General features: G+C 34.3%; 1 long non-coding RNA gene across 1 annotated transcript; it reads right to left on the bottom strand.

Moving 5' to 3' along the window:
• Window positions 1–13,375: 13,375 nt before the first annotated feature.
• On the bottom strand, window positions 13,376–27,138 carry LOC119076995. The gene is made up of 3 exons (XR_005087727.1): window positions 27,129–27,138; window positions 17,184–17,188; window positions 13,376–13,430 (listed from the first exon to the last, which is right to left on the bottom strand). It is a non-coding gene; the product is annotated as an uncharacterized LOC119076995 (long non-coding RNA).
• Window positions 27,139–60,948: the final 33,810 nt, after the last annotated feature.

Below are 60,948 nucleotides of genomic sequence, written 5' to 3'. Positions count from 1 at the left end.
CGGTCAAAATTTACTCGAGATATTGTCAAAATACACCACGTTCACTGTACTTCCGAGTAGCCAGATAAGAGCTCACTCCAAGAGACCTAGCTCACGCTCCGGAGAACATAATTTCATAAAATTTGTTTTCCCTGATTGGTACGGTCAATACCTATATAATAAAGCTAAAACAGACGAAATATGTTCAAATGTGGCCGACCTACAAGCAAAAACTGCTTGCCGCCCTGTGCCTGTTCCACACCAAGGGGTCTAACTCACGAAGTCGGTCATCCGATTTCCATAAACTTTTTTTTTGTCGATCGGTATTGTAAATACCTTTTGTGCCACCGAGAATTGAAATACGACAGATTTCAATATCGAAAACTAGATTGAAATGTCCAAAATTACAACACCCGTTTTCATGGCTTATTACAACACTCAAACCAGTGTTGAAATGAAATTCGTATGAGTTATTACAGCATTCGTTTTAAAAAAATGCAAAGCAACGTGATCGATCAAATTCGAAGAGTGATTGTTTACAATGAAAATTCTGAATTTTTGTGCATTTGTCTATTTCAATTCTCGGTTGGCACAAAGCATGATGTGTTACACGTATTGTAATGAGATTTTTTCAGCACACGACCCAATTTTCCTTACTCGCTCCGCTCGTAAGGAAAACTTGGCTCTTATTTGACGTATCACTTACAAGTTTAACGTTTAAATGTCCGGAGATATCTTCAAAAAACCGTAAAGCACTTATTGGGCCACAGCTCGGGAGGGGTCGATCCAAAATCACTCATCTTCGAACTTAGCCTGTCTTTTGACATTACCAAACGGGAAAAAAAAGAATTTTCAAAATCGGATGCGTTTTACTCAAGCTATCGTGCAGACAGACAGACGGACAGACGGACATTTTTTTTTCGCGGATTTGGCATCTCTAGACAACCACAATAGGTTTCCCCTTACTCAGGGAGTCCAATTCGACGTGTTACAAACGTATGCGTAAACCTATAAGACCCCAGTACTAAAAAGGAGAATGGAGAATCCACATAGAAATTTTCATATTTTATTTCGTGTGTAAATCGCACCCGCAATTTGTTCGGAAATTTTTTACTTAAAAAGCGATAAAATTTTGTTCTCACTTCATTCACAACACACAATAAAGCTATCATTTTTTCAAACAATTTGAGTGTTGTTCAGTTTAATCTCTTAAACCATTTATAACTTCGTCACTCTATTCCACACAACATAATAGTCGACAACAAAACAATGCTAAATCCATTTATCTCGTATATTGCAACTTGTTCAATTCTCATTTCGGATTTATGTAAAATGATTGTGTAATAAACTTCTCACTTTTTCATAACAGAGGAAATTAATATGCTTGTGAATGAACGCTTTTCAATTTTTCTTTGCCGTGCAAGATGAGTTATTTGGAAAAATTTAATCCAAGCGATTTGTAACATGACTAAATTTTACTGAAATGTTCTGTTTTAAGGGAGAATTACATTTCACTTATTTCCAAAAAATAATTCTTTAACAAATGAGAAGTCTAAATTGTTTAGGAAATTAAGATGTGCTCTTGTAGAAGAACCAGGTCGTGATGCTAACTCATAACATTATTGCAGAGACATGATAACAGATGGTGTTGCGATGAGCTCTAGCTTGAAATGTCTTACTAGCAAGACTATTGTATCAAATACTAGGTGATACTTCAAACAAACGAAGAGAATAGATTGAATGATTATGATGTCATACATTTGCCATTCCTAGAAGGTTAATTGTATAAAAGTGGCCCACATTTCCATATGTCAATATTGATGAATGGAATAATCGAAAATCATGTAAATTCATGAGGGAAAAATGATGTTGACTAGGTCAATGGCCATTTAGTAACACCGATGCATAAACATACTATTCATGTGTCATGTGTGAGCAAAAAAACCAAGGAAATAATGTAAATGTGAGGAATCAATAAGGCCATAGAAATGTGTTACGCTCTTCAACATCTTTAACAAATAATTCCTTTATGATTTATGAAATGTTATACGTCGCATCACTTGACTTGTAGTGAACCTACATGCAAACAGTAGGTTTTTTCTTATTTATTTGTATCTCTATGTAATATTCAATGGTGTTAGGTTTACGTTGTTAAATAATTATGGAAACCATATAAGTAAAATACGAATTTGTACAAAACATTTCCGCACATTAGCACTCCAACACGTTGTTAGACAGATTCGATTTTATTTTAAAAATGCGATTTGCAGTCTTTGGTTTTCATTTAACTTGATTTTTAAAAACAAAGAATTTTAAAATCACAGTTTCTTCACATTAAGAAAACACATTTTGTGATTTAGATAGAACTGATGAGGTCGGCGGATAATTTGACGCCGGTGGGTATCGGCGGCCGGCTACGTCAAAAAATAAGTAGGCGTCGGCGGCTAAATCGATATAACTGAATAAAAGATCCAAAAGTTTTCAAAAACTCAATCCCACAAAAACCTCAAAGAGGAAAAGGTGACGCTAGTGTAGTAAAAATCAAACTTCCAAAACATTTGATATCAGTTTTGGTGACACATTCTGCGCCTCAACGTAATCAATTTTCACCAAGAAAATTTTAAGAAGAAAATTTGTCAACGAGTAGTTTACCGATGAAATTTTACAACGAATGTTTTACAAAAAAATGTGTCACAAGTGGCAGATGCTGAGGAAACCCCTCATACGACAATAATCATCTGCCACTTTGTGACGCATTTTTTTGTAAAACTTTCGTTGTAAAATGTCATCGGTAAACTACTCGTTGACATCATGTCCGGAGCGATAGCGGAGGACTTGACGCAGTCTAACTTCCAAAAAAAGAACGAAGAAATTTTTTTGAGACGCGGCAACTATATCATGTCCGGAGCGATAGCGGAGGACTTGACGCAGTCTAACTTCCAAAAAAAGAACGAAGAAATTTTTTTGAGACGCGGCAACTATATATAGGCGAGAATTTAAGTTTCTTTCCTTTGGCCTGTATCACCACAAATCCTATTCTATCTTATTCGCGCTTCAAATACGAGCAAAACGAGCTATCACTCGACTATGTAACTTTAAAATTGCCGGAGATACATCGTTTTGAAGTTGGTCATTTTGATAGAAAATGCACCAAATTAACGTTTTCCAAACAATCAAAATCTTTCAACTTACTCTGTATGTTTCTATCTGTCTATCTGTCTATCTGTCTTTCTGTCTATCTGTCTTTCTGTCTTTCTGTCTATCTGTCTATCTATCGACGGTCGATCTCGGAAACTAGTCAGCCAATCTCCATGAAATTTTGCAGGAACCTCAGGGTGGGCATAAAAATGAAAATGTGATATGCCATTACCCCAGGAAAAACCAGAATTTTGTTTTATTGGCCTCGAAGTGGTTTCTGAGTGTGGTTTTCGAGGGTCGGGAACGCGTTTTCGGCTGTAGCTTAGCTGTATTGAAACCTACAGAGGCGTGTGACCCATCACATGAAAGGTATTCGTAACACGATTCGAACAAAAAAATAATTAAAAAAATCGGTTAAGATTCGTTTGAGCTAGAGTGATTAGAGTGACCAAATTTTGAGCTACTCGAGCGTAGGATGAAAGGACTAATATTTTTGCGATTATGAGAGATAGAGAGTTACTTTCTTCGGCAAAGTCTCAGAGTTTTACGAGTCAAATTTTCGAATTTCGTCAAATTTTCGAATTTCGTCAAATTTTTTATTTTCGTCAAATTTTCGATTTTCGTTAAATTTCGTCAAATTTTCGGTTTTCGTTAAATTTCGTCAAATTTTCGATTTTCGTCAAATTTTCAAATTTCGTCAAATTTTCGAATTTCGTCAAATTTTCAAATTTCGTCAAATTTTCGATTTTCGTCAAATTTTCGATTTTCGTCAAATTTTCTATTTTCGTCAAATTTTCGATTTTCGCCAAATTTTTTATTTTCGTCAAATTTTCGATTTTCGTCAAATTTTCAAATTTCGTCAAATTTTCGAATTTCGTCAAATTTTCAATTTTCGTCAAATTTTCGATTTTCGTCAAATTTTCGAATTTCGTCAAATTTTCGAATTTCGTCAAATTTTCGATTTTCGCCAAATTTTCAAATTTTGCCAAATTTCCGAATTTCTGTTATAAACTTATTTGCAAGCATTCAAATATAAATAAATATTTGCGACAAAAAAGACTGCTCACAATAGTGGCGCAGCCAGTAAAAAGTCGATCTTTTCATTAAAAAAAACTGTTATAAAAAGCAGTGTTCTAAAACTTCTAAAACGACTGATATCCCAACAAAAATCTCTTCGAGAAAAGTGTGACGCAGTCTTTGAAGTACAATTTCTAAAATGAATGATATCGCTAGAGTTGACGCTTTCAGCTTCGTTACGCAAAAATTAAATTTTACAATCAATTTTAGTTCAAACAAGCTGGCTTAGTTTTTCTTATCATCTGCCAAATAATTTTTACCAAAAAAAAAAATTTAACTGGAAACAACCAAAATTTTACCAAAAAAATCTGCGTCGCAAAGTGGCAAATGTTCAGGAACATACCAGCAAGAAAATTTATCTGCCACATGCGACGCAGATTTTTTTGGTAAAATTTTGGTTGTTTCCAGTTAAATTTTTTTTTTGGTAAAAATTATTTGGCAGATGATAAGAAAAACTAAGCCAGCTTGTTTGAACTAAAATTGATTTTAAAATTTAATTTTTGCGTAACGAAGCTGAAAGCGTCAACTCTAGCGATATCATTCATTTTAGAAATTGTACTTCAAAGACTGCGTCACACTTTTCTCGAAGAGATTTTTGTTGGGATATTTTCTTGTTAAAATTTTCTTGGTGAAAATTGATTACGTTGAGGCGCAGAATGCGTCACCAAAACTGATATCAAATGTTTTGGAAGTTTGATTTTTACTACACTAGCGTCACCTTTTCCTCTTTGACGTTTTTGGGGGATATCAGTTGTTTTGGAAGTTTTGGGTAATACATAGAGTTAAGCAAGCTCTACAAGTGACAATTTATCCCAAGTCTACATACCATACAATTACAGTGGGCTTTTTTTGGTGCGGAACATTTTGAGACATTTTCGAATTTTAACAGTCATCGATGTTCCCAGTCAATTAAGTTGTTTCCACTTATGATATTTTGCGCCAAGTTATCAAACACTGGAAATCACTTAATGCACTGTGTGCGTCGATGGACATTAAAACTCTGATAAATGATCTAAAATTGTGTTTTCTTAAGTTGAACATGCAGTATCGCCGAAAATATTTCAAAAATATGAAATTTCAATATAACCGCCGTATTCTTGAAATGTCGATAAAAGTTTACCGTCAACGAAACTGTACAAGTGACACTTTATCCCAACTATCTACATGCTGTATAGCCGGAAATATCTCAAAAATACGAAATTTCAAGATGGCCGCCATTTTCTGGAAATATCGATAAAAGTTTTCCACCAACGAAACTGTACAAACGATACTTTATCCCAACTCTCTACATGCCGTACAGCCGGAAATATCTCAAAAATTCGAAATTTCAAGATGGCCGCCATTTTCTTGAAATATCGAAAAAAGGTTTACACCAACGAAACTGTACAAGCGACACTTTATCCCAACTCTCTACATGCCGTACAGCAGGAAATATCTCAAAAATACGAAATTTCAAAATGGCCGCCATTTTCTTGAAATATCGAAAAAAGGTTGACACCAACGAAACTGTACAAGCGACACTTTATCCCAACTCTCTACATGCCGTATAGCCGAAAATATTTCAGAAATACGAAATTTCAAGAAGGCCGCAATTTTCTTGAAATCTAGAAAAAAAAGTTTTTCGCAATCGAAACTGTACAAACGATACTTTATCCCAACTATCTACATGCCGTATAGCCGAAAATATCTGAAAAATACGAAATTTCAAGATGGCCGCCATGATCTTGAAATATCGAAAAAAAGTCTTCCGTCAACGAAACTGTACAAGCGATACTTTTCCCAACTCTCTATAGCCGAAAATATCTAAATATAGGCCATATAGGCCTAAATACAATAAATACAAAAAATTCAAAGAATTTCCAAGATGGCTGCTTTCCACCATTTTGTTCGGTCGGCGCACAGTTCTAGATTTAGAGTTTTAAAAGTCCCCGATGTTCCCAGTCAATTAAGCCAAGGCGTATTCAAATTTTGCTCCAAAATATCACAAACTGGAAACACTCAATTGACTGGGAAGATAGCTCACTTTTAAAACTCTAAAAACCCACTGTGTATATATGCAAAATTTGTTATAAATTCACTTGAAAAGTAGAATTCAATTTAATCAGTTTGAAAATTAATGTCCTACTTCCTTTCCCTGCAAGACTCAAGAATATCATCAGAACAACTCCTGAGTCACGTACAGAAATTCTGTTACTTTATTTGTTTTAACAACACACTTACATAAATAGTAAATTAAACGATAACTACTCATGTTTGGTGTGCTGCTGAGGCCAACAGCAACCAGCAAGCAGTGTCTGGAAAGAACTCCATACGAAAAGTGCATGTATTTTTGTGTTTTGTCATTCACCACTAAAAGGATCGAGGAATTTTTTTGACAGCAGTGTTGGCCTCTAGCCTAGAAGTTCTTGGCACCATTACCTTTTAGGGCATATATAGAAAACGTTCTCTGGAAAATGTGTTCGATTTAGGTAAGTTTTCAAATAGTGAGGCTTTTTGACAACGGTAATACGAGTGTTAATGCTGCGAGGAGTTAGTCCAGGTACTTGTGTAATTCCGTACGCCTTAAGTTCTTCAAGATTTTTCTTTGTTCCATGTTGTTTGACACGAAAAATTGTGGAACAAATTTTTTTTTTCCGGAAAATGAAAAATCATTTTTCCGGCCGGAAAAGCCATTCATTTGAAAATCTTCAAAGTCTAATATATCCGAAAATACAATATCTTTTTGAAAAATTCCTTCTGTTCTGGAAAGTATGACTCAATATCATGGAAGAACTTTTTTTTGAGGAGTTGGAATGGAGTCAGTATAAGGGCTCCACCAAAAAGTGTCCCAGAAAATTCATCAACTTTTATGCCATTTTAGCTGGTCATTTTTAATTTATTTTTCATAAGAGTGGTGGCATTTGAAAGCTACATTCAAGTACTTCTGATTTTCATTTCGACTAAACCATTAAAACGGATAAATCTAAGCTCTCTGTTTCTACCGAAATGAACTCTATTACGAGCGTACAGTATTCCTTCAATAGTGTACATGTTCCAAATGTAAATAATGCAACACTGACGGATGAAGTGTTTACTACTTGTTCTATTATATACGTATCTGAACAGAAAGACTCAAATTTTTCTCTGATCTTCCATACTTCGTACCTAATTCAATTTTAAACTGAACAGAAAAATATACATTTCGAAGTAGGAGCGAATAATTATCATGAAAATCCCAAACATTTCAAACGAAAAATGGAAAAAGAAGAGATACAAAAGCACTAACCAATATAATACAGATAAAAGTGGAATGAAGGCAATACCAAAATTCGAATTTATCTGTCAGCCGGAAAACAAATTCTTTCTCCAAAACTAATTCATTGTCAAGTCGATATATTTGTACGTATATCCTAATAACAATCACACACAGTCAGGATATCTCCTCATCTAATATTGGATAAATTTGCCCAATTTATTTTGTCTTCCTTATTCCCTTACAAATAAATTCCGTGTTATTTGTTTTCTTTCATATTATTTTACTTTCTGTTTGTTTTCTTACTTTATAGCAGCTAATTTATTAGACTAATTGTTCTGACGGTTACAAATGATCTATTTGAACAACTTATTTTGAACCGTATAGTTTTGGATATATACAAACAGACGATATTAAAACAGTGAGATAAAGGTGTTAGGAGTCGTAATGATATAGATGTTGTTATGTGATGTCTGTGATGTCACCGTGGAGAGACATGCAATATTGCGAATAGAGTGCCAAAAGAATAATGAAGGGAATTGCGTTTGAAATTTAAAATTAAATTTCTCACACAAATTAACAATTAACGAGAACTTGTATCATGTAGCTATAGTGGCCATACTCAAAGGATAATTTTTTCGTGTGAATCATAGACGAAAAATTACAAGATTTAATTCGAAGCTTCTGAATAAATATGAAAAGGTTAAAAAAACACAATCATAACAATAATTGGAATTTATTAACATTTGAAAGTTATATAAAAAGAAAACGAGAAACAACAACCTCCTCACACAGGCGTTCATATAAAAGCAACATTACTTTTTTACGAGCACTCAACAGCAGCATATTTTTCATATTTTTCGCTCCGTTTTTTTTTACAATTTCAATTGTTCAGACAGATACTTAATATTTTACCGCGTATTCCACCCGCATTCCAATAACGTATGCAGACTTCCATTGCCTTTGCAAAATGTTTCACATGAAAAATTCACTTCCATATACATACATATATACACTCGGTAGAATTTACAATTTGATCTTTGCTTTGTTTTCAAAATTACCTAAATTTTCTATGAAAATAAAACTTGGAGAAATTTTTTATGGAAAAAAATGCGACTAACAAGAATTTATGTATGAGAAGCATAAATTTATTTTCACAGAGACCGAATATAATGCGTGTGTTCTGTGGAATCTTTTCACTTATGCTACAATTTTTGATTACAAGATTTGCCGCGTCATTCAGTAAGCCTTTTAAAATAAAATGGGAGATGATTTTTCTTCTTTCGCTGAGATGAGCTAGAAACGTTAATTTCGACTAATGAATTTCGACAAAAATAAATGATCTTAGCTACATGGGAGCTAAGATGAACTGAGCTCACACTGAAAACTCTGTAGCTCAATCTGAGAAAATTTCCTGGAAACTCTGTAGCTCACTCTGAGAAAATTTCGTCTTAAATAAGATCTTGATAAAATCGATAAAATAATCAATCTCTCAGGGCGACTATTCTCGTATTTTCGTAACTCCAAACATTCGTAACCTGACAGTTGCATGTCACTTTAAGAATGGGTATTTACATAAGAACTGTCAAGTCAAGTTAAGAATTCTAAAAGTTACGAAAGTATGAGAATTGAGGCCCAGAGCTCATTTATTAGAACAATATGTCTACTGTACGATGAATATCTATTCCAAAATATTTTGAAGTATCAAATCGTCCCAAAAATGAAGACTAAGACACTTACAGGCATACCATAGAACAATTTTTTGCTTACTTATCGACTGGGACTTATCGACAGAAAATAAGAGCCAGTATGCAGTATGCAACCCTTTTTTTCGTCAGTTTCAAGTACACTATGAAAACGAATGGAAAGACATTTTTTTATCATTTTTCTCGAAATCCACGAAAAAGTTTTGTTTTGACTCGAAAAACGATTTTTCGTTGAAAGATTCCATGTTCACGAGCTTCGCAACATAAAGTCGTTCAGTTCCACAGTGGAAATTTCAATTCAATACAATTTTTCTCTAAAAAAAATTCGTAGAGCTCAGCTCAACCTAGAAATGCTGTTTAGCTACGGCCCTGGATCTACCATTAACGAATTATAGGTGAAATGGAATTTTGAAGCGTTTTTAATTTTCTTTACCGTTTTACATCATCTTACGTTTTAAGAAAAGCGGCAAAGTAAAGTATAGTGATTATCCTCACTAAGAAAGGAATCTTTTCCTCTATAGGGGATCTGGTTTAACAAAAGTGTTGGAAATATAAGAAAATAAAAACTGAAGACACACAGGCGTTCGAAAAACTATCCCAGACTAAAATTGATGTCAATTATCGATGAAGCGAGAGTCAAAATTCTTATCGTCTGAAACGAAGCATCATCCCTGAAGAAATCAGTACTTAGAAAGATGAAAGACTTTTGTGCTCCAATTTTCCATGCAAAGAACATTGTCTGGCAATCCCTTCAACTGTGATGTTTTCAGTTTTTCTAAATGTTTTGCTCGATAGGTACATAGGCGTTTGTTGTTTCCACTGGTTTCAGGGATTTTTTTTATGTATTTCCCTTCTTTCATCACAATCAAATCGAAAAGCACTCACAACATGAATGTTTACTTTTAAGCTGTCATTTGAAAGCTCTTTTGAGGCTTATATAGTGAAAATCTATTAACAGGAACAATGGAACATTATTCGAAATATTGAAACGTCCGAGCCGAGCTAACACTTTGTCAATATACATGGTTCTTTGATATATTTTTTCCCGCTTATTTCCCTTACTAATAATGCATTTGATTGCACACAGAAGGTGGATAAATGCACTTTATCACGTAGTACACCGTATGTCATATGTACGATATGCATTATATGTATGAATATGGAGCTAGAAACCTTTATTATGCCGACAACCAGTAGCGACCATATTCGTTAGAGCGAAATGTTGTTGCAGCTGTTGAATTAGTTATGGAAACGTAAATTGAAAACATGCTTTTGAATCTAATATTATATGTTGTGAAGCTTTTATCCGTGCCGATAATGCAAATAATTAACAGCTCTGTTCAACACACGTTATTCATTAAATCGGAATATCGCGGAAAATAATAGCTTTTGAGAACTGCATTTTCAGATATTGTAATCCACTTTTTGATGCAGATACACTTTCTAATTTAGCAGAACCACGTAAAATATCGGGAATCAATTTTTTCACGAGTAATCTATCAATCATTTATCAAATACTTGAATAGTTATTTGCATCACTTGGATTGATGCACACAATTTTACACTCGTCACACCATGAAATACACAACCAACAAAACCAAATATAATACACACCGTTCAAGGTTCGATTTGAATGTATAGAAGAAGAATGAGAATAAAAACGAAACCGAAAATACGCGATATAAAGCCGAACGAGTTGATCGTTCGATGTACATCGCACTATTCGTTGATACGGAGAGTAAGCTCCGCCTTCGTATCAAATTTCTCTCTTTCACGAATAACATTAACTCCACCATTAAGGAAAACATCGCCTGGATCCCTAGATCTGTTTGCAAGGTCTGCTGAGACACAAAAAAGTGTGGTTTACGATAACTTTTGACGCGTGATATTCAGTGTTTTCATGGTTCATTCACACTTCTTACACGGTTTTATCACTACCACAGGCATACGAGTGGCCATGAAAACCGTAAACAGACGTATAGGGCGAGCAGTGCGTTTATATGAGTGGACCAGCTGGTAAAACAGTTAAAGCAAACTTGAATGCGGTTGACATTAACTGCAAAAGGAAAGTTGAAATTTTATATCGACCCCTTCAATTTTTGTTGGTCCTTGAATCATCTCACGCCACATATCTATACGACGAAAAAGCTTACCAGTCGGTATTTTAGTTAAGGTAAAATATTATTCACGGTGAGCTTGAACTTGAATATAGTCATACTACTTGTGTCATACCCAAGAAATGTTCTTTTTGATTTTAGTAGAGGGCAGTCTGGTGATTAATAATCACATAAAATGAAAATCGAAAAAGCGGCAAAATTTTGAAAAACGTCGATTTTGTAAAACTAGTTACCCTGGGTGAGCTTTGCTGCCAGTACAGTCGAATTAGACACGGTCTATGTTAATACGTTAACCTGAAGTCTAAGCTTTTCAACAATACCAAACATGTCATGCGTGTGTCTAGATAAATATCTTCACCAAGTGTATTTCTGAGTAAAAAACTATTGTATCCCACTTATCTTGGTGGGAAAATTTAAAAATAAGTTTTTCAACAATTGTCCTATTTAGAGCAGCATTTTGCGAGTCAAAATAATGATGGTGCATTTACAGCGTTAACGCGTATGACTTTGGAGTGTTGTTGACCACTCATTTAAAATCTGATTCTGACAAACAAATTTGAATTCCTGTGTGAGGAGCAAAATCTTTAACCACAAAGAGCTTTGTTGGTTGGTTCGTTTTTTATTCTTTCTTTCTCAACAATATGTTCGTATATTGTAACGTAAATCTATCTATAACAGAACAATACCTTTGAGAAACATTAAAAAGATAAATAAATTTTATTCGGTCACTGTAATCATCATTCCATGGATGGTTGAAAAAAACAACAAATAACTTGAACAGAGAGATAAACTCCTCAAAACCATAAACCATAATGCTTTTCATTTCTATTAAAAACCTGCTTCGTTTTTGATCTACTAAAACACTCCTTTTTCGAACATAAAACCACAAAATTCATATTATAGCATCGAGATGAAGTCCGTGTCTATATACGTACACAGACACGATACTCGAAAAAAAAAGAAATTTAATGTTAAACAATATCTCGACGTGTATATGACCTTCTTTATCTGTGTAAAAAGGGTACTTTCCTACCCATGAGAATTACAATAAAATGCTTTCTCCGGGGTCACACACATTAATTTTTATCAAACATTTTACATGTCGCATGTCATAAGACAACAATTTGTTACGGAAGTCATAAAGTTTATATGGTGCGCCATTATAAAATATATGAGCAGGAGTTGGGCCTTCGAGTAGAAGTAATGTTTTGGATAAAATATAACATTCTCTTCATGTTTTGATGCTAACACTGGAAAAGGAAGTATGGGTCTTTTCATTTTACGGGCAACACTCAAACACCTCTCTTGTTTTATCTATTTCCAGCGACTTTATTACATGGGAGCTCCTATGTGTTACCATATAATATATCATTGTTCTGAATGGATATATGTTCCACGAGAGCACGACTTTTGAAAGCTTTTCGGTTGCATACTAAATACACACACACTTATATGTATAATGCCCTAACCCTTCATTGAGTAGATGAAAATGTTGTTTGATTGTGTGGCCGTGGCGTAGCAGCTCACTTTTGGAATTTTATTAGTCGAGGAGAATTATTTATTTGATTGAATTAACCAAATTGACACTTATAAATTGACAGGGAGTTCTTTGGGAAAACATTTTCCAAACATTTCTCAAATTTTCACACGTTTTTATAAATTTTACGACTTTTTCTTAATTTTCCAAAATTGGTATTTTTGGAAAAAGATGGAAAAATGTGAGAAAATTCGAAAATTCTTAAAAATATAGTAAAAGGATTTCCCAAAAATAGACCTGGTAAACGGTTTCAACTCAGCTTTTATCGTCGAGTCGTAAAATTTATCAACAGACTCTCCTATTTGGAAGGTTGTCTAAACTCAAAACACACAAGGCATCGAAAACGTGTTTCGACCAAAATTTTCTTTCATGCTTAACGAAACTATAACAAAAAGAATTTTGATTGAAACACGTTTTCGATGCCTCATGTGTTTTGAGTTTTAAATCTCCCAAACACTAACTGAACTAACACTCGTAAGCGACTAGTCCTCAGTCAGTACACTACAAATTGAAATTATTTGGAATCGTAAAAAGCCGAAAATTTATTAAATGCGTAGGATGTGAATTCTTTCTCTTGGCAGAGATTCCTTAAGGCCAGGTTATGGTGGCATATTTCGCACAGATGTAAGCGGGCATAACCTGGCCTAAAGCAACACTGAGATAGGTTTCTTCCAAGGCCGTTCAAAATGTCAATCGTCATCCACAGGGAAGCCAACACAACCTCACTTTGAAGTTTTCACGAACAAATTTGTTTAAGTTGCGGTTATGTTTGCTTCTGTGGATGACGGTCGGATGTTTTCGGCCTGTCAAAATTCGTTTTTACCGTACGATGGAAGAAACCTATTGAAAATGACATTAAAGTTGCAACACATTGAAGAACGTTAGTGATTGTGTCTAATGAAACAATGTTCTCGGTTTTTCTCCCAGCGAAGTTTGAGGCCGACTTTTCGCAGGAATCATTCATATTACCATTTTACCATTTTAATTGCCGAATCTGCTACTTCTCTCGATCCAAGTTTAACAAATTGATGCAAACTCTTTTACTTCATTAGTTTTTCCCATACATTAACCTACGCTCAGTCCTTATTTTTGTCGTCACTGTCTCTAACAGATGACATAGCCGCCCACAAGATGTAACCTTTCTAGTTTCATTCGTGTATTGATTTTTTCATTGATTTTCCGGATGAACCGGCTGAGAATAAGCTCCTCCAACTTACGATCTCGACTATGTACCATACTATTCTACTGTAAATATACTGCTTTGATGTGTGTTTCGCACGTGTGCATTATCGAGGTTGAATAACTGAGAGATAAAACAGCTCACGTTCTTAGATTATAAGATTTGAGTTAAGGGAATGCTGCATGTTCGTACATATCTTGCGGTTTTTCACCACACAAACATACGACACAGAAGAAAATAATTTGAGAAAATTTTAATCAAAAAATTTGTCATTTTAATTATTGCTGTCAGACTTCGTTTCACATATCATTTTCTTTCTATTATAATTCAAAATTCACATTTTACAGCAAAACTTTCGACATTTTTACCGTTCGAAACAAACGTTCATTTCTGCCAACAACGAAGAATAAGGACATAACTCAAAATTTCAAATTTCATTTCAAACGTTATAAAAATACATATAGAGATAGATCTGATTTGGCTGTAACTTCCGGTTCAGTTTTGTATTCAATTTCGCAAACTGTTCAATCAATTTATCCGTATACCTGGAAATTGTAAGAATAAGAAATTGAAAAGGTAGGAAAAAAAAGGGAAACAAGAATGAACATCCCCTGCAGGAAAAGCCAAACCAAAAGACGTATACAAATCGTTGGTTCTATGCACATAATAATGAATTATTCAATATTGAGGATACTGTCGCCTTGCACCAATGGTAAAATAGCTTAAGGGCAAGTTTTCCAATAAATTGTCTTACTGGGCATAAATTTAAATAATGCAAACATTTATTGTGTAACCCAATCGATGTTATTCGTTGCATATAATTCCATTGGATTGGCTTTTGTGTATATATCGGATTGAGAATATCGTTTTTCGGTCGGTATTTCTTCTTGTCGAATTGCATTATACACAGGAAATTGAAATATTTTATGTCAAAATATGTATAGCTTGTGAAAAATCTTGCATTTCAAACATTTCGATGGTGTATTCCGGGTATAGAACTGAACGGATGTTACTGACCTAATGGTATTTACATATGTAATTTAAGCTAAATGCAAAGGAGATGGTGGTGGGGGATGGAGGTGAAAAGCTGGCAAATGTGTGACGATATTGTGATCTGTTATGTATCAGCAGACCGTAAAACTGTCACATGCATTTATGCTTGGATGGTGATGAGACACAGTACATTTTTCTTGGACTTACACAATATTGCACCGAAACTTCAAAACTTTATATGCCCCAGGAACATATAATATAAGAACATGCCATTCATTCATTATCGATTTATTTACAACTTTGTTGGTATCTTGAGTCAATGTAAAGCATAATCTTGATTGATCCATGAATACAGGTCATCTTTGTGATCCCTCAAATGATATGTCACATAGTCCTTAACTACGATGAATAAATTATTTACATAACGTAATATATGCGATGTTTGGGAAGGAAAATACTTGAATTACGGTGGATCGACATGGAACATTTCAGTGCACATTAAGTTTGTGTTTATGTACATAGTGTAAGGTTCTTGATTCTAACCGATGAACAAAAAAAATGTTTGATCGGGTACCAGAAATTGATGCTAATCAGAAATCACCTGTGATTAGGCAAGTTAACTTCAGTTTGTGTAGTGCTGATATGCACATAGTCATCGCAAGAATCGTAAACGGTAACACGTTCGAAGGGCGAAATTTTTTCAACATTTTTGGTCAAGTCAAAGCAATACAACGCTTTGTCAATGTTGAACTACTGACCAAGCAATACAACAATTTTTTCAATCAATAACAAGGATGGATATTCAAGTGATAATCGATATTTTGTCAATCGAATCGTATGCCTACATATGTGATCTATTAATAAAGAAAAAAATAAGCGATGACCTCCAGTTATCGCTGTCAGGAAAGCAATGTTAAAACGAATGAAGTAAAAGATTTTGTACGGTAAATTTCAAAATGAAGTAGGAGATTAAATCGTCAAATAGCTGTGCACTTGATATTTATAGAAGAACTTATGTGTTAGGTTGGATTTAAATAGACATCAGCTAATGCGAAATACCGTCTAAAATTCATCGGCATGGAATAAAAAATATTTTAGGTATAATTGTGCATTACGTGAATAAGACCATTGTTTCGTAAATCCACAGACGAAGTAAAGAGTTTTAACAATACGTAGAGAATTTCCACTGGCTAAAGGGTAAGAAATTTAAGTACAAAATTTTTTCGTACGATAAACCGCTAGAGAAAAGTTTTTCCGTGATATTCATGACATTGACATAGAGTTTTATTACGAACGGATTTCTTCGACTTTTATATTCCCACGCGATATTATGCTGAAAATGTCTTTGGTTCATCTAATGGAGACTATGCTATAATACTGTATCATTATTTGCGCTCAACCGAATCGAAAATAAAGACTAGAATATTTGTATCCATTGATACTGCTCCTGGGGAATAGATCCGTTTGATATAAACGACAAACTATCGAAAAAAAATTAATTTGCCTTCGACCATTCCAGACAGAGCGAAATCATTTTTGATTAACTTACTTCGATCCATCCTAACTCCATATTTCACAGCTAATGAGAACATCACACACGTTTATTGATGCTTGTGAATGTGTAGCAAAATTTCATTTGATCTAATATTGATGGATTCATCTTCTTTTATATCAAAATTCAAAAAAGGGACTTCGTATTCATGATGCATTCAGATGGTTGTGAAGTGAAGAATTTTCCATCGTGCTGCCATGGCGTCGTATGATTTTGCCTCGAATGTTGCAAACAACTTTTTTTGAAAAACTATTTGCAGCTTTTCAGAAAAGAAAAAGAAGTAAATGAAAAAGCTACCTACCTGACGTGAGCAGACGAATTATGATATTGTGTGTGGGCTTTTGAAGGCAACACTAAGTTAAAAGCCATAATACTGAGAGATAACGTGTAGCACAATAGGTAAGTTAGATAACCCAGAAACTAGAAGAAAATGAGACAGTTCCCATCACACTTTTGATAAATATCATCAGAGATTAGAGCCTGCTCGTAACGGTAACATAAACATAAAATACAAAATACGAAAGGTTTTCGTCGAAAGAAGAAATTGAAGCTGACAAACGGATAATTCGTGCTCCCTTTATGACTTGAAGCTCTAAAAATAACTTTCACAGCAATTTTAATTTTGAATCCACAATCCACATGTGGAAAATTTCAAATTCATTTTCTAAACACCTTAACTGAGGTAACACTTAATTTAACTTACAAGTCTTTTCCCGTTACTTTCTTCTTCTTATTCATCGCTGCGATGGTATAATAAAATCATTTCCTTTCTCGCACAAATATTATAAAATAAGCTCACCGAAAGTGAACCGAAAAAACCAAAAGTTTTCATATAGTTTTCAAGTTGTTAGTTTTCGTGAAAGTGTACGAAAAGTTCGAATTGCTTAGTAACGAGGAAAAGTATGGTATGTCGGTGCGGTTTTCAAATTAAGTTTTAATTTCTTTTGTTTGTCAGTAAGTTCTTTAGATATTTTTTTCCCCTCAAAGATTTTTATAGTGGTTTTTGCGCTCTCAAGCATTTATTTCTTGTTTAACTTGTAAGTTTTTTTTTTCAATCGGAACAAAAAGCGACAACGGAATAAGGGAGGGACTAATCGATTCTTTTCGCGATTTTTTGTCAAATATCAGCAGAAATATGAAAAATAAGAAAGTCGTACATCGGGCATTCTCATAATATTGTCATATTTAAAAGATTTTACAAAAAGAAAATCTTTGAAAAAGCACTTCCCACTCAATTTCACACCCAAATCACATCCACCTTGAACTTAGTCGAATATGGTTTAACGAAGAGAATCGTCGTTAAAGTCGTTAATCGTAACATGAGTACTGTTTTTGAAACGTCAAATCACCAAAGCAAAAATTTAGTGTCGGTTGTGAAAAATGTAATAATTTCGGTGATTTCGATGTGATTTAAATCAGATTTTGTGCGGAAATGTGCTTTTTGTGTTTTTTTAACATTACAATCAACGGTTTACTTTTAATATTCATCAAAGCAAACGAATTTATGAAAAATTTATGGTGACCAATCATGTAAACAAACAACAATATTGTCGTTTGGTGTGATGTGAGGTTCAAAAGGGATGACCCAGTAGAAATAAAATGTCGGCGGTAATCTTAAAAATTACGTTTTAGCGGAAACGCTTTAGTTTAAATGTGTGTACGTTTCCGGTGAAATAAATTAGTTCGAAAGTATACACTATTGAGGAGCTTTACGATAACACCTTTAGTTAGAGGGGTGTCACATCCCTTATTGAATTTTAATAATAGAATTTTAGGTTTTCTTTCATCGCAAGGCTCGACACTTACATAAATATGGCTAGAAGTTTATTTAGTAGCGGGAGCTTATAGTGTACTAACATTATAGGTAGCAATGGCACCTTGGCTATTTCCAATTTTCAAAAATGTACGACCGCAATTCCGACTTCGAATGTGTTAGCTTTCAGCAGAAAATGCATTTGGTTTTACCCGTTTGACCAGCTCTCAGAAAAGTGAGCAGTTTACCGAAATTTTCATAAATTGCTCACGTTTCTCAGAGCCGCTCAAACTACTACAACCAAATGTATTTTCTGTTGCAAGCTACCACATTCGTGAATGGTCGTCGTAAATTTTTCAAAAAGGATTCTGATGGAAAGATATAATCGAAAGTCAACTAAAATCCAGTAATTGAAAATCGTCCTAATGTATGCTTTTCAGCAAAGCACCGATAACTCTTAAGACGAGTCGACACGACGCTAATTTGTAGCCTGAATCTGTGCGAAAAAATAATATATTTTCGATGATAGTTCAGAGTCCTTTCTGGAAAAAGTGGGACCATCGATTTGTGTCAAAAGTTGTTGGCTTTCAGTAACAATGATAAATGTTTGTGTTGATGTAAGCCTACCATGAGAAAACTCAATTTGTGCCAATTCTAGCGAACTATTGTGTTTTCTTGTAGTAGGTGGTGTACACCACAAACATTTATTATTTTTACTCAAAGCCAACACATTTTAAAACAAAACGATGGTTCCACTTTTTCCAGAAAGGACACGGACTCTGAGTTATCATCGAAAATATATTATTTTTTCGCACAGTTAGGCTACAAATTAGCGTTGTGTCGATTCGTCTTAATAGTTATTTGTTCACCAAGGAAAAAAAAATCATCTACAATGGTGTTGTTTCATCCGAGTCACCCGTGAAAATGAAATTTCCTACTTTTTCCTGGTATTTTAACTCATGTACATGTGGTTTTCACAACAAAGGTTTACGAAGTTTAAGGTGAGGTGACAAATGAGAAAATGACCAAATGATTATCGAAAACTTGATAGTCCACGGTGGGGCTGAACGAACTTTAAATAAACATGTCGACTTCCATCTCGGTTCTTCTCATAGCTGAGTTAGGGGAGGCGTGTACTATCCAACGGCACATGTTGCAGGCGCAACCGCTGAACCGTTTCTGAGAACTAGGAATATCGTCGCCTGGCTCCGCGGAAGTTGATGGACCAGTGATTGAAACTGGAATCGGTAGAGGGACAAATTCTAAGAACAACCATGTAAAAATTATTGCTCTCGGTCATTTGGTCGCAGAGCAATAGAAGCGGAAAGTCGAAAATTCCACCTCTTCAAGGGGTGATGCCTCCTCGACGAAGTTCTCGATCCAGCACTTTAATAGTGTTTCTAGACAAGGTTAATGTGCTTTTTAAAATGGCAATACATTTTTTTTGAAAGTGGTCTCTTTTGGTACATTTTCAGAAAAGTCACTTTTTTGCAACCCTCGGTGAACTTTGGCTACTCCCATACCTTGCCGGTTGGAATATTTCAACACGACATACCTCACGCCTCCCCTAACTCAGCTATGAAAGAAAACGAGATGGAAGTCGACATGTTTATTTAAAGTTTGTTCAGTCCCACCGTGAGTCACACGTTCCGAACAAACAATTTTCCAATAAAACGTATCAGAAACTATCGATCCATCACACTCGCTAAAATAAACTATCCCTAGTTGACGAGAGTATTGGTTCCGTCAACTATTTGAACATCATTTACATTTTACGAGTACGTTTCGAACGCAATTTGTCCCCGAGAAAGATATGAAAAAACAACTGAAAAACACAAAAAAAAATTCAACGATTTCGTTCACGTAATGCAATCAACATTCTGTAAAATATTGTTATTCATTTTGACCTATCATATCTCTACTCGGGAAAAAAGCTCACAAAATATTTTAGTAATTTTATTCAATCCATAGAATTGGAAAATAGGCTTCGTGAGAAACGTGACATTGATATTAATCGAAAATATTTAAATAGACAAATAAACGCATACAAAACGTCCATATACGTATATAATAGCAATTTTGCCAATTTTCGACGTTTTTCCTGTGGTATATGTGTTTTTTTTATGAAATTTCCCGGGATATATCCTAAAATAAAAGAAGGAGAAAACCTCACAGTTTGACAGAAAATTCATCGGAAATTATTCTTAACACGTTGAGCATATTTGTGTGGGAATTTTTTTTCGTCTTCAAATTGTTTTCGATTTTTCTTTTCCTTTATTTTTTTCGGCGTTATCAGAGTATTAAATGATATATTTAACATTCTCACAAATGAATAAATTTGATTTGGAGAAAATATTTTTATAATACGTGCAGATTAGATGCGAGAAATGGATGGAAGGATATTAAAGCTATCGGATGATACTGTGTTGGCATAAGAAATTCCACATCCAAAGTGGCATGAATTTTTAATTTTATTTTGTTCTCACGACAAAATTGTTTTGAACACAAAATCATTCCGTAAAATGTTTCGAAAATCGATCATTGATATTTTATAAATAAATAGTCGTGTTTGGAAGATTTTTTTTCCCTACCTTCATTATTAATTCATCGTCCGAATTTCACTATTAAATATTTAAATTTACATCAAATTTGTCGCTTTTACACATAACTTAGACGTTTGTAATCGAGCCAAAGTCTAAAGCTTTTGACTAACCTTGTCGAAAGAAGAAGTAATGACAATTAGAATGACTTAAATGGTTTGTAGTAATAACAGTTTTCACTCCTCGTTTGCTTTTACTTGTTTAAACAGAGTTTGCTTGCGTAGCTTTCACCTCCGTACGATTAACTCAACTCAACTACCTTCCGTACGATCAATTACAAGTTTCGTCTGGAACACCAAAATACTTTTTGAAAGATGCAAAACATCACAACTATGTTTACGAGGCAAACTAGTTACTACTACAGAGGAATTCCAACTAATGTTAAATAATTATTAAATTATTCTATTTTTTCCGATTTATTTGAATTTCAGGGATTCCACCGAAAATTTTAAGTAAAAAAGTGGAAAAGTGAGTAAAAATAACGAAAATAGTTGCTAGAAATAGTTGATTTTCTGATGAAAAAGTTGGTAAAAAAGTGAGTTTTTAGGAACTTTTGTACCCTATTCTACGTGAAGTCAAGGGTTTTACCATGCATATGTTTCCCCTGCATGAAGTTAGGTCATTAGAATCGTAGATAACTTTAATTTCACCAAACCGGATGGTTTTTAGCGATATAGCAAAAAAAAATAAATGAAAAGAATATACTGCAACCAATGAATTTCATAGACATGAGACAGCAGAGAAATGATAAGTTGGTACGCCTGTGGCGAGATGGAATGCGCATGAGGATGACAGCTGAATTGTATGGGACAGAATTTCATACAATTTTAACGCCTGTCTCTCCCATAGCTCCTGTGATCCTCATGCGCATTCTATCTCGCCACAGGCGTACCAACTTATCATTTCTCTGGTAGACAGGAATACGTCCGAATCGAATGCCGACGAATCAGCATTTACAAAAACCTGAAGCGTTACTTCGTTCATTACTTCAAGACTTTGCTTACAGAAAGTGGCAAAACATTAAAGAGAAATCAGTAGATAGAAAATGCTTTATTCTCCTTGCAGTTTTGTGACAGTCCTAACAGCAACTGGCTCAAAAATACGTAGAAGGTAAAAATTCCAATCTGAAATTGGTAGAAGAATTATGTACAACACGAGAGGTTAGGTCGACGGAATTTTCGCTAAGAAAATTTAATGCAGGATGAATGTTAGGAACTTTTTTAGGATCATACTTCAAGGGTAGTTTTGTTCCTGTAATTTTTATGTCAATTTAACATCCATCCACAAAATACTGACTACAATATAGTGAACCCTAAGGTTCTTCAAGTGAAATAGAAATATTACGCAAGTGACTCAGGTGGAAGTTATTTGTTTTATTTTAGACACTTATAAGTCAGTAGCAAATTTTAAATTTGTTTATAAAATTTCAAAAATGTTGAGGTTGAAGTTTTTGGATGTTTTGAAAATTTACTTATAAGAGCCTGACTTATAACTTGAAAGCGTCTTGGTTATAACGTAAACCTTCCACCTTATACGTTAATTCAATCATTTGCGCAATCCTTCTAAACAAAAAGCGAAAAGAAGGTGCACTATCAGTTAACTCTTTCAATTAAAGATTTCCATCCTTATTCATAAGGATTCCAAAAGGAATTGCAATATACTAACAATTTTTAGAGCTTATGATTTTTATAAAATCTTTTTTTTTGTGTGTGAACTCGTAATATCAGATGCAAAGGTTAAAAAATATAGCTATTGATACATAAATGCAAATACGCAGCGGAGATACGTAGATTCATATCAGAAAAGTGCAAAAACATAAGAAGTAGATGCGGAGCGACGGCACGACGTTTTTATGTGCTGTAGAGTTTACTCTGGTATAATGCCTTTTGCAAGGTAATAGAATTTTTATGGAAGTAAAGAAAGGAAATTTTCCAATGCCGCAGGCGAAACTTTACAATTCTAACATTTTCTAATCTATTTTAATTGATTTAAAAAAAAAAGTGAGTAAAGGGTCTGAAAATAGTTGAAAAAAGTGAGAAATAGAGCAAATAGTTCCTCACTTTTTCAGATCTTGAAAATAGTTGGAAAAAGTGAGAAAAGTGAGTGCGTGGAATCCCTGGAATTTCATAAAAGATCTAGATAAAATCTGTGTCTTCTTATGTTTAAAGTGATCTTAGTGCTTGATACAAAATCTTTTACTTCATTTGTTTTAACGTAATTTTGTAATATAAAAGAGAACACTACCGTATCGATCATTTTTCTCATCGTTGTCGATAACAGATGCACAGGTGTTACTAGTTTTACTAGTTCGTACCTTCTGCATCAATCACACCTATGGCTAAATAGACATAGTCATTGAGCGAGACTAGCTCGTTCGCAATGTATAGTAACAATAAACTAAACTATGATTGAAAGACAAAGTAAAATTAATCGAAATAAATCTTCCATGGCACATTGCATCAGCTATAACTCATTCACATCCTAAACGCTCAAACCGGCCGGAACCTCGTCCATATTCAGATGATTTAATAGCTATTCCTTTCCATTGATTAATTGACTGTGCCAGGAAAAAAGTGTTACATTTTCGTAATAAAAATCCTCCGGACCCCAACTCCCGACGTATGACTTACGAATTATATCAGATGTATATTATGCTGTAGATAGATGTGTACCAATAAGCCTCCAGTACGAGTAATGTGTAATATATTATAGTATATCAAGGATGGCATAAATTTTTCCGCCAACACTAAAAAGAACTCCATAAAATGTACTGAACATCGAATAAAATAAATCTTTATCGTTGAGTCTCCCATAAAACTGTATGTATAAATGATGCATACACGAATCTATATATACCCAGTTCTGTTTTAAGCATTACCCAAACACCAAGCATATTACACTATAATATTTCAGACTATCAAGCATCGCTGGTATACTTTAAGCAACTCTTTTCTCTCTTCCAAAAAACCATCGGGCGGTCGACACTTAATTCAGGCTGCGGCTATACAACTAATGGACCGTTTAATGAATGCTTTTATCATATTATAAATCTTAAAAGCATTGGTGACCACCTCAATATAGTGGACTAGCCATGGGTAGAGGTTTGGAAGGATTTTCCTCTCTCTCATTTTTTTTTTAATTTTTGGTCATGTGTGGTAGTTTATTGTACATGGCACAGGAAAGATCCAATTTGTGCCAAAAACTATACATTGTGTTGTTGAATGCATATCGTGTTGTGTATTATGATGTTATAAATCTTGAGATGATTTTTAGATGATGTACAACCGCACGCAGTGTAATTATAGGAAAGAGAACGGTTTTCTATTCGCCAACGCAATAACTGGCCGTTTCAATGGTGATCACCATTTCAGAAATAGTTTTTTCATATCTAGAACCCGAAAAGTGCGACTTCGTCGCACTTTTTTTTCTGTCCAATATGAAAAATACTATTATACCAAATACTATATTCGTACCACGGACTAAAAGTGTTTTTAGCGATATTGATTCCAGTCTGGAAACCTCTCACACGCTAAAAAAGACTTTTAGTCCTAGGTACGAAATGCACTGTTATCAACATTTCATTGAATTTATTTGATGGACATAATCTCTTCAGCATCTCGTTCCTCTTAATGGAAAAATTATACAAATAGTTGTTACAGTAATGTATAGTACCGAAGTTAAAAACAATTTTCATAACGAATATATCTCGGAAAGTATTCCAATTTAAAACGAAGCTTCAGTTTGAACTTTGTTTATCCATTTACTTTTTTCCAACTCCGAAAAGAAAGTTCAAATTTTTCGCTTAACTGGATTCGTGGGTTTCAGACGTAAAGCTTGCGATGCCCATTCAAATGTTGAATTTGGCACCTCAAGAACACACATAGTCGGTAACTTGTAGTACGGTTGCAGCCTGCCCTCAAAAGTTTTCAATATTTCACAAACTATTACGTAAAGCGATATACTCAACTTCTTCTATGTTATCTAACGTCCAGTGTTTATGAGAGTGCATTGAATATGTCTAAAGTGTAGTGCCATAAAAGCCTCCAGCACCGAGATGTTATTAAAGTTATGTCAAATAGAGATCCAAAGAGGAATGAGGCGCCAGTCACTATTGAAGTTTTTAGCAATCGAATTCGCAAGCACAGAGATATGCAGCGCAATCAATTTTAATGTAGAAAAAACCCACTAGGGGTTTGAAATCACGGTATATATGATCTGGTACTTTCAGACGTAACCTCACTTTTTTTCGTGCATTCATTAATTTGTATACGGTTTTAAATGTGGAATTTCTTTACGTGGCTGCCTTTTCAAACGCACTTAAACATAACCTATACAAAAAAACCGCGTCGAAAGACCAATCATTTGATCTGAGATTGCAGGTTATGTAGTAAATGTTTCATTACATAAATACCGTCGGGAACACAAGCCTAATTTTATCATACCTTTGTGCTAATAAAACATTGTCTCTGCTACGATTCTTTTACTTCTGTATTCATTTCATATTCGAAGCTTTAAAGGTGTGACTCACTCACAGACTTTTGACAAGTTGACATGGAAGAATTATTTCTGACAAACATTCAAAAGGCTTATTTTGCGCTCATATGGATGTAATTAAAATTACAATTTAAGAGGCATCGATGCTTTGCTGAAAAGCATACATTTGGGCGTTTTTTTAAAACTGGATTTTAGTTTACTTTTGATGATATCTTGACACCAGAATCCCTTTTCAAAACTAAAGGACCGCAATAAAGACCACGAATATGTTAGCTTTCACCAGAACATAGATTTGACCAGCTCTGAGAAAATTGAGTAGTTTATTAAAATTTCGATAAACTGCTGCCTTTTCTCAGAGCTGGTCAAACGACTACAATCAAAACTAATTTTTATTTAAAGCGAACACATTTCGTGGTCTTTATTGTGGTCGTACATTTTTCAAAACGGATTCTGATGAAGAGATATCATTAAAAACGAAATACCAGACATGCAAATGTAGGCTACAATTTTAGCGGAGCATCGATCCCTCTTAACGGTAAACTTTGCGATTAAAAGTAAACAATGAGAAAAAAGTTTTCAAAGAAATTTTTGTGCCTTTGAAAATTGAGTTTCATATTTGCTCTACTTTAAGTTTTTTCTTGTTTCGCATTAATTGAAACATTTCCTTCATCGTGCGTGGTTACACGTTCGTAGCAACAATGACGCAATGACGTCATTTCATCTCAAAATGTTTGTAAATTCCTCGAGTCGGAGACAAAGTTATAAGAAGTCTTCATGATTATATGACATGAACATTCGTTATTGTACCCAAACTTTTGACTGATTGTTTTACATTGAACACTTTTGTTTGAGTGGATCAGCAGATAAAGAGCTTAAACGAAATGAGGCAGCTATTTCAAAGTCGTCGACTGTAACAACGGTTGAAAAATAAATGGGCCCAATCAATGACATAATAGTCCCACGCGCTATTATGTCATTGGGCCCAATTGTTGTGAAGTTTGTTAATCCAATACGAAGCGTGAAGCTAAGGTAAATATCAACTCAATAACGCAGCGTGTTGAGTGTAGACCGAGACTTGCAGTTTCTAGGAGAAGAGTTACGGCATGCTTTCTCTACTCTCTACTCTATCAAAATTACTATATGTTTCAACCGACGTATGAAACATTGAAACATTTTCCTAGTAATTTTGGTGGATTAGAGAATAGAGAAAGCATGTCGCAATTCTTCTCCTGGGCAATGAAGATCAATCCATTAAAGTACGTTAGAAAAGTTGTACATTGCCTATTAGAACACTACTTTTGGCTTGAAAAACGAAATATGAATGTGAAAGTCGAGTTATTACTTTAAACTTGTCCTACATTACCAAGCAAATAAGATTTCGTCCGAATTAAACTGGCAATTGAAATAGAAAAAAATCTCGAAAAGAAAAATGTGACCAACGCTAAATCACACTGGATTATTATAAACCGTTTTATTATCAAAATTTATCTGGAATGTGCATATGCTGCTTTTACACGTATTTTATGTGGCCATATTGACCTCAAAATTTGCATTCTCTATGTACATGAATTTAACCATTCATATTATAACAGAAATCGTTTCATAGGTCTATATAATATGTGCACTCGAGAGTCACATTCGTTATAATATGAAATATAATATAAGTGTTTTTCGTATTATGTTAGTCCTCCAATATGTATTTTATACATCGTTGGCAGAATGCAAAGTCATTTCAAAGATAAAATCTCACCTTTTGTGTTGTAAGTTGACCATGTTTAAGCTATACTGTGTATGCAGATGAACAGTCAACCCGGCCAAAAAAAAACCCTCCATATGGCAAAAGCTTTGCAGCTCGTACACAAATTCCATATTACCTAGAAAGGTGGGTAGATGTGTGTAGTGTGTTTGCTTTTCGTATGTAGCTGTAAAACCACAAGGCACATAGGTTTATTCGTATAGCTTTGTTATTGTGTGCGGTGGAAATAAACGTGAAATGTTGGACCATATTTACATTGTCTGAGGGTTAAAGTTTTCGCATATTTCGTCAAAAGAGGAATTCCAAACAACAAACCGTATATCACAACCAAATAGAAAGAAGTTACACATTTTATGAGTTCTTTTCACATTCTTGATTATTATGCATGTATGGAGGACCTTGATGAAGACTTATTGAAATTAGAAAATATTTTGTTTCGAAATTGATTTTACGTACGAGAAATATGTTTTGGAAGACTACACGATAGTGAGTAAATTAATCGTTTCCACATGGCGAACGTATCACCAACATAATTGTCATTTTCTCGAGTTCATATTACAAAGATCGCTCTAATTGGTTGAAGGTTGTAACAATTTTCTTTCTGGTGCGAAACTACAGCAATGTGATTCACATTTGTATCACATCTGTAAAAAAAATGTGAAAGTTTGGACGGCACATTCTCTGTTAGATTAGCACCTACGTCAAAACGGACTTCACATTTGAAAAGTACATTCCCAAATGTGCCCAGATGTGACCTAGATGTGACTTTCGGAGCTATAGCGGGGAAAAATGTGCCAATCACATTTCGTCAAATTATCGTTTTTCGCTAGATGTGATTGGCACATTTTTTGGCTATAGCTCCGAAAGTCACATCTAGGTCACATCTGGGCACATTTGGGTATGTACTTTCCAAATGTGAAGTCCGTTTTGACGTAGGTGCTAATCTAACGGAGAATGTGCAGTCCAAACTTTCACATTTTTTTTACAGATGTGATACAAATGTGAATCACATTTTTCACATTTCGACATTTGATTGGTAATTTTGTTGTGGCACTCATAAATAGTATTTCTATCCAAGAAATGTGACAAATGTGCCATATCTAGGCCGGTGACAGTCAAAAGTGATCAAAAAATGACCGAAAAGTGTTTTTTTCTGTTTTTATGCTAATTTAGCTGTAATTGAATTCTTATTGTTTTCTTGCGATGGAATCAGCAACTAATTTATAGTTACTGGGTAAATAGTGTCACTCTCAAGCTTTATGTGACCGATGTAAAGAAAGTTTGACGTAAAATATCTCCGAAAAAGAGTCAAACATTAAATTCCTTTGGACTGGTCTTTTTTTAAATGCTAACTTAACACTTTCACACTGTCGGCTTTATTGTCCGTTTACTTAACAGAACAATCTTCACAAGTTCAACTTTTATCTTTTTTAAATGTGGGATTTAACCAATTTTAATGAGGAGCCACTGTAAAAATTATTAACGATTCCCGCAACTCCCAGAGGATCTCAAAAAGTAGTTTTTGGAGTATAAATTTACCTCAAGATAAGTTATAAGTTTTCGTGTGGTTTGTTTGCTTCTATCGATTTATTCGTTCCAAATGCCTTCCATCACATAACATTTGCGTCTTTATTTTCATATCTTCCATTCTGCACATACGAAGTGCACCGACTCTTTTTACGTTAAAAACATAGAAAACGATGTGGGACTAATAAAATTGCAGAACGATAAAGCACGTAACACCTTAATTTGAGTTAAGTCAACTCACTTCTAACATGAGTGGTACTCTAAATAGGGTACTGAAACTTGACAGTGTGTCCCACAACTGTAAAACACTGTAAAAATATTTCCATGTAAAATATAGTACTTTCTGCAGCTGACACTATGATTACTTTCGCTCGAAGTGAGTTTGTTAAATTAAACTTTTTAAAAAAATATTTATTCACTGTTATAATGTGCGGAATACTAACACTAATACTAAGTTAACACTTTGTCTTTAGGTAATCTACATTAAATGTCACAGCTTGACTTTTTGTATAAGGCGCTACAGCTATGACAGGTGTTGTAGATTACTTGGAGACAAAGTTACCTGCTGCAGATGAAGCCTAACAACTGCAACTTGTGTAGCTTTAGATCGTCGTTAGATCATCTTTAGATCATAATTTTTAGATTTTCAGAAAAATAACGAAGCGGTATGACGCGTCAGGCGCCACGGTAGGTATTATTTAAAGGTTTGACATTACAAGATTGCCTGATGATTTTTTTTTTTTACCTCGGAACGTTCTCTTTGATTCGTCCATAGTTTTCTTTCGTAGTGCTTGAAGGGACGTAAGGGTTCCCTCAATACAATTATTCTACAATTTATTCGCGTTTTCGTTCAATACTAAATTTTTTTATAGTAAATAGATTTATCTTACAGTTCAAGAACAGATTGTGGTGTGGGTACTGCTTTATTTTAACGATTTTAAATCAACTTCTAGTTGAAAAAAAATAGTTAACTCGAAGATACTTCAGAAATTTATCATTTATTTCGAATTAAGTTCCATTGAACTACTCATAAATTAATTCGTGTGTTGAAGAGCCATCATAAAACTCACAGTTATCTGAAAAATGCACAAAAAATATCACAATCTCGTCAATAATTTTTCGAAAAAAAGCACTAGAAACTTTTAATAAGCTCTTAAAGCAGCACATAATGCTTCATAGAAGAGTATTGTACACACAGAGCCAAAAGCAATCTGATTAAAGTCTGTATCCAAGTAAAAGGAACAAAATTAAAAACGTGGGAAGACGCGGTGTATTTTCTTATACCATTTGTACATTAAATTTGCTAGGTAAGTTCTTAGAATTATTTTTGTTTTTGTGTTTGACTGTAAGCTTTTAAAGTCCGCGAGGGTGTTGGCATTTTTGTATATATAGAGTGAGAAAATTTAGCAGATATGTGGTCGAAATACCGTTCGCACCAACAGATTGATGGAATTTCGAAACATAAAGCGAAGTTGCTTTTTTCTGGAATACAAACAGATATTTACAACCTCAGATACCAGAGATTTTATTTCTGAACGTCTCCTAATCTTTCCTAATATTTCGAGAGATGTTAGTCTCTTCCATAGAGGTAGACTACCTAGAGGCATTATGACCGAAATTCATTGAAAAATTATATCACACACACCACTAGATCTCTTCAAAAAAATTTCTGAAAATTTCTTGTTGTTAGGAAAAGCAAAGGTGGTCTGCAGGACGTCCCTAAAATGCCTCAAAAATCGGTGTATTTTAGAGACACACAGTAGATCAATTTTGTGTTATGGCGATTGAAAGTAATTTGTGAAACCTGTAGAAGTACATTACGTATGCAATGGAAATGGGGGATAATTTCCATTGTATACGTAATGTACTTCTACAGTAAGTAATATTTCATGTAACTCGAAATTTTCGTACAAAAACATGTCAGGTTTCAGGCCAGGTTTAGCCATACAAAATTCGGGTTTCAGGTCAATTCAGGTCAGGCCAAAATTTATTATATCAGATTCTGGTTTTTTATGGTATTATTAAAGCTCTTGAAATTTAAGAATGCACACGCACACTCATGAAACCTGATAGTCCTAAAATTATATTCCAGATGTAAGTGTTGAGTAATGGGAAATTATTCTCGAGGGACCATCGTTCCCGGTCTAGTAGGACTAATGTAATTTTCCTTTTAACAATAGTTTGAATCACTTTACCATATAAAGCGGAAATTGGTACCAATTTGATGAAACTATTGGTAAAAAGGAATAAAAACAACGTTGAACCCGACGAACCAATTGACGTTTATCACTATACATCTTTAATGAATTTTCTTCATCTTGATTAAATCTCGTTCAAAATCTCAATCCGAGTCTCAATCACTTACACCAAAACCTAGTAACTCAGTGAAGTATGATTATTAGCTTTTCATTAAAAAGCGTGTAGTGTGAAAAGCCTTCTGCAAGTCATCAAAGCAGAAATCATTTTTTTTAAACATGAAACGTGTAAAAAACTATATTATTATCAACATTAGTTACATGTAATCTCTACGACTACGGCAGAATTCAACGTTGATTTCATTAAAAAACCATGTTACGAGTGTTAATGAAAATATGAAATGGTACCCAAGTGCGACAAAAAAAAATCTGTTAATGAAAATGTCGCTTGTATTCGGTTATATTTACACCGAATAAAACCAGAAATATGTTAACTCAGTGGAAATTAACAGAAAAATGTGTTGTTCCCATGAGGAATAATAAAAATGTAAAATTTGTACGTGGGAATCAAAACGAAATGAAAACTTGGAGTAAATACCAGCAATGCGGATTTCATTTAATATTATACTCATGTGCAGGAGAGCGGCGCTTTTTTTGGAAAACAATTTTCGAACAAATTCTTCTTATTTTTTTTGTAATTTTTGATTTTTGGTCACTTTCTACTCAGTTTGGTGATATTGTTCATAACTAGTCAGATGTTTAGCTGTAGTTTATTCAGAAATACCGAAGGGTGAAACTTTAAATAGTTACCATAGATATTCGCCTAGTCGGTTGGCCTGTAGAGGCGCCACATTTTTTTTATAGTACTTCAATCTCACTGGACTATTTTTTTGTGTAACAACTTCACATTGATTCATTTCCATGGAATGTCACAGCAGTGAAGTTTGTTCATGAAAAAATAATTCAGTGACAGCAGACTTTTGATGAAGAAAAGTACTAAATTGTATTAGATTTTACCCTTAGTTTCTAAACCCCATTCTCCTATATTAGACAGACAAATAGACCGACATGTCGAAACAAACACCTACTTCAAAGAACTTCAATTAATTACTGGCCATTTAGAGACCGACGTATGGGCGACGTATGATTACAAAATTGACATAATTCTTTTGTTCTAATGTCAATTTTGACACTATACGTCACGTCGCCCATACGTCGCTCTCTAAATGACCAGTTATTGCATAGGCTAATAAGTCTTTAAAATCCCTCGGAAAGAGGAAAAATTTCAAAAATCGCTTTCGCGCGCTTTCATCTCTACCCAGCTTTTAAGAGTCAATTCGCCAAAACTTCGAATATATGGAATCAGTATTGAAGCCGACGGCGATCCAATCGAGCTATGGCTCAAATGAATCGTAGTTCAATTCTGAGAATATCGTGGAACAACTTTTTTCCCGAAAAAATTGTGTTGGGCTCATAAACCTATAAATAATAAAATTCGCTCGAAAAAACGATATTTCGGGAACTTTAAAGTTCGATGATTCTCCAAAATTTGATGGGTTGAGACATATTGTGGAAAATCAACTCCATTTCTAACTGGGACAGTGGATATGGTCGAGTGGGGTGTCAATGGATAGAGCTTGAAGTAAGCTACAAAGCTCCGGGTTAGAGCTTCCTGCTACTAACTTTCCCAGCCATCCAGAGCCCTTCAAAAATTTCTGTTTTCTCGAGGTTTTTCACTTGTTGCGGCGGCTGGGTGGGTCGAACTTCGGTGTTTGTTGGTAAATAATATTCAGCTCATCGACCTTCATAAACGTACACAATTTGACATTATTCACATCTCGCATGTTGGAGTAATTGATAAAAAACAATTTTCGCGACCACTTCGGTGAAAAATTTTCTAAGGACCATGACAGCCCAACAAAATTTTTTCGGGAAAAATGTTGTTCCACGATATTCTCAGAATTGAACGACGATTCATTTGAGTCATAGCTCGATTGGATCGCCTCGGCTTCAATCCCGACTGTTCGAAGTTTTGGCGAATTCACTCTTAAAGTACAGTATTTTAATCAAATTTATTCGAACTTTAATCAAAAAAGGGTTGAGGTCGGGCCAATGCGGTTCGTTATAGAACAATGTATGTTAGTTACATTGAACAGATGAATATATCTAGCATAAGTTTTTTTTTTTAAATGTTCATATCAAAAGAAGTAACAGATTCTGGTGATATGCTTTCCATCTATGAAATTTTAAGTCAATAAAATCTGGTCGCAATTCGGCGTCACTAAATAAATTGTTCAAAAACAAATTCGTTGTGAAACGTAATGTGATAACATCACCTGCTATATTTCAACCTTAACTTCGAATGACAATTATTTGTTTCGTGTTTTTATATTGCGGTGATATTTTATTATGGAAACAAGAAGCTCAACAAAAGAGAGTTAAAAAAAAAGTTTTAACAAAATAACCTACATTACCATATTCAAATTTGTACCACCGATAATATATTTGGGCCATTTGGAATGTAATTCCATTTCTCAATTACAATAACTTCAAAAGCAAAATAATTTGAAATGACTTCATGATGGCATGCCATAGGTATATGTATACGGATATTTTGGGAAAATATTATTTTAAGGTAGGTTGTTTTCATGTGTATCCCTGTGTGCACAATAAAAACGGTTGTGAGTTCTGTGTTGTTGTTGGTTGTTTTTTTTTTTTTTTGGTTGAAACTTCCTGAAATATTTTGTTTTCGTACTGTTTTTTTCTTCACTTATTTTTTTCATAACAAAATAACGTCAGAAATTGTTTTTATTTTGTAAAAGAAATCCAGCAAGAAGTCTAAACAAATTAAATTTAATTTAATTACGTTTGATGTAGCTTTGTAGAAGGTAGAAATATACGGGAAGCTTTTTTTACGTTCTTTTAGAAAATTCAATTTTGTTTTTCTTTACTTCATCGCAAAAAAAAAATCGCAAGAAAGAAATGATTTCTTTGTCTCACTTTTCAGGTGAGGAGTGTGTTAACTAGAAAGTGTACGCTATAGAGTTAACGGATATAATGTACAGCTTATGTACCTACCTCCAGTACTTTATAGTGAGAACTCTCACTGCAATAAATATTAAAAAAGAGATACGCAAGAATGGCAATTTTCTTCTTTTTTTTATTATCACGTAAAAACGTAAGGTGCATAACACATTCCTGCTTCATTCTAAAACAACTTTTGTTGCTAAGTAAACAGAAACCATAATGTAATCCCTCATACACTAAGGCAAGAGTTCAGAATGATAAGTTACGCATCGCATGTTTAGTTATTAAGATGAACATAGAAAATGATAATATTGGCTTCCAGCTAGGACAACAAACTCAAAGAAATGATGTTCAAACATTAATTTAAGGAAAATGTTAATTTATATCCTGCAGGAAAAATATACAAACGCAAGGCAGGCAAGCATAGATAGAGCCCTAATTAATTGGTTTTCGGAAGAAAGATTTTCCCAAAAATAATTTTATGGGGTTTCTACATCTACTGCCAGTTCAATATCGTCGGGGTATTTATAATAATGAAACAATGGAACACAAAAATTACTTGGTATACTTTTTATGTATACCATCTCTACTGGTTGTTTGTCTAGCAGTGTAGCTTACAGCGTTACAATGCTGATAGACACGGGAAATTTAATTATTATTATTATTATTATTATTATTTAATTATTATATTATTATTTTGGCTTGATAAAATATTCAAAAAGAGGTCACTCAAACGACCAGATATTACACCACGTAAACTTTAAACTTTCAGCTATTGTCGTTAGTAGCATTATGTTATAGCAGACACTTGACTTTTTAGCTAGTTTGTTACAAGAATGATTAAATGCTGAAAGAGGTCATGTAAAATTAGTGAATTATAAGAAAAATCAAGTTTCATTCACTTAGCTCCGTTCGAAATAAGCTGATGATGTCCATAGAAGGTTTTTTAATAGTTTAAAACAAAAAAACATTTTCTTATAATTCGCTAATGTGACATGTCCTCTTTCTGCGTTTACCTATTAGTACCTCTTAATATTGCTCACCACCCAAACCCAATGACCCAGTGCATATATTCGCAAAAATATTTTCACGAATTTTTCTTAAATTTTCGCGATTTTCTCAAATTTTCACAAAAAACTTTTTGCGAAAATTCACGAAAATTTGAGAAATTCGTGAATTCGTGAATATAGGCACTGCAATGACCCAAACTAGCCACAGCCACATACTATAAAAAGTGTATGTCATGTTAATTGAACTATTTTACTTCATTTGTTTAAAGCAGGCAAATCTTTAATTTCAACAGTCTTGCCATACACTTCGCAATTTAAAGAACAATCGCTAGGGCGACGATTTTGGTCAATTTAAGAATTTGTAACTTGACAGTCTTAACAGTCTTGATAGTCTCATTAAGGTGACAAGGTAACGAATTCTTAAATTTACGAGGATTAACGTCCAGGAATCAAGTTAATTTTCGTCATCATGTCGTTGTCGATAATAGATGGCAAGACTTTTTTCGCTACTCATTCAAAACATTTGGAAGGATTGATTGATACATTATATGACGACGGCGAAAACCGAATTTCCGACGACGGCTTGATTTTCTATACAAATTTAGTCAATTTTAGCGATTGGTGGCTTTCATCTTAAAAAAAACTCGTAGCAGAATATGATTATCTTTGACCCAAATAAGATAACGCTGTGAATGTTTCAATTTCCAATATATAGAACACAGTCATTTGCATATCGTCGTCTCATATGTGTAAGAGAAAAGCATCCTGTCTGTTCTACCAATGTTTACATTTATGACGTTGAAAAAAAAAATCTTTATGACCAAGTATAATATGCAAGGTATTTACGAGTTAATAATCTTATCCATCATTTATTCGCTTTTGTTGTGTACGAGTTACATGGGGTAGAATAATGTTCTGCTACAGCCATAATAATAAGTTTTTCACAAACAAAAAAACATTTTAAAACCATTACACAAAGCCGTAAAAGAAAACAGATAATTTTGTTATGAGTTTAATGTAAAATTTACACGAAACATACGACCGCAGAGACGAATACGCCAGCTCTATTTCTATATACTAACCAGCCAATCTCTGTGTGGAACGGAAAATTATTGTGCAATGTGCAACACAATCAACGATAAAAACCCCGGTGTTTATTATGCAGAAAAAGAACTTTAATAATAAACATCCATAAAAAATCCATCTTCCTGATTTCCTGGCTCAGTTTTTATTGGACATTTAGTCGCGCTTTGTTGTTTCTTTTTTATTTTTCCTTCGTTTTTTTTCTTGATTTCTTTTACATTTTGAAACAGTCTGGCTATCAAAATGTGTGTACACCAGTGAACAGAAGCGATGATAATAAATTATCCGCACTAAATTCCATAATGCAATCTTTGCCATCATAAAAGTCGAATATTTATCTCAGTGCTAAGTTTTCAGTATATTATGGGTTTTCCATCGTAAATTTATATTTACTATGGTATTGATATAAACACACTGGAAAATATGGGCACTCATGAGATTTATGTGAGAGAAAAAAAATCCCAACTCAGAGACGCATACGGAATACGTAAATAAATAAATTTTTGTTAATTTTATATTTTACGGTCTGGTCTTACGATGGGTCAATGTTTTTATATTATACTTAACTGTGGCATATGTGATTCGGTTTAGATAATAAACAGATTCTTAACTGCATTCCACTGTCGACCTATTTCGTATTTATTGAAAATGAGAAAATCTCCAATCGAATAAAATGTCTGTACGTATATGAACGCATTGGCAGTATAAGAGTTTCTATCGAAATAAAACACCATCCCGAAACACTAAACGGTGATATTGAAAATAAAATTGGAAATTGTAAGAAACAAAATTACATAAATGTATGGCACTGTACTTGAATATTTTTTGGTGTAATTTATTGAGATGTATCCGGTGTATCTACTAAATACAAATGAAATAAAACCTTGTTGCAGCATCTATAAGCTCTGGATTTTAATGTGTATTTTACGAAAATATTCGTAGTGGAAACAGTAGACACAATTTTTAAGAGTCCTGGAGATTGTTTTTTTTTGTTGTGTTCAATGCAAGGATTGAGCATTTTCCAATGATAGTCTCATTTCGTCCAATTGACTGGAGACTCCATTTGAATAAAAATTCGCTGGCCGAGCCGACAACAATTTGAGCTCTAGATCTCTTTGCAAATTTTGCAACGATTCTATCTGACGATAGCTTCTCTTGTTGTATTCGTACTGATTCATGGTCGACCTTTTCATTTCCGAGAAAAATTGGAAGCGGCCCATACACTGATTGCAGTTTCGAGATTTTTTTCTTGCATACGCTGGGAAATAATTTGGTGTCGGGTCCCATCTCGCTGGCCAGAAAATTGTTCCAAAATCGGCTTTGCTGTTTGGTTGTTCTATTACATTTCAGCTTTAGTTTCCAAACATCATTTCCCTATAATCCATAGCATGACACACAAATACACATAATAGTCAAAAAATACTGGCTGTCTTGTGATTCATAACAAAACAACAAGGACTTTTGTGAGATATTTTCCATCATAATCCCATAGATATCCTATTCAATCTCCCTATGGAAACGATGAGATGAGTAAAATCTTTTTCGTTATTAGTTTTAACATCGCGCTTATAAGCTTGTAGAAACCATACGCTTATAACTTGTAATATAAATTTTGCTGCAAATAATACCATAACATTTTCTAGAACTCAACATATTTTATCGCGTCGTAGACGTTTGGAGTTGAAACTGTAGTCTTTCAAAGTTCTTTCATGTTATCGCTTTTAAAGATTAAATTTTTAAAAATTCTGAGACTTTATTTTGATTAATAACGCGTCGGTAATTTGGTCTGTTTTTGGATTACAATGTAAAGTTCTTGGAATATCGGTTGAGCATTCTTAAAATTTTGCCCTAATTTAATACATTTTAGGTTTTCATGTATTTTTACACAAGAGATTCAGAAATTTTCGAGATCTTAATCATTTAAACTTGAGTTTTCGATTGATTTACGATTCGGGGATATAAGTCTGATTATTTGAGCCGATCATCAACCGAATTTTAAAGTAAGAACTACGTAAAATTTGGCATTTTAGCAAAGCATTTTGCATTGCAATTGCAATTTGTTTCTGTCTTTTTCAGGTGGCAGATTTTTTTATCGAAATTCAAACCACATGTGTATCTAGTTTAGCACTTTCTCGAACACCAATCTCAAGTCTGCGCAATTTTGTTTCAATTTTGTGTCTGCTTTTATAGTGTTTCCGAATGATCTGTTCATTTCAAAACGCCTAAAGTGTTTCCTAATGATCTGTTCATTTCAAAACGAAGTGTTTCAGAATGATCTGTTCATTTCAAAACGCGTCTAAAGCGTTTCAAAATGAACTGTTTCAAAACGCTTTTAACTTTGACTTTGTCTCTATTTGACAACTATTTTTATAGTCACCAACAGTTTCCACCGAAAAAATATGCCGCAATGGAATTAAATACTAACGGGGTGGACTTATTTCGAACATTCGTGGTATAATATAAAGCAGCTGTAATCATGGGAATTGAAGGACCACTCCGGCAAGAAAAAGTGGTTATTCGCCATTGGAGCGAATGTAGCGAAATATGAGCGAATGAGTGGAACGAACAAAGCACAAATTATGAGCGAATGACGGGAAAATGTGGTCGAATGAAGGAAAAATATGAGCATATGCAGGAAAATATGAGCGAATGAATGGAGAATATGAGCATTCGAATGCGAATGGTAGGACAGGATTTTCAGTTGTGGTTTCCCCCTCGCTAAAAAAGTATTTTCTCAACTCGTGACGAAAAGGGAACATTTCGTTGGATTTTATAGGCACATAATGTGTATTGTCACACCCTGCGGCCTAGAGTGACAATTTACACATCTAGTGTCGAAAATGTATTCATCGTTCGATTTCATAAATACTCTATTAGCACGGAGTAAGCTCTTTCCAAAGACAAATATACCGCTGGGGAAACCCAGCCTGCGTAACATAAGAATATTTCAAGGTAAGAATTAGTCGATAAATAACTTTTACTCCAATTTTAAAATTTATGCACAATTTTTATCTGACTTTATGTGCATAATCGCTGCAATTTTACATTTTACTCTTTTTTCAAATAAACAAAACTACATTACACTGCAATGAAATCAATGAAATAGTGCCCTTTTATTACGGTTTTTTTGCACAAATACTAAAAAGGGGGTATAAATGGATAACGAAAAAAATATTGAATTTAAATCCCACACATAACACAGTTTTCTACTTTTTTATTTATTTATTTTATTTTAACAGCCCGATTTAATCCATGAAAATACATTTGTTTATATGCTGCAATGCATTCCACTTGTGCCTTTTTTCCAGTGGAATTTTTTTTTACAGTGCATTGAATGCTTATAGCATGGTCGAATAATCGGACCAAATAAAAGCAATAAAAATTGAAAACGAGAAAAAAAAGGGTCGACATTAAAATAATTTAGACTCTGGATAAAATTTACAACCATTGTGGATTCATCATCCTGACATACATCGTTTTCCTTAATAAAACGGAGTTTTCCATCATAACTTATTTGCATAGCCTCTGTTTTGGCGTTATTAACATATAAATACAACAAGGAAATGGGTGGTGGCACTATTATAAATTTTCTTTACATAAATGCGCACAAATAAGTTTATAAGGTGCTCTCTGTTAGTATAAACTGTACTCAAAGACTAAACAGCACTCACGTAATGCATACTGTGATGTTTATACTTACTACCATCGCTACAACCATCTTTCAATCAGGTTTCTACGTCTACATTTAGCAATTTCTGTATACGTCTATGCTTATATATCTATTTCACGTGATTCCACCTGCCAAGCACTTCCCATACTTTTTCCCCAAGCTTAAATCGTATGCTTAACAACACCACACAACGCTACGTATATAGAGAGGTATTTGCATATATGTAAATGTTTCTATTATGCAAAGGTTAAACTGGTTTCATGTTAGAGGTGAGGTGTAGATGAGACTTAGGAACAAGACCGAGAAATTATGTTATTTAGGTTATGATAATCTGAATATGAATGATGGTTGAAGTGGAAATGCTGTTTAATTAGTTGCATTTTGATTTTTAATTGTTTTAATTGGATTAATCAAAATTCGTCTGAAGCGAAGGTGACTGCGTAATTATTGTGTCTTCAGAGGATGTGAAGCGCGTAATTAATGTACGAAATATATTTTCATTTCATATACGTAACATTTCGTCCAAGGTAATTTGGTTCTGTTCCATTTAGACAGACAGATGATTGTACCTATTTTGCAGTCGTAAATATTTCAGTAAAACTGGAAATGGTTCCTTTGCTGTAATCCAAATGATTACTGGATTCAAATGATTACGCCTACAACTTCAAAGTTCCCGCGTTTGTTTCCTTTCAAAACGGATAGTCGTCTGTTATCCGACTGGTGTCTCTTAAATAGAAAAAAAGGGTTCTAAGTCGAACGAAGTATATCTCAACTGTCTAACTGTATCGCCCAAAACCACTTACAGTGGAGGTGTGACGCAAGTCCTGTTATCCACTTAATAAAAGAACTGATATCGGTGTAGGTGACGCTTACAGATTCGACACTCAAAAAGATATGCGTCACAAATGGCAGCTGATGAGGAAAGTATGCGAAAGTTTGATCAACAAAAATTTTACCCGAAAAATTTTAGAAAGAAAATTATAACAAAAAAATTTGCGTCAACAAGTGGCAGATGATTCGACTTTCTTCCGTTTGAATTCCATTCTTTAAAGCAATATATTTCACAATTTAAAAAAATTTCCTTCCTCAACATCTAACATTTTTTAGGGAAACCATGAAACACGTATCGACTAGAATCTAAAACTCTATAACTTTGTCTTTTACACGAGGTTTCCATCTGCCGTATTTTCCGAGTTATGGCTGACATAGCTAGCACTTAAAACGCTCATAGCTCCCAAATAGACGACTTTTTAGGAAAACCATGAAACACGTGTCGACTGATATCTGAAACTCTATAAATTTGTCTTTTAAACAAACTTTCTATCTGCCACATTTTCTGAGTTATGGGTCCTATAGCTCAATAGCTTAACACGCTCATAGCTCCGAAATTATAAGCTTTTATAAAATTTCCTTCAAATTAGTTTCTTAGAATTACGTTACGTTCTTAACATACCCTGTAAATTTCATCCAAATTCACCGGTAAATTCAAAAGTTTCGTTGTAACAAAGTGACAGAGTGACAAAGGTTGGTAAAATTCATCAATTTCAAAATGTATGAAAATCCATTTCTTCATGCAAATTTCTACAAATTTCCAAGTTTTGAAATTTGATATATCGGCCAAATCTTAACCTTATGAGGCGTGTGATAGCTCGTTGAACTCGTATGGACGCCCAGATTACGAATAAAATAAGTGGGGAGTAGTAGAAGCGGAGGAGGAAAAGTCAAAAAAGTTGTGTATATATGTGCCTCAGTCTTACGGAATTTTTTTTTGGCAAATTTTTCAGTGTGTGTTAAAAAAAAAATGAAGTACAAGATTTGAAATCAACAAATTAAAAATACTTTTATCGATACTGGTCATATGCTTGCAATCTCTAATTGACTAAACAACTGACTAAAGAAGATAAGGGTTCCTCTGATACGTTTGCCGTTCTTAAAAATTTTAAACCATCTGCCAGCGAAAAAACTGTGCTTGTCCTTAACAGATGAAATAGAAGTCTGCGCTTTACAAAATCGAAAATCCGAAAACTTGGCGTGGGGTAATTTGGCGAACGGTGCTAGAACAACGCACACGATTTTTCGATACCAAAATTTTGTAAAAGAATTTTGCGTGTGCACCTTTTACGAAGTTTAAAAGTGCGTTCTTTTGGCACTGTGTGCCAGATTCTTCGATACCGACCAGTTAAAGGCATAACACATCTGATGTTTGGCCCAAACAATTTGGGGTATCTGATTATACTTAACGATTAAGTAATTAAATAGAGACAAGAGTTAAAGGTGACAGTTTGGCACACACATACCCAAAAATATTTTAATCTGGGTAATTTCGCTCACTTTTTCATGAATCACTTTTTGTACGTAAAACATTTCGCGCAAAATGAAAATGTCTTTCAGAATACTTGTCGTTTTTCCCGTTTTTGGAATTCACTCTATTTTCCTGCAAATTTATATCTGCAGAAAGGAAGATATATAGAAGAAGAAAAAAAAAACGACGAAGGACTCATTGAAAAGCTAATACAAAACAGAACAAAAAGTGTCAAGCTGCGATGAAAATATAATAAATCCCGAATGATATGAAAGTTAAGTAATGGAATTATGCTATTTCGCTTTGTGTTCAAGATGAAGTACTTTTGAAATAAACAAAAATTTCATTTTTAGTGTCTGTGTTTATACGTATAGACGTGTCTCTCCTTTTTTCGTTATAAATATTCTCGGTGTGTACGAAAGTCAAGATTTATGGTATAGCTTTAATACGACTTGCGTTGAACGATGCATATGAATTTACCCAACGTAGTCGACTCTCGTAGTCGATGTTTGCGATATGCGAGTCTTGCGAAGCTGCTGTAATTTCGCACAAGTGTAATAATACCCATGTAAATGCAGCTTACATGGTGCTTTAAGATTGCATCATCTTGAGTAAAATAAATATCACTTCCATTGTACAAATGTGCTTGTTGACCTCGCCGCCGCGCCGACTCGATCAATATATTTTACACCATTTTTTGCCATTTTTTTAAGGTTTTTTGCCAACGTGAGGGCAATACTTCATTACATTTGCCATCTAATTGATCGAAAAACTAAAAATGCAGCATACTCACACTTGGGTGTGTATGTAACAAGTACATATAATGATCAGAATAATAATAAAAATATGTTGTGAATTCAGTTCAAGAGGTCTACGGCCTACGCGGTCTTCGATCAATTCCAGGTGTGGCTGTAGTTTCCGAAAGTCCGTTGTATTCGATCGCGAACCATTTTATCCCAAATTCAACGATGGCACTTGAAAAACCAACAAAAGAATTTGTCAAAAAAATTGTGTGACTTGATCGTATTACTATTTACTAATAATCTTGCAGCAACAAAACTTTCCCCCGGAAATACAAGTTTACGAACAGAGCTGCCCACATGATGCCGACTACTTATTCATCCAACGGTGGCCATGATGACGCCCATGGAACGACTTCCTTTTTCTTCATCATCAAAATCAGATTGTGTGGAGTCGACTTTCTCGCATGCCGTAGTGGTCCAAGTTTATGGGTTAATTTGGCGATTGAAGTCTCCTGCTGCTGCAAGCGAATTTTTTCATAGTCACGTGGCGTGGTGATGAATTGACGAAAATTGGTTCTTTACACATATTTTTCGTGAATCACCTGATGATGTGACTGCGATGGCACTGCTTTTTCTATTTTGTGGCGTTTTTGTTGCATCAGAATTGAATACTACCGTTGACAATCCGCACAAGTTTCGGCCAATTGCCAATTACAGACGGCAAGCATATGACCAATAATATTATCGGGTCTTCATCGATCAAAGTATTTTTAATCTGTTAATTTCAAATCTTGTACTTTAATTTTTCTTAACATGTATTTTACTATACAAGGACCATATCACCCAGAGCTTGTCATTAGTTTTGTCATCGTTATCGATAACAGATGAGTAGCCGTATGTGAACTATAAACCGACAAAGACGTATGTGTACACCATTGCTACTAACTGTAAAAAAAATAATTTTCAAAGTCAACGCACTGACACTGAGTGCTATGCCAAAGATTTGTCTATCTGTCAACGTACTAATCATATTAAAACGTGAAAATTTCCAGAGGATTTGTTTATTCACCTTTTCCATTCATTCGCCTCAAACAGCATTCCAACCACTGACAATTTCTGCACTGAGCAAAAATTGAAGAAGAACCATGTACGATGCGTCGAAGATATTGGTCCATGAAATGTTCAGGGTTGGTGCCAACTTCATGTACGTGTCGAACTTTTTGTTACACTCACGGCAGAGTAAAAGTAACCCAGGCAGGAGCGCTTGTTTGACTAGGGACCTGAATAATCTAGTAGCCCTATGTTTTTTGCGAATAAATTTTTCAACTTATGTCAGTATTCATTTGAGTTCATTTTCATACAATGTATTAGGTCCCTCATTTGACGTTTCAATAATGAACCGCTCCTGCCAGGTTTACTTTTACTCTGCCGTGGTTACACTTCAAACTGAATACACCCACTGGTGGATGGCGTATGAAGAACAGTCACTACGTGGAAGGGGATGATTTCCTGGATTTTGGGTTACGTCTTACGAGTCATTTAGTGTGCACATTGTTGCAGCCGCCATTGTTGCATTAAATCTTCTAAGCTAAACAGTGCAGTGTTTGAACTAACTTACTCAAAAACAATTAGTCCTCATTCGGTACACTACAAATCGAAATGATGGAAATTGGAAATTGGAAGAACATTAGCTGTGACTAAGAAAATTTGATATCAGTGATTATGTCTAATGAAGCAATGTTCTCCGTTTTTCTCTCAAAGTTTGGGCCGACTTTTTGCAGGAGTCAATCATATTACCAATGTAATTACCGAATCTGGTACTTCTTTCGATCTAAGTTTTTTTTAACCAAATTTATGCAAACTCTTTTACTTCTAGAGAAACGTTTTTCCATGATATTCATAACATTGACATAGAGTTTTATTACGAACGGTTTTCTTGTCTTCGACTTTTATATTCCCACGCGATATTATACTGAAAATGTCTTTAGTTCCTCTAATGGAGACTATGCTATAGTGTATAGTGTAGTGCTGTATCATCATTTGCGCTCAACTAAATCGAAAATAAAGGCTTGAATGAAGCCAATGATATTACTCCCGGGGAAATAGATCTGTTTTATATAAACGACAAACTATTGAGAAAATCCAAAACAAAAATTTAATTCGCCATCCTCCTACCGTTCCAGACAGAGCTAAATTATTTTTGAATTACTTACTTCGATCCATCCTAGCATCTAATGAGAACATCACAAACGTTTATTGATGCTTGTGAATGTGTAGCAAAATTTCATTTGATCTAATATTGATGGTATCATCTTCTTTTATATCAAAATGATAGTGAAGAATTTTCTATCGTGCTATCGTGTAAACAACTTTTTTCTTTAAAAACTATTTGCAGCTTATCAGAAAAGAAAAAGAAATAAATGAAAAAGCTACCTGACGTGAGCATATGAATTATGAGATTGTGTTTGATAGCAAAAGTAAACTTAAAAGCCATAATACTGACAGAGAACTTGTAGCACATTCAGTAAGTTAGATAACCCGGAAACTAGAAGATAATGAGACAGTTCAGACAGACCATCACTGCACTCAAGTATCATCAGAGATTAGAGGAAAGCTTGCTCGTAACATAAACATAAAATACAAAATACGAAAGGTTTTCGTCGAAAGAAGAAATTGAAGCTGACATACCGATAATTCGTGCTCCCTTTATGACTTGAAGCTCTAAAAATAACTTTCACAACAATTTTAATTTTGAATTCACAATCCACATGTGGAAAATTTCAAATTCATTTTCTAAACACCTTCACTGAGGTAACACTTAATTTAACTTACAGGTCTTTTCCCGTTACATTCTTCTTCTTATTCATCGCTGCGTTGCTATAATAAAATCATTTCCTTTTTCGCACAAATATTATAAAATAAGCTCACCGAAAGTGAACCGAAAGAACCAAAAGTTTTCATATAGTTTTCATTGGAGTAAGTATACCGTTGACAGACAATTTTTCTCTATTGGGTGCTCCATTACACTTAGTTGGTATCCCATTAGCGATCAATAAAAAATTAAAAAAGATTTCTCTTCTAATTTCTAGACTAAAAGGCTTAAACTCGCACCAAGCGTTATTCCTTTTACAGAACTGTCTTGCTATTCCAAGAATGATGCATCTTTTGAGATCTATGCCATGTTGGCTTTTTAAAGAAAATTTTGATATGTTTGACAACATGATTAAATTTTCAGCCTAAATTATAACGAATGTCAGTTTTGATGAGCGAACATGGATGCAATGTTCACTACCGATCAAGAAAGGTGGTCTTGGACTAATATCAACGGCGGATATAGCTTCATCAGCATTTATATCTTCGATGATATATTCCAATTATGGAAAGGAAATTTGCCAACCTGCTACTTTCTTTTGAAAATGATGCCTGCCAGAAAGCCCGTTTACTAACATCATCTCAAGAAGAATCTGCACTGTGGTTGAGCGCTTTACCTTCAACATCTCTTGCTCTATGCCTTAAGAATTTCGGTTGCTTTACGAATTGGAGCAAAAATTTGTCACCCCCATAAATGCATCTGCGGCAAAGACATTGATTCTTACCGTAGATTTACATAGCAACGTAAAAGTGACAGATGCAATGTTTTTTAAATACTGCAACCCGAAATTTCATTCATAAAATTAAAATTATGAATGAAATTTCGAGTTGCCGTATGAGAAAATTTTTGCATCTGTCACTTTTACGTTGCTATGTAAATCCACAGTTATGGCTATTATGGGTTGAGCTGTATAAAAGCATCAGGCCGACATCCGAGACATCATTCTTTAAACGAAACACTTAGAAGAGGTGTAGTTTCTGCAAGAGTTCCAGCAATTTTAGAACCACCTGGTGTGGAGATGGAAAACATCCCGATGGACTCACCTTGATACCATGGTCTGCTGGAAAATGTTTGCTATGGGACCGGACGCAACTTGCCGAGACACAGTTGCAAAATCGTATTTGATGAACAATTCAAGACATGTTGGTTGGGTGGCAAAAACGGCAGAGGATAAAAAGATCATGCTGTATAATTCTTTAATTGGCCAATACCTCTTTGTTCCTTTAGGTTTTGAAACGCTTGGTCCATAGGGTCCTCATGCAAAGCAATTTGTTTCCGAATTAGGTAAGAGAATCTCGAATGTCACTAACGAGAAGAGAGCTACGCTTTTCCTTCGGCAGAGACTATCCATAGACATTCAACGTGGAAATTCAGCTTCTGTGCTCGGTACATTGCCGTCAACCCAAGCATTGGACGAGATTTATTATCTTCTTTCGAATGAGAATAAAAAACAATAGTTAATGTTTTCCCCTGGTCTCCTGAATCAGGCCAGTTTCCATGGTTCTGGATAAATAGAGTAGGGTAATTTTTGTTAAGAATAGAAGCCAATCCATGGGTGGAATTTGTGTGATGTACAGGTACAAATTTAGGATTAAATAAATAAAAAGTTTTCTTTCAAGTCGTGAAAGTGTACGAAAACTTCGAATTGCTTTTAGTATCGAGGATGAGTATGTATGTCGGTCCTTTTACAATTTGTAGCGGACTGTCGAAGTTCTCTCTTAGTATCCAAACGTTGACAAGAATCGGGCAGCCATTTTTTTAATATTTTTATGCGTGGTACTTTGAGAGGCATCGGCGCTTTGCTGAAAAGCATACATTAGGGCTATTTTTAAATACTGGATTTTAGTTTACTTTTGAATATATCTTTCCATCAGAATTCTATTTGAAAAATGTATGACCGCCATTCCGACCACGAATGTGTAAGCTTTCAACAGAAAATACATTTGGTTGCTACAGTTAGACCGGCTCTGAGAAACGTGAGTAGTTTATGAAAACTGCTCACTTTTCTCAGATCTGGTCAAACGACTACAACTAAATGTATTTTCTGTTGAAAGCTAACACATTCGTGGTCGGAATTGCGGTCGTACATTTTTGAAAAAGGATTCTGATGGAAAGATATCATCAAAAATGAAATATGAGGCACACAAATGTAGGCTACAATTCTAGCTAAGTACCGGTGCCTCTTAAGCATGGGTGGTACTCTAAATAGTCCTTGAAACTTGACAGTGTGTCACACAACTGTAATAATATTTCCATGTAAAATAGAGTACTTGAAGATATGCTCACGGGTAGAAACTTCACCTCAAGATTTTGAGTAAAATAACTCACGTATGAATGGGACAAACGATGGAAATGGTGATATTTACTTTACTATATAAGACCAAATTACTCGGAGGTCATCGCATATTTTCGACGCTGTACATAATATTACAGATGATTAACATCTTTTGGAAGATTCACTTGGACTCATTTATTGTGCTTGCTGTCTCGCAATCTACCCTTAATATTTAACGTAAATTCAATTTCGCCAGAATTATCCTAAGGCCACCAGACCAATTCCAATTTCAACTGGTTAATATCCCTCATAAACCCAAAACTCATAAAAATAAAATTCCTCGATTTTTTTTCGTGATCTTTCTAAACCGACCGACAACTCATAAAATTTGTACATTGCACTTTCTAGACGAAAATTGATTAAACATAATATGTGGTACGTATACTAACGTACATATATTTCGGGTGTAATAAAAATTATTTTTCATTTTATGGGGATGGTAATATCAACATATCTTTTATTTTCATTTCGTGTATTTGTTTTTCGGAAAATACATAACCCCATAAATAATGCAAGAATTGCATCACCTCATTTTGTATTTTCTCAACAAATGTTCAGCACCTGCTCTCAAATTTCAAAAATGCATTTCACTAGTGCAATAGAGTAGCATCACACACATCATCCAATATTCTGCAACCATCATATTCTTAGAATAAGAATTCCTCAACACGTAAATATTTTATTCAGATCATGAAGGGAAAATATTGTTTACCAAGTGCCATGTTTTATATGTATACATATATGTGTGTGGCGTCGCTGGTGGAAGCGAATCTATGGTCTCAGGCATGTAGGTATGAGTAGGGAAATGCTTCTAAATATACAACAGGCATCGCGATCCTGCAATTTTTTTTCGACTTCCTGTTCTTTACTTGTTGTATTATTTGGTGTACGGAAAAGAGTTACTCAAAAATGCATTATGCAACCTATGTTCGATCATATTTTTTCGGAATGTTTTATTTGTGGAAAATGTTTTGCCGCATATATTTTCACAAACGAGAAGAAATACACAATATTTTACCATCGGAAGAACATTGTGCATACTTGCCACCATAACCGTACATGGAAATAATTTTATTTAAAAATGTATCAATCTTTGATTGCATTGATACAATGCATGTGGGACTTTGCATGTGAAAATTTTACTTTACCGTCCACCAATATAAAGTTGGCACACATTAAATAGATTCACTTTTTCCAGTCCATTTGGTTTCGAATGATATGTTTGTGGTCTGTTTCGTCCATTCATTTAATGTTATATGTTTTTGAAGTCCTAGATTTTTCTTTTAATCCTTTCAAAAGGAATAAGTTTATGAACCGACGGACGGCTGTTTCATTTCATAAAATGCCGCCTATTTAATTGAATTTCAATTTACCATCGAGGGATGGATAAACATGAATTCCGTCCGCAGCTGGTTTTTTTAAGTTTTCCTAATTTTTCTTTCAGTTTTGTTCATAGTTTTGGGTCTCTTCGACCTGTTTTTTTTTTGTTTGTCGTTTTCAATCAAAGCTTTTTCTTCCTAAAAAAAATTAAAATCTCGAAATTGTTTCAATTAGCGAAAAATTAGTGTCTCAAACATCTTGTGTTTGCTAGTTTGAATAATTAATTATTTAACAACACTTAAATAGTAGTATGGTTCATCATTGCTGTTGCTAATTCTGCGCATGAACAAGTTTTATGAATGTAGTTTCATATCAAAAATTAATTAGAACAGTTCCTAATGAAATTTTTGTCAATAAATCATATTCAAATCAAGTAAAGCAGGTCGAGATTATGTATATTAAGATTGTTAACTCTTCTATTCCTCTCGAATGTGATGCAATCGGCCAGCGGCTTTGCAAGTGTTGACAATCAACGAAAACCTGGACTGAATTAATATATGGGCAATTCTGCGGGCCTTGTGACACTACTGTTTACAATAATATTACGGTCGAAACATAGTCAGATTATCGGCAATTTATTCAAGAATCCGAGAAGTATTGGACAAAGAGGGTCGACAATTGTAGATTACGTCTTAGCTTAAAACTTTTTACTTTAAATGTTGCAGCCCGAGGCCAAGGCAAGGGCTGCAATCACAGGCCAATTATGTAGTTCCGAAAAACTGCATTGAATATTTTGCTCACAAAGCCCCGGGAAAGGAGAATTTAACGCTCACCTCCAAGAATTTTCCGTAGGAGGATTGAGTAAAACAAAAAACAAAAAATTACAATTCTTAGAAATATGTCACATTTGGTAGCTTTACCTTTCCAATCAAGGGCGACGTTTACATTTTTATTCCCGAGATGAACTCAGCGTGCACGCTCGGCTTGAAAAACTGTTTATCTTCACGAAACGAATATATCAAAACACTTGAAAATAAGGAATGATAAATTTACGAGATCAAAAAAAAACAAGATGACAGTTCTAGTGAGAAAATTTTGATTTTCTCCTACCGAACCAAATGTCATTTTCTCATTGCCTGTTGAATGGAGAAAATAAAGTTATTCACGCGGGATGTATGAAAGTTGATTTAGTAAAATGTTTTCGTATACCCGGAGCACATAATGGTAATACAGGTAAGACAACAATCCTCTTTATACGGAAACTAGAATGCACTTTTGGAAGAAAAAAATTGTGACGTGACTAAAGGTGGAATTGCCCATACATACACAAATCGTCAACTGCACATTTATGGTTTTATTACGTAAAATTTTCTTGAATTATTTAGGAGACTGGTGAAAGAAAAATCTTTACAAAATTTTCACTTATTTAATGTCATGTAATACGCAAAACTTAAATGTACAGAAAGAGATATATGGCATTAAATTTAAAAGAAAATTCCATAATTTTTTGAAAGCTTTCTTACCCGCGTGTCAGCTAAACGCAAACAACCTACAGATTTAATAATATATATACTTAAAAAGACTGAATAATTTTTTTTTTCTGCTTGTGTATTCTCTCTCTTGTTTTTACGATTTATTATTTCTTTTTTGTTTTACTTCTGCAAATTTCTTTGTTTCAACATATAAAAGAAAATCTATTTTTTAACGAACTAACTGACGAACAAAAGAAATTAAAACTCAATTTGAACGAGCGCACACATACACACACACACACATACCGTGCTCGTGCACCGACTTCGCTTTCTTGTGTATTATTGGTGTGCGAAGTAATTTTCGCAATGGAAAACTTTATCCTTATTTTATATCCCCGGCTATATGACTTGGGAAAAAGTTTAGCACTTGTTTTGACTATTTTCTTAAAACCAAAATAACTATATTATTTATGTGGAACAGAGCGAGAAGATTTTTTTGTCATGCTTCTTCCCTTTTTTTATCTGTATTTTTGTTAAGGAAATTGTCGGATTGCGGGATACTACTGTGTCTTTGGCGGATACAGAACGACACTTTATAGTTTTATATTCAGTGGTTATGTCGTACGTGTACGTGTTAAAATTTCATCACCGACATACAGTGTGTTCTTTTTGAAATGAATGCATGCTGCTGTAAGTCTGTATCAAAGTCTGCAGTTTGTACGTAACGTTCGAAAGCTGTATTGAAGCGAATGTGTTGTTTGTCCGAACTTATGTCTATGTTACCCACAACGCACAACAGGCCCACTAGAGGCTTAGGTGCTAGGTTAACTACCCTACCCGCTTACACTATGTTACCCCGTTATCTATATATTACTGTAAATGATATTATTGTGTCTTTCCTATCTCCTACGGATGACTGGATCATCTGTTATCGACAACGTCGACGAACAATTTAACAAGAAATATTTAGCTTTAGCTAATGTCGTCTTGCATAGTAACGTTAAGTTAAGTGTAATAAGATCAAATGAAGTATTAGATTCGATAAATGTTATTATGAGCACCACTTCATGGATGCTTATCATCTGTGAAAGGTTTTAACAAAAATATCGTCCAAATACATTGAAGTACTAAATTTAGGCAAACATGAGCGTTGTTCAAATTAAATCTAGTACTTCATCGTAATTTTGTTGGCTTCACAATACCCTTTCATTTCAACTAAGGAATGTTGCCCCGGTTGTTTTATATTTCAGTTTGCATAGCATCACCGAATAAATGAATGGCCTCCAGAGTCGGGTTGCTATGAAAAGGTGCAAAGGGCGCCAAGAGTCAAGATTTAGTAGAAAAAGTCGCCGATGCAGAAATTTTAATAGAAAAGTGAAAGGTGAAATCGTCAGTTCGGACCTGTGCCTCGAAACACTTTATGGAATCAGTCAGATTTGCCTACCTTTCTTTAATATTCATTCGGATCCGATTTTTTTTCCACATTTTAAACTTTTAATAGCTGACAAATTTGTTAATAGCGTTTGCTTATTAACTTAAATTTCTCATTAATGTTAGCTCTCTCGACAATCAAAAAGTTTTCTTATTGCATCTGTGTCCTCATTTTCGAGCATTGCATCTCACCATTTCTGTACAGTTGAACACTACTTTTAATGAAATTCAATCAAAGAAAACTTGGTATAAACTTTGCGATTTTACTGATTGTGTTCCAGCTTTGACAAAAAGAAAGAAAGAAAGGGGAAAAAAATTAAATCAAATTATGGTAATTGAGACGTTACAAAATGTTTCTGCAACGTGTGACACAATTTTTCATATTTCTTTATTTTCTATTATTTTTCCGTTCCGAAACACATCCACGCTGCAAATGTGTTCCATGACGGGGCTGTCTCCATGAAAAAATATATATAAAAAGATTGTAACGACCTCCGGTTTTAATAATCTCATAAATTTTAATTTAGTCATTACTCTTTGTTGACTGTATTTTTTGGTGTGCTAATTAAAAACAAATCAAATATTTTCCGAGATTTTCATGTCCGAACGTTATAACAACACTTTTTTTTTGACTTATGAAATTGTTTGAACTTTGTACTAGTTTTCGTATTAGTGCACTGGTGTTTGACAACAGTATCGTGTTTTCTTCTATGGAATTTTCCATTTAAAAGATTATGTTGACCGAAAACACTCTATTGTGCACTGGTACAATGTTCTTTTGGTGAATTGCTACGCCATATTTGCTTTTTGTGAGGTAGTTTGAACAGTACGAGAACGATGTTCGTTGGATTGCTTGTTCATAATTGGTTCCACGAAATGATGAACTACAAAATTTCCAGGTCATCAATGAACATAGCTTTCGAGCTGAACCAACGGACTACATAAAGTTGCCAAGTTGAATGCGGGCACTCTAATAGACACGAAAATCGACCGCAAAAGTTTCTGTGTTCGATGATCTCAAACTGATCCCTCAACACTATCGGATTGCTATTGCCGTATAGTCTCACTGTAAGTATTCAACGTTGTACATTATGCAAGGACTTTAAACACAAACTCCGCAAGACAAAGTGATTTATCCGCAATATTATTTTCCAATTTAAAATTTACTTAGGGCAAAAACTTCAAACTCTGAAAACCGCTGAACAGAAGCAACCACATTTTCTGTTTTCTTATATAAAATATGAATAGAATATGAGTGTTGTACTGTTTAACACTGACGGCGAACAGTTTTTCGTTCGTTATAGTCGTGTATAGAAAAGATGTTTATTCGCACATTATAAAAGGAAGTGCATCATCGCAAAATTTCAAAGTATAACATGAACTCAATTATAAACTATCCAGTACTCAACTCAACGATGATAAAACATTTTCTTCCTTCATCAAACTGTATACAGATATTATAAAATGGGACATAAACGAAACATAAATTTAACCGTAGCGTATATAGAGGTTGCAGAAGGCAGTACATGTATTTCGTAATTAAATTTTATAGATTGAATCGACTGCACAGAGCATAGGTGCAATTTAAAAGAAAAATACATCTTTGCAGAGAGAGGGAGAGACTAACATCCCAGCTAACAAAACAAAATATTTTAATAGGATTTAATGAATTTTCAAAAGAAAATTAAGTTTACTTCATGCATCATTTTATTAAACGGAGAATATGTCATTATTGAATGTTACACAGCCAAAACCAATTTTAGAGAGTCTTATGGTACATGCAGCTTACTATACATCTATTAACATCAAACGGAATAGTTTAGTAGTTTAGTGTCGTGGAAATTATTTACAGATACAAGTTCTTTCATCTGTGTTCGTAGCTGAGGTTTACCAACTTTCTCGTCATAATGTAGAGGTTGTCGCAATAATTTTAGGATTCTTGATTCTTTGAGACTACCAAACGGTGGAAGAATAGTAAAATTTTGAGACCCGTCAATATATTTGACATAAAACATTGGATTCTCTAAACACTATCCAAATATAACCCAGTCAGAACTGATGTTGGCAGTCATATAAATTTGTTGCCCTGGTATCTTGTGTTATAAGCTTTGCTTTTTCTTTCTGCTTTGAATAATGTACTGTAAAATTCAGTAAACGGCCGACTGAGTTGGAGGTTGAACAGGCTCGGAAGTGACTGATGGAACCTCTGAGATATGAAGTTGAGGAAAACCCAGGCATGTAGTTTCTCGCATAAACGAGATCCTTTGCCATTGCAGCTGACGAGCTTCAAGAATTTTGAAATGTAAAGGCTTAAGAACCAATGTGACCAACAAGCTTTTATGGGCGTGGGGTAATTTGGCACACGGTGTTAAAACAACGCATTTTTCAACTTCGTAAAAGGTGAACTCGCACACGATTTTTTGATACCAAAATTTTGTAAAAGGAATCATTAAGTCGATGACATGGCTAAAAAGCATTTGCAGCAATGAACTTGCGTTGCGAGTTCACCTTTTACGTAATTTAAAAGTGCGTTCTTTTGGCACCGTGTGCCAGATTCCCCGATGCCCTTTTATGGTCTGATCATACAATGTATGTGACCAAGATTGCAGTTTATTTAGGATGTAAGGTTTATCTCCCCTGTTGAACTTGCAACTAAATACAAAGCTTGTACACAGCCTTGAGCTCGATTCCCAATTGTGGGTAAGAGCTCCCTCCCCCAATGACATTAGAACTCGACAAAAGACTTCTTAACAAGGCTTTCCACCTGATCGGTAGCAACAATGTGAAAAGTAGGACTGATTCACTCGGACACCGCTGTGTAGTTGGTGCTGTTACTCTGTTCTATCGGTAATTGCATGGTCAACACTCATTGGAAATTTTGGACGTAGTACCATCGCCCTACAAGTCAACTTTTGCCGCCCTATGTTGGTTGTGTACTCTAGATTCTGTTATACGGTGAAATATAGTTTGACCTTCTACTCGACTGCGATTAAAAGGTGGAATCGCCTTGCTGCACGTGTTTCCTCTCCCATTGTAATCCCATAATCCAGACCTTCAAGAAAAATGTCCCATTTTCTTAACTCTTTCATTCTTTAGGCTCAAGAGTTCCCAAAAGTCAGATTACTGACCCAAAATGACTTAATTTCAAGTTCATGAAACCAATAATGCACATTAGGTACTGCAATTGATTTCACATTTAAATATCCAATCTAAATATATCGGAAGTTTGTCATTGATGAAGTACGTTATGTATCCTCGATGTATTTTTAGTTCACGTGTAAAAGTTTCGAATGCATACGAACGGTTTCTCGTCATTGAAATTTTCCATGTAGATTTTCGATAATTTTTTTCCCGTGTAAACCAAAACAGTCCATTTTTTTTACTCTTTTTCGTTTCCATTTTCTTCGTTTTTATCGCATAGAATGGAAACATTGCAATTATACAGCCAGTGAACACTAATTTACATGCAAATTTAATCTTGGGCAAAAATCAGAGTGGAACTTTCTACACTTCCATCGGGAGCAATAATTTGATAGATTTTTTTTTATATTTGTCATTTATATTTTCTATTACCGATGTCTTTTACCAATGTGAGCTGGTAGACAAGAAAGACGTTTAACCATGACAACTGCATTAATTTTTATTTCATGATAATGAATTGTTTTTTCGTTAATTCTTAAAAATAGAAACGGGTCACATAGCACGATGGCATGAGAAAATGCTAAAATATGTAGAATGTAAAATGCAGATAAAATCCAATTTGTCATGTCGGTCATTTCATATGGTATAATAGGAAATTTTATTAGTCCATAAAATTTAGTGACCTTTAGCTATGGACACACGTCTGAGCGGGACGATCGTTTAATGAAATATTCATATGTGTTATCGATACTAGAAGGGTTCGACCATAAACCCATTGTAATGGCAATTCGTTTCATGGAGTGAAGAGAGTATTCGCATCGTGTGCCGTTTCGCGTTGTAACGTATTTATCACTTTAAGGGCCTGCTACATATAATCTCTTCATTCCTTGTACAAATTAGAACTGTAAAAGTCCGAGTTAAAAACGCGACTGCATGCGGAAAAACAACAAAACATAGATATTTCTGAAGACTCAGGCAAAGGATGCTCGATATCATTGTTTATGGGTGCGAATAGCATTCACATAAATATATCGTGACTATTTTACACCCGCGAATAGTGTTCATAATAATACTACGACCATGTATTGAATAGTATCTACCTTCATGGAGACGAGGAGCATTGACCTACATATTTCTATTGACAAAAAAATGTACTCTAGACGCAAAATGCTTCGAAATTAGTTTTGGTATTAAAAACAAATTTTCCAAAATTGCCCATAATTTTCTGGTTTTCTTGATGGAAATTTGTTGTTACATATAAACGAAATAGTCGTTAAAGTTCGCCTTGGGTTCACCACAAGTTGTTTGCGATGGAATACAAGCAGACGACGACGTGAAGTGACTACAACATTTTTGTTTAAATTACGATTTTCGGCTCAAAGACGCGTATAAGTCCAAAAACTGCACTTTCTCATGAAAGTCATCCTTTGAAATGATTACCAATTTATGGGTCAACTAGTTGCATTTGCGTAGTATTTATATTAGATATATTTTTCAAGCGCATTGTTAGGGTATAATTAAGTAGGTATTGGTTAATTTGAAAAAAATAATTATAAGATGGATCTTGCCTACCGGGCACAACCCATTTTAGAGAAAAAAAATTCTTGAAATCTTTCAACATTTTTCTACAGTCCACGACATCTCAATTGTCTCACATCTTATGATTTCCACGTTTTCAATGAATTCCACACATTCCATACAGCTCACACTCTGTATCAGTATGATCGCCTGTGGTCGCCAAGGTTGTATATTATTAGGAGGTTGCGCCAACAGCCTTTTTTCGTGGTGGCATTAAATCAAAAATAACCGGTTGCTACTGTGTTGCTGTTGCATTTCAAATTAGTTGAACTCTTCGCTGTGGCATTAACGCGAAAAAGTAAGTGACCTCTGCGAAGAATTCACCTAAATACAAATTCAGTTTCATTTTTGATTTTGTCGATCGGCATCATTGACGTACATATTTTAAGTTCTCATTAACTACTTTGAGTGTCCAAGCACTGGGTAACGTCAATCAAAATTCTAAAAAGACAGGCTAGCTAGCTCACATCTGTCGTGATCATGAAGACAGTAAACCAATTTAGAAGAGATTTTTTGTCTACTAAAATGTTAGACACTGACACTGACTGCACTCATCATATTTTAATGCCAGCTTTAATGCCAGTTTAAATTAGACAAAATACTAATCATAAGAGGTTGCGTAACCAACACACATCTATCAAAATAACGATCGGCTGTACCTCTCGACCGTTTTGAGGTCCGCATCCTTGGTAATGACATATGTCAAATTCTTTTCATAATATTTTCATTGTGCATTTGTCAACAGATTCCAAAGTGACATTTTTTGTATTTATTTAGCTTTTTGCAAGTTTCGGAAAACAATACACTCAGCTGCGTGGAATGTGTGGAATTCATTGAAAACGTGGAAATCATAAGATGTGAGACAATTAAGATGTTGTGGACTGTAATTTTCTTGAAAATGTTTTTCAAGAAAAATCGAGAAAATATTTTCTCAAAAAAGTCCTGCTTTAGGGCCTATTTTCAAGAATTTTTTTCAAGGATTTCCAAAATTTTAAGACTTCAAGAATTTCTGGAATTTTCGAGATATTTAGGTCACTGATTTAAATTCTTCAAAATTCTCAAATATTCTTAAAATTTAGAATTTCTAGAACTTCAACAATTTGATTCGAGAATTTTCATGAATTTCGAGAAATCAAGAATCAATTTATCAAAATTTTTCCTGTGAAAATATTTGTTTTAATATTTTTAATCGAAATGTTTTCAATAATGCTTTCGCTAGTATGCATAACCTGACGAGTTTACCCTTTCAATGAATGCAAAAAACAAAAAATCCTAAAATAGTGACCAGTAATGGATACAATACGTTGAACTGCATTCACGATTCTATTAATACAAACAGCAACTTAAAATCGGAACGGAAAGTATATCAGAATTTTCCATCAACTTTTCTTTATAAAACACACATTTTCATTGTAATCACTAATGTGTGTGCATATCAAACAATAAACCTACACACAACGATATAAACAACCCAACAACAGAATAATTCACATTTCAATGGTTTGAAACACGCTTAATTCGATATTATTCCATCCATGAAACATTCATAATAGCTTATTGAATTTGCGAGCGAGTATTATATTATTCACAAGCAAAATTTATTGCTTCGGTTTTGGTTTGGTGTATAAATTGTTTAGTTTATAACATCGCGTGGATCGATGCGAGTTATTACGCAGAATTTTCGAATTTCACAAAAACTTTTTTTTTGTTATATTCATTATACAGTTGAACTACATATAGAAAATACCTTCGGTTTAATGGAATTTGCTGTGTGCTGCATCATTCAGCAATGATGAGGAAGAATGTAATACTTATATAATATTATTATTTATAGTTTAATTAAATTTACTAGAAATTGTACACGACTTACGTTGATAAGATGCTTTTTAAATGTTGTACAAAATCAGTACTTAGTACGTTGAAAAAATCAAACTTAAGTTATTTAAAGCATTTCTCATGTATAATGACGACAAAAACAAACATCAAGCAATTTAGCGATCGATGTGTATAACACTTGATAGGTCTCAGCCTCAAGATGACAAAACTGTGTTGATTGGTCCAATGAACCCAATCGCATTCAGCAGTAAAATTTGTCAAAGAATTGGTATTTTCGACTTTTCAAGACTAGCCATCCCCACCATAAGCAGATGTAAAATATCCGACGACAGTTTTGACATCTTGGGACCAAGATATGAGGAGGTCTATAAATCGATCGCAAAAAATATATTAGTCTAGTTGTGTAATGTCACACGTTTATAAGAGGAAACTGCTTAAATCTCATCCAAATGTGGCAGGGGAAAGTGAACGTCTAGCTGGTTGCCAGACAGCCTTTTTCTTGCCGATTCGGACACAAATAGTTGCTGCGTGTGATATTTGATAAGTACTGTTCGTGTCGGTCGTATGTTTATACGTCGGACGTGAATTGAATTGTATAGGATAAGGATATGGGAAGGAAGCTGATCCTCTCCGAGGACCTAAGCCGCGAATGGGCCTGTTGTAAATCTTGTGATTGATCTTAGAAACTTGGTGTCGCTAGAAGTTAATATTTCAGAATCATGATTGTGATATATGAGAACTGTTTTTCCCAGAGACTTATTACGGTCGATAGATCTGACAGTGTTAACTAACTGCAGAGACTAATCATTTACGATTAGGAAAAACCTTATGATTGAGCTGGAATTGAATTGTATGAGTGTGAATTTATAGATTTTCGGTAAAATGTACATATTTATTTAACCACACCATACTTACCAAAGTGGACCGTATAGAAACACGATTGTCCGTGGTCTTCGATTCACCCACATGCATATTGCAAATAGAATTATAAATTTGAATAGTTAGTAATGAAATGAATATTGTGTAGTATTAACACAATTTCGGTTGATTCGGTTATACATGCACGCACCTGAACTTTGCTTCTCGTTTCTTTTGTAATGTCTCAATGCACTTTCAATGAAAACTTTCTGCAAACGCAAACGTTCGAATACAAATCAATTTGAATGTGATATTTTCAAAGAAAAAGTTTTTTTACGAGCGAATTGATTCAATTTCTTATATTCTTCAATTTTCATTCATTTTATGTTCAAAGCAACGGCACAAGAGACAACAAAATAAACTGTTCGTCGCATTCAACTACTTACTAAAGTTAGCTCGTTTGGAACTCCTTATTGACTAGGATGTAATAATCGGAACGGAAGAAAACTTTACAGATAAGTCACTAGACACTAAGACATTAAATCTGTTACTTCTTTTCTTAATTGTTTCATGCAAAATCTTTAACTTCATTCTTTTTAACGCAAGCTTTGTCATATAAAAAAGCTCAGCATATTCAATCGCCCAAAACCACTTACAGTTGAGGTGTGACGCAAGTCCTGTTATCCACTTACAAAAGAACTGATATCGGTGTAGGTGACTCTTACAGATTCGACACGCAAAAAGATATGCGTCATAAATGGCAGCTGATGAGGAAAGTACGTGAAGTTTTATCAACAAAAATCTTACCAGAAAAATTTTAGGAACAAAATTATAAAACAAAAAAAATTACAGTGAACGACATCTCAAATGTCTCACTGTCATTGTCATTTTTTTCAGAGAATGTCATTGTGAATTTGCAATGACACAATAAAATTCTCAGAAAAATTTGACAGTGAGACATTTGAGATGTCGTTCACTGTACGTCAAAAAGTCGCCTGTACAATAGAAAAATTAAAAATTCTTCCCATGAATAACTGAAGAATTTTGTCGATAAGAATTTTTGATTGTGTTCCGTTTATATAGTAGCGAAGAATTCGACTGTGAGGCAGAATACTGACATTTCTCATAAAATATTTACCCAATCAGAGGTAGAAGTTCAAATATATTCTCACAACAAGTTTTATTTATTTTAGTAATGCGCCTGACTTGTTTATTTACTTGAAATTTGTTAAAATAATTAGAAAAAGTGAAAAATGTAAGCATCAGAGAGTTTAAAATAATTTTCCGTGTCGAACTTTCAGGAAAGCAAAATATACATTAATTCTGAAAATTATCCCCACTGGAATTGAAAAGAGCAAAAATGTGCACATGCGACAAAAAGTTCAACTGAATTCGTTTTTTCTGTGTGAACAAGGTTGCCTAACAACTACAACA

The sequence above is a fragment of the Bradysia coprophila genome, unplaced genomic scaffold, assembly GCF_014529535.1.
Source record: "Bradysia coprophila strain Holo2 unplaced genomic scaffold, BU_Bcop_v1 contig_232, whole genome shotgun sequence".
Taxonomy (NCBI): Eukaryota; Metazoa; Arthropoda; class Insecta; order Diptera; family Sciaridae; genus Bradysia; species Bradysia coprophila.
The sequence above is the reverse complement of the archived record's forward strand: the minus strand, read 5'-3'. Positions and strand labels throughout refer to the sequence as shown.